The sequence below is a fragment of the Canis lupus genome, chromosome 32 (assembly GCF_003254725.2).
Source record: "Canis lupus dingo isolate Sandy chromosome 32, ASM325472v2, whole genome shotgun sequence".
Classification (NCBI taxonomy): Eukaryota; Metazoa; Chordata; class Mammalia; order Carnivora; family Canidae; genus Canis; species Canis lupus.
The window spans coordinates 36,468,222-36,540,310 of record NC_064274.1 but is presented as its reverse complement, the minus strand read 5'-3'; the positions used below and the strand labels follow the sequence as shown (position 1 = coordinate 36,540,310).

General features: G+C 36.4%; 1 protein-coding gene and 2 long non-coding RNA genes across 3 annotated transcripts; 2 read left to right on the top strand and 1 right to left on the bottom strand.

Annotated features, from left to right (window-relative positions):
* The first annotated feature begins 1,244 nt into the window (after positions 1-1,244).
* Positions 1,245-3,199, top strand: TRAM1L1 (translocation associated membrane protein 1 like 1). The gene has a single exon (XM_025465995.3). It carries the CDS (start codon positions 1,308-1,310, stop codon positions 2,418-2,420), a length of 1,113 nt encoding a protein of 370 aa, XP_025321780.1. The 5' UTR covers positions 1,245-1,307; the 3' UTR covers positions 2,421-3,199.
* Positions 3,200-16,285: 13,086 nt separating this feature from the next.
* LOC125754170 (uncharacterized) lies at positions 16,286-46,424 on the bottom strand. Its single transcript, XR_007407708.1, has 3 exons — positions 46,258-46,424; positions 22,065-22,144; positions 16,286-17,366 (listed from the first exon to the last, which is right to left on the bottom strand). It is a non-coding gene; the product is annotated as an uncharacterized LOC125754170 (long non-coding RNA).
* A 1,706-nt stretch (positions 46,425-48,130) lies between these two features.
* LOC112671706 (uncharacterized) lies at positions 48,131-52,173 on the top strand. Its single transcript, XR_003143807.2, has 2 exons — positions 48,131-48,319; positions 50,933-52,173. It is a non-coding gene; the product is annotated as an uncharacterized LOC112671706 (long non-coding RNA).
* Positions 52,174-72,089: the final 19,916 nt, after the last annotated feature.

Sequence of the window (72,089 nt, the reverse complement as noted above, 5' to 3'; positions counted from 1 at the left end):
CTGGGGCATTTTACTTAACGTCTCTGTCCCTCCGCTTCTCACCTGTAAAAATCAATAAATAAATGAATAAATAGATAAATAGATAAATAGAAAAATGAATGATTGAATGAATACACGAATAAATAGATAAACGAATAAATAAATGAATAAATAGATAAATGAATAAATAAATGAATAAATAGATAAATGAATAAATAAATGAATAAATAGATAAATAGATGAATGAATGATTGCATGAATAAATGAATAAACAAATAGATAAATGAATGAATGAATGAATGAATGAATAAATAGATGAATGAATGAATGGATAAACAGATAAATAAACGAACGAACGAATGAATGAATGAATAAATGAATGAATGGATACATAGATAAATGATAAATAGATAGATAAATGAATGAATGATTGAATGAAAAATGAATGAATAAATAGGTGAATGAATAGATGAGTAAATAGATAAATAGATAAACGAACGAACGAATGAATAGATAAATGATAGATAAATGAATGAATGATTGAATGAAAAATGAATGAATAAATAGGTGAATGAATGAATAGATGAATAAATAGATAAATAGATAAACGAACGAACGAACGAACGAATGAATGAATAAAAAAATAAAAAATAAAATAAACACCTAAATTCGAAAAGTGCCTAGTGCCCGTGTTTCCGTCCGTCCTCGCGTGTTCCAGGAGGGCTGCTGTCGTGAGCACAGGCGAGCGCCCAGAGGGCACCTGGCGGACGCCGAGCACCTGGCCAGGCCGCGGCTCTCCCCGCTGTCACGTCACGGGTCACGCGGTGACGCTGACGCGCAGCCGGAGTGGCCGTCCCGCCTCGCCCCGACCTCCCCCGGAGCCGCCGCGGCGCGGGGACTCGGGAAGCCGCTGGACGGCGCGGGCGGGGGCGGGGGCCGGGGGGCGGGCGGCGGGCGGCGGCGCCGACGATCCACGCTCGCATCCACGCTCGCAAGCCCGGGCCTGGCGCGGGGCAGGGGCGCGGCGCTCGATTTCCTTCCCTGCCTCCGCCGGGCCGTGGCGCGCATGCTCAGTGCGGCCCGGCCCTCGCCTTGGCTCGCGGTGCTCCGGGCGGCCGCGGCGACCCGGGGCCGGCTCGGGGATGGGGCGGGGAGTCCCCGGAGCTGCGGCGGCGGCGGCGGCGGCGGCGGCGGCGCGGTGAGGAGGGCGGCGGCGGCGGCGGGGGCGGGGGCGGCGGCGGCGGCCGCGGGGGGCGGGGGCGGGGGCGGGGGGGCGGCGGGCGCGGAGGCCGCCGCGGCTCGTCGGAGAGCGTGTGGGAAGCGCTGCCATGGCGTTTCGCAAGAAGAGCGCCAAGAACCCCCCGGTGCTGAGCCACGAGTTCATCCTGCAGAACCACGCGGACCTCGTCGCCTGCGTGGGGATGTTCTTCGTGCTGGGGCTGATGTTCGAGGGCACGGCCGAGGCCTCCATCGTCTTCATCACCCTGCAGCACAGCGTCCCCTTCCCCGCGGCCGAGGAACGAGCGCCGGAACCCAAGTTCCTGTACTACTACGGCATCAGAGACCTGGCCACGGTGTTCTTCTACATGCTGGTGGCGATCATCATTCACGCCACCATCCAGGAGTACGTGTTGGACAAGATCAACAGGCGGATGCAGTTCCCCAAGCCCAAGCAAAGCCGCTTTAACGAGTCGGGCCAGTTCAGCGCCTTCTGCCTCGTGTCCTGTGTCTGGGGCACGTCCATCCTGGTTTCGGAAAACTGCCTGTCGGACCCCACCCTTCTGTGGAGGGCCCCGCCTCACAACATGATGACCTTCCAGATGAAGTTCTTCTACATATCGCAGCTGGCTTACTGGTTCCACGCCTTCCCGGAGCTCTACTTCCAGAGGATCAAAAAGCAGGACGTCCCGCGCCAGCTGGTCTACATCGGGCTGCACCTCTTCCACATTGCCGGAGCTTACCTGCTGTACCTGAACCACCTGGGCCTCGTCCTTCTGACGATGCACTACTTCGTGGAATTCCTTTCCCACATCTGTGACCTCTTCTACTTCAGGGACGACAAGTACCACAAGGAGTTTTCCCTGTGGGCGGTTGTGTTCGTCTCGGGCCGGTTTGTGACTCTGATCGTCTCGGTGGTGACTGTCGGCTTTCACCTGGCAGGAGGGCAGGCTCGGAATTCCGACGCCACCGCTGGAAACGTCAACGTGCTGGCCGCCAAAATCGCGGTGCTCTCGTCCAGTTGCACCATCCAAGCCTACATAACCTGGAATTTATTTAATGTCCAGCTGCAGAGGTGGATGGAGGAAGACACTACCCTGCAGGCCCCAAGTGTGAAGAAGAAACGGACTAAAGGGCGGTCTTCTAGAAAAGGAACAGAAAACGGTGTGGCGACTGCAAACAGAGTAGACTCTCCCCATAAAAGGAAAGAGAAATCTTCCTAACGAACTCCAAGCTGGTTGACGATGGGCCCCAAAGAAGTCTGCTCTTTACTATTACATATCTGTGCGCTAGAGATTTTTCTGTTCTTGAAAATAACTTGTGCTGTCTTCGATCTGTTATTGTTCTGTGTAATGTATTCTTTCTTTTTTTTTAAGGCATTTGAGGGGAGGATGATTATTATGAGTGGGGAAAAAATTTTGATAGAGACTAAGCTACTCATCATCAAGATGGTTCAGGGATCGCCACCATATTTTGTTTTGTTGCGTTGGAACATTTTCTTAATGATTTGCAGAGAGGACTAAAAAATCCCGCCTATCAGTGACACAAGTTCTTGCCCCTGCCAATCTTTTAGAGCAGTCGCAAGGTGGTCTGGTAGAGCGATGTCACATTTTTGAATATCCCCCTTTAGGGTAAAACGGAATTATTATAAAGGTGGAACTCAACTTCATTACGTCTTCAGTGTTCTCTAATTCTTAGAATTTTTAAATTTTGATTTTTTTTTTTTTTTTTTTTTTAGAACTTACAACTGGAGAAGACATTTGTTAAAACCACCAAAATAATGATGCGTTTTATAGATAGTGGTTGTTAATGTTACCTCCCCATTAAAAACAAAACAAAACAAAACACTAATGGGTAATATGTGGAAATTTATTACCATATATTGAATTGAAATATCTTGAATTAATATAAGACTGTTACTGGAGAGGTAAATCATTCTTGTCCATTTGAAACCCTTGTAAACTAGAAATTTAAAAAATTAAATATTTACTGTAAAAGGAAATCGGACTTAGTGTTTTTTGCTATGTTTTTAAAAAATTATTCTTACTGAGGTTTGTTATAAGTTTGGCATCCACAGCATCTTGGAAAAATATTGTTGAACCTGTAAATCATTTTGAAAAACAACGCTTACTTGACTTATATCTATAAAAAGGATGTCAGCAAATTACACGCAGAAAACACACTAACCTAAAGTAGTTTGAAAATTGGGTAGGTAGTCTTATGAAAGGCTTGTCAAAGATACTGTTGTAACTATAGCGCTGCTAACATCATTAATTGGGAAACATTCATCTGTATGAGCCCTATTTTGGATATGTGGTATACTAAAGTGTATGTGGGGATAGAGTTGTATGGATAGTATCATTACTGAACCCAGTAGAAAGAATGGCCTGTAGTGGGTATTTTATTTATCTCCTTTTCTCAACCTTCATTTTGATTTCTTTTCCATAATGTGAGTATTTATGTTTTTTTTCAGGAGACAATGCCTGAAAAATATGCTAGCATAAGGCCATAGATCTCCCATTCTTCTCTTTTGTCCCACGACATCTCTCATCTTTGATTTTGATAGCCTTCTATTTGGTTTATTGTGGGTAATTTGGCTTTTCCAGTCATGGAGGTCTTTGGAAATTAAACTTAGTATACTCATATTGCAGATTAAAGACAGAAGAGCCACTCTTGGCCGAGCTTTCTTTTCTCTTTGCTTTGAGAAATATATAACAAAGCAAGATTGTTTCTTTTTAGACTGTAGAATCCATCATTCTACTCCCCTACCCCTTCAGTTGCTGTCTTGTTGGTAGCACATGCCCTGAGGCCCCCAAATTAAATAACTCCACTTTAACCAACCATTGTGCAATCTTAAAGATTTTCAACTTCTCATGTAACAGAGTGGTCTTTCTCACTTGCCTCACTTTTAAGGAGTTCTAGTCTGTTACCTTGTAGCCCCACTCAAGGTAACAACTAACTTTTTCTTTTCTCTTTTCTTTTTTTCTTTTCTTTTCTTTTTTGATTTTATTTATTTATTCATGAGAGACACACAGAGAGAGAGAGAGACTCGGAGACATAGGCAGAGGGAGAAGCAGGCTCCCTGCAGGGAGCCTGATGTGGGACTTGATCCTAGGACCCTGGGATCATGCCCTGGGCCAAGGCAGATGCTCAACGACTAAGCCACCCATGTGTTCCACAAAATTCTTATCCATTATATGCTTCATCTGAAAGTAATTACAAGCCTGACTCAAACTGGCAAATGATTACAAGAAAATTAGCTCATGTAACTGACAATTCCAAGAGTTAAATTGGACTTAACACTAAATATGATTAGGGCCTAGATGGATTTCCCTGGGATTTTCTTGGCTTTGTCCCTCTCGGATTAACTTTCTGCTTGTGAGCAAATGATTATAGCAGTTCTAGACTTCATACCTGCATACTGCATAGTAGAGAAGAAGAGATAAAAACCAGATTTCTAGAATTCAGAACACTGAGAGTTACCTTTAGTGAACTCATTTGGTAAAGGGGTATACTGGTTTGATTGGTCAAGTTAGGTTACATGCTTCACCTGTGAAAAAAAGCAAAGCATATTTCTTGTAAAATACGGGTTCATGAAAGGTAGCGAGGTTATGGAAAGAGAAAGGGGGAAGGATGCTGTATACATCTCAACTCCCCACAAAAATGAGTTGTCAGAGTATAAATTTGTGGCAAATTATGTAGCAATGCTACAAATGACATTCAGCAATACAAATTAAGTCACTCTTTAATACTACACTCCAAAAAAAAAATATCCTGCAATAGATCTTAGTGTGATAATTTGATTTCTGTTAAAATGGACCATGTGGAAACAAAATTTCCGTTATGATTACTCAAGGTATTATTAAAGCAGGCATGCATTAGCTCAAAGAAAACACAAATAGCTAGTCACCAAAAGTTGCAAAAGTCATAAAGTTATGTCTGATATTTGAATTTGAAGATTTTGTACTGATTCATTGGCATCAATGACTGCCAGACTTTATTCCTTAAATAAGTCTACAGGTATAGATTTTCTAGGATGTATTCAAAGTAAATTTTGTTTAAAAGAAAATTATTCTAGCAACTAAAAGTGTCTCCCATTTTTCCTAAGTAGTGTAAATGTGTTTTTCAACCTACATATTTCATAAAAGACAAGCAAATTTTAAGCCCTGTTATTTTCCTGGTGATCAGTATAATTCTCCATTTCATTTCAATTAAAATAAACCCCGATAACCTTGTAAATATTTTCATTTATCTCTCTTTGGTATTTGTTTACCTGTAGAGGAAATATATGTATAGCCAATAGTGTATTAACCTGGAATGGGTTTAAGAAGATGACTTGCAACATTAATAATTTAAAATTTCTTGAAGACAGAGTATAGTCTGATATTATTTTTAAAATTATTTATTTATCTATCTATTTTATTCATAAGAGACACAGAGAGAGAGGCAGAGACATAGGCAGAGGGAGAAGCAGGCTCCCTGCAGGGAGCCTGATGCTGGACTCCATCCCAGAATCCAGGATCACACCCTGAGCAGAGGGCAGATGCTCAACCCCTGAGCTACCCAGGCATCCCAGTCTTTTTAATTTGGAAAAACAAGGGTAAAATGTTAAGTTCTCACATAATTAGACTAAATGAGAATAGTTTAGTAAAATAATAAAAGACTTACTACTGATGCTTTATACTAGAAATGACATATTGGAACAGTTCCTGAGAGGAAGTTCTTGCAGGTGAAAACATCTTGAGACGTGGAAATATACTTGAGAATGTGGCTTGTGGAGTATGTTGGAACCTGGGTATTTGTATTATGGCAGAGAATGCCTCTTGGGAGCCCAGACCAATATAATCTGGAGACAGAAGGGGGGCTGGCATGGCAGGAGAGGATAGACAGTATGAGTGAGGACATGGAAGTAATTGAGGCTTAATGACAGATCAGATTACCAGAGAATTCACACCCTCCCATCTCCTGATCTTCTCTGGAAATAGAAGGGTTTTGTGGGGGTTTTTCACCACCATCTTTAAATCAAACATATCTTAGGAGGAACTATGCACACTGAATAAAACACAGTAGTACCCGTAAATTCCTGTCAGTTATGGAGAAAAATTATAAGTCCATCATCTAAAAAAATCACACGCTTCCAAATATTAAACTGTAAGTTTTAGGTATTCAATGAGTATGAAAGAAGTCAAATGGTAGACCATCTCCCAAGGCAATTCACCTGCCTCTTCCCCAATCCCGGAAGGTGCCATCATGTGTTTTGGGCTACTGCATTGGGTCAGCTAATGATTGTTTTTTTAACAATTTGAAAAATACATTGATGTGCAAACTGACTGCTTGGGGGGATGTTTACATAATTTAGGAAATGAGAAAACAATGTATTAAAACCAATGTATTCAAATTTCCAAATTATATGTCAATATTCATATTCGCAACTTTGTATTTATTGATTTGAGGGACAACTTATTTAAATTAGACAATAAGACCAGTAAGATGTGGAAATATGAATTCTATCTTGGGATGTAAAAACTTTAAGTGTGTGATGGCTGAAGTGAAATTTCAGTTGAGTACTAGGAAATGTTTTCTCATATTTTCTCAAGTCATGAGATCCTGGGCACTGACATGACTTGAGATGTTGGTGGTGTTGAAATTGATCATTTTTTTTTTTACTTTAAATTTGAAAATTCACTTTCCCTTTATTTAAAATAGATCTTTTGCCTGAATTATTGTGTAGCCATATTTCTTAACAGCAACGCTAGTACATCATTACTGTGATGTTAATTTAACTCTGTTCATTTTTAAATTCAAGCAAACCTTTAACACACATCACATTCCACTTTTAGTTCCTAAATTTCATCATATTGATATAAATTCAGCAAAGAATGGTAATAATGTGATAAGTATTGGATTGTATGTCTCTAAAATGACAATGACAGTTATCTCAATAACTGCTATGAAGATGGAAAATATATGTATCATACATACAGTGTCATAAGTTACATGTGCATAGACTGGTTCATATGGTGCCTATATCTATCATCGATCTGTCATTACACACTCCTATACATAGTTTCATTCACTATATGTGCATTTATGGATGCATATATATTCATGTATGCACATACATAAGTAGGTATTTTCCCCTATGTATTTAAGTTGTTTATTTTTTAATAGACTAGTTTTTGGAGAAGTCTTAGGTTTATAGGAATATTGAGCAGAAAATCGAGTCCTCATATTACTCCTAATTCCCTCCCCTGCCCAACCTTCCCCATTATTAACATATCCACTAATTTATATTGTACATAATAGTTTCATTACCTAAAAGTCCTCAGTGCTCCACCTGTTCATTCTTCTCTCCCCTATTCATTTTTAAACACTGTGCAGATGTACAACATTGAGTTTTCCTTTATGTCTTAGCAGGAGGCAATGGAAAAGTGAGATAGTTCAAGCATAGCAATAGCTCCACCTCTGTATCTAGCTGATGTTTTATAGGGATTTCTGTCCCAAATGTATGAATTATTTTGTCTAAATAATCCACATCACAGATACATATATGGTTATATTTAAAATGTATAGAAATTCTCTTCTCAATAAATGCAGACTTATTTTAAAGAGTCACCAAATTTGTAGTACTATGGACTAATTTTCTTACATAAATGACAGAAAATAGAAATGATATCATGTAAAAACTTGATATGTTAATTCTGAATATAGATCTTTATAATGAAAGCATTTGAAAACATTGGTCTAGGTAAATTTCATTACCAATAAAAATTCAGTTTGTACCATATTCAAAATTACATTTCAGATTGAGTACATGAGCTAAGCATTTATTTAGGAAAATCTAAGAGCATCAACAACCATTTTAGTAGTTATGAATACTAGAAAATAAGCTCCTTTGGTATAAAGTAATATATATTCTTCATCATTCCATCCTCATTAACTAACATAGTGTCTCTTAGTAATTTCTCAGAATTTGATGAACTCAGTTGAAATAACCTTTTATTTCACTATTAAAAGAAAGAAAATTTAGTACAACATTCTTTTGCTATCTTTTCTAATATTGACTTCCTTTCCCTTTTATGCCCTTTTCCAGTTTGAAGTATTTATTATTGATTTATTGTCAGTCTCCCATACCAGTTTGAGGTCTGGCATCATGAGTCCTTTCTTTAAGATTTTATTTATTTATTTTTATTTATGTTAGGTAGGCTGCATCCCCAATGTGGGACTTGACCTTATGACCCTGAGATTAAGAGTCTCTGCACTACCAACTGAGCCATCCAGGTGTCTCGAATTCTTTAAAAGCCAAACTTAGCATCTAGCACAATTCTTAGGAGAGTGGATATACACAGTTAAAATGTGTTGACTGACAATGAACTTGATTTGTGGCAGGGTATACATTATTCATTGGGCATACACATATCTTACAAAAACTAACATACATAAACTTTAATATTTTGTTCTTAAGCCCAAGAGTCATGTATCATCATCCTAATGGTCTTTGTGATTTGCTAAACTCTGAAACGTGAGTGCTTTTTCTAAGAATTAAGCTGGTATGGCTTCTAAATGTGAAGCTACTATCAAAATCTTCAATATATGAATCAGAATGCCATTTTTAACGTGCACATGAATGAAAGATATGATAGTTGATCCACATCCTGAAAGGCAGTTTTGTAATGCTAAAGAACAAGGAGAGCAGTGATATTTGAAAGATGAAAATGACTAAGGCAAGGACCCGTCACAGAATCCAAACCTGAGTAATGGCTGGTGAGACAGGCAAAATATAAGGGTAAACAACATTATGGAACCGAAAAGAGAAGTATAATAAGAGAATGAAGATAACAGTTTTAGCCAAAACTATTGAGAGTTCAAGCTCCTTAAGATTAGAAATAAAAAAAATCTGCACTTGGCAACATTTAAGTCACTGGAGACATTGGCAAGATCACTTTCTGGGGAATGACAGATAAATGGAAAAGAGTAATGGTGCTCTTATGAGGGACGCCTGGGTGGCTCAGCAGTTGAGCGTCTGCCTTCAGCCCAGGGTGGGATCCTGGAGTCCCGGGATCAAGTCCCACATTGGGCTTCCTGCATGGAGCCTGCTTCTCGCTCTGCCTGTGTCTCTGCCTCTCTCTCTCTCTCTCTCTCTCTCTCTGTCCTTCATGAATAAATAAATAAAATATTTTTAAAAATGAGCCTCTTATGCAATAAGCAAAGAGGGATGTAGAGTCAAGAGAGTTGGTTTTGTTATTATAGTAGTTTGTTTTTTTTTTTTAGGATAGAAGATATTAAGAATATCTGTATATTTGAATACTGAAAAAGACAAATCAGAATAGGGGATGACAGCTGCAAGAGCAAAGCCCAATTACATGAGTCCACCAAAGAAAGGCATATACAACATGAATTCCTGATTTGAAAAGAACACTTTTAAATTAAATCTCTAGTTTGCAAATCTTCAGGCAACCTTTGAAACATCTGCATGCAGCAGACACATATAAGGAGATGTTTATATTTCCTTGCCTTTATTCTATATTATTGCCTTATAGTAGGTATTAGATTTACCATTATGACCATTAAAATCCAAGTAGAGGTAGTAGTATAAAATATTTGAAAGGATGGCGTTAGTTGGGACACCTGGATGGCTCAGCAGTTGAGCGTCTGCCTTCAGCGCAGGGCGTGATACCAGAATCTGGGATCGAGTCCCACATCGGGCTCCCTGCGAGGAGCCTGCTTCTCTCTCTGCCTGTCTCTCTCTCTCTCTCTCTCTCTGTGTCTCTTATGAATAAATAAATAATTTTTTTTTTAAAAAAAGGATGGTGTTTGTTGATCCTTGTCCTTTTTTTCAATATGTGTTGTTCTAACTTATGCAATTTTTTCCCAGAAATGAAAATTAAAATCTATTTGAATGGAGAAGACATTAAGTTAAGCATTTGCAGTTGGCCTCTCTTTTTGGCTAACATACTGACAAACAACTCATATAATTTTGTTAGGGTTGGGTGGATGTCTATTTCTGTCAATTAAAGAACTTGTCAACCTAACAGAGGGTAATTATCCCAAAAGAACAATAAATTGCCACCAGAAAGATTGTGAAATGTGTGCAAATACAATTTATTCAAGTAAGCAAAACTTACCATTTCTATTTTTTTTTTACTTACCATTTCTATGAGCATATATTCCATACTTCTCAAATACTAGGAGTATTTTAGATGCCTAAGAGTACTCTTAAATTCTTTCTAATGATGCAACACATACCCATTACCCATACGAGTAAGTTTACATCACATTATAAGATTTTAAAGTTTTATTTTTTTAAAACAATTCTAGGTTTCCATAGGTTCAACCATCTTACCTTGTTAGGCCATTTATTCAGAGAAATTCAAGCAACTAACCACCAGATATCTTTAAACTTTTATCAGAAAATAGCTTAACTCAAACAACTACTAACTCAGAGCCTATACAATGTTTTTAACCACAGAATAATTGCTAGAATTTTTATATATGTCACCACATTCCAAGGTAGAATTGAAATTAATATAGGCCTGCTGGGGATCCCTGGGTGGCGCAGCGGTTTGGCGCCTGCCTTTGGCCCAGGGCGCGATCCTGGAGACCCGGGATCGAATCCCACATCGGGCTCCTGGTGCATGGAGCCTGCTTCTCTCTCTGCCTGTGTCTCTGCCTCTCTCTCTCTGTCTGTGACTTAAGTAAATAAATAATAAATAAAATATTAAAAAAAAATTAAAAAAAAATATAGGCCTGCTGTAGCTGGGTTAAATCTAATATCTACAAATTTTATGATCATCATACTAGTGATTAAAGCCTATATTAAAGAGCAAAAGTACACTTACAAGATTTTTTTGTTTAGCTCTTTATATCTTTAAAATATCTATAGCAAATTTTAAAATGCTATATCTAATCTATACATAGCAGAGTCAAAACTCTAGACTAATCTCTAATTTTTTTTGGAAAAAAAAATGTCAAATAGTTAAGAAAATGGCCACAACCTAAAATTCAGCAAATACTGCATACGTTTATGTTTGTCATCAGCAGATAATGAAAAGATATTTGAAAGTAACATATCTCTAGCCATAATGTACAGATATCTTTTTTTTTTTTTTGCTTTATTTTTGCCTTTTGGTCCTAGTTATTTTTTCTCTCCTTTCCTTACTTTCCAACAAATTCAAATAATATAATGAATTTCAAAGGCACCAGGTGTTCATTTGCTTCTGAGCTGTACTTTCTTTTTAATTGACGTTTCTATCTTTCCATTCAATTATCATGACTAGGACTAAACAGGGCTAATGACAAGTTAAAAAAATAAAAGAAAAAAAAAATAAAAAATAAAAGAAAGTGTGCTTTTTTGAAAATCTATACCAAGAAGAAAAAGGCCTGCTGATGTTTTTAATCAGCTTCATTATTCCTATCAATAATGCTAATTCATAAAAAAATAACCCGAAGACTCTGAGAATTCAATAGCACTCCTTAAATACCTAATTTCACTATATCTTGTAGGCTGACTTCTTAATATCATTACGTGTTAATGAAAAGGACATATTTTGAATGCAACTCCTCCCATTTGAAAATAGCCTATTAGTCACACTCTATCCCATACATACATATTAGTATGAAATAAAACAACAGAAGCATAAGATGAATAGCATTACCTAACAAATCTACATAGCATGTCTGATAAAATCATGTGATTGGGTAGAGAGAGAAAGATGTCCAAAAGATAATGAGAAAAAAGCCAGCAAGGGAAGGTTTCCACGAATCTCTGAAGTTTCCTTAGGCAATTTGTTACAATGCATACGTGCCACATGGAACAGTCATTCCAGGTAAAATGGCATGGCTGTTGCTGGAGCTTGCTCCAACTTTGGCAGTCACGAACTTCTCTAGAATGAAAAAACTGCTCTAACTAAGCTGCACTTCTTAGGCCTAACTTTTACTCTGTGATCCTTAGAAGAGAAATGAGTCTCAGTAACCATGCCTCAGATAGCACTGCTCATTTTCCAGACTTGGTGATGGATAGGACATAATGATGAATCACATACCCAGCGCCAGGCTGTAGTTACGAGGTATGTACAGTATGAGACTCGGCCACAGTGCCACATGCGGAAGCCGTCTAGACAGGCGGGGGGCAAGTTTCCGTGGAAAGACAGATGCAGCGGTGGAGTGTGCCTCGCCCCCTACAAGGGCTCCACCAGTGATGCAGAGGTGAGTGCCTGGGGAGATCACAGATCAGGAGATGCAGAGGTGAGTGCCTGGGGAGATCACAGATCAGGAGATGCAGAGGTGAGTGCCTGGGGAGATCACGGATCAGGAGATGCAGAGGTGAGTGCCTGGGGAGATCACGGATCAGGACTACGACTACGGCACAGTCTCCCCCAGTCATCCCGAAGAAGAAAGTCAGGAGCCCGGCGTTGCTGCAGAGGGCACGAAATCTTGCGCAACGGGAACATTCTGTGCTGATCTGTGGTGACGTGGGGCTGCTAGAGGGAGGAACAGCTGAGAGCAACTCGGGAGAGTGTGTGTGACCAAGTATTACAGAGAGGAAGGCGGATTTAATAAAGCGGTCTGGACAGCTCCCGGAGGTCACCCTTGTTGGAATCAAGTCACTGACCGAATTCCTGTGAGAATGATCTGATTGGTGAGGTCTGGAGAAAACAACCAGCCCACTGAAATCGATCATACTGAGGACACCTCGGTGTGACACATCACGTGGAAACTATTTTGAAAAACTCCACAGGTTTAACTTGCAAAAACATGGGCACATCTACAGTCTAACACGATTGCGTGAGAATAGTTGACAACATGAGAATATTTGTAAATCAGAAATGGAATCACGTATACCCACTTCCAATGTCCTCCGAAGTTCTGCGACAGCTGTTTGAATTAATTCTTGGCGCCCTGATGGCAGCATCTCTGCACTACATTCCTTATTATCTCCCCGCATGATAGCCCTTATGTGAATACCCAAGCCCTTGAACAGTCCCCTTATCGGAGTCATTCTTTGGAATGTGACATTATTAAAGAGATATACTTGATCTCGGTTTTAAACCTTGGAGAGAAGAAACCATGAGTGGGTTTCTTCAAATGAAAGTGTCAAACAGGAATAGGCTCTGGCAGGGAAATCTGTCCTGAAGTGCCAACTCGTTCTCCACTGAGGCGGTGTTATCAGGTTGACCTCCAGCTCGCCGGGGAGTGCTCTAAATGTGCAGTGCTGCTGGCCCGCAGCACGTATTCTGAGAAATTCTCAAAGATCGATTTTACTTCCTGGGGAAATGCTATTTATTCGCATCTGTTTTCAAGGTTCTTAAGGGGGGGAAAAACAAACAGAAAAAATGCTTGTCTTCCCACTGCCTACAGGCAGGCTCAGAGAATGACATTACCATGCCTTTTAAAAAGTATTGAATTAGCTGGCTAATAATGTTTTCTTCTAAATTATTCTTAAAAGAAAAATAGTTGGCATGTATTAGGCCATGTTTTACATAAAAAAGCAATTTTGGTATTGACTGAAATAATTTAAATCAATTGTTCTAGTTTTAAACAATAAAGCGTAAAGGGGGAGAAAAGCCCTTTTCTTTATAGCTATTCTCATGGATTTTTCTTAAGAGATATTTTACACGTTAGAAAACTTGTAAGAAACGTTTCACTATATTTATATATATATATTTACATATATATATGTAAATGTTTTAGTTTCTGTACTATAGGATTAATCCTCTGGGTGATTATGACAATAGCCTGAAATTCTTGAAGTTACTAAGAGTTCCTCATTATTTAATTTTTTTTTTCCTCCAGTATATTATTTTAAAGTGTTGGAAGAAAAAACGTCCTACTATGTAAGAATCTGGTGAGGTTACTCTATATATGACAATTTACAAGACAAAATTATTCATAAATAATTAAGGCTTAAATTCTCCATTTTTATTACCATTCTTGAAATCTGTTTTATTAACTGAGACATAATAGAGATGTTAAAAGATTCATATGATTGTAGGTATCAGAAAAAATACCTAACTAAATTTAAATGGCATTTTAGAAAAATCATATCTAGATTTGTTTTATGTTATTCATGAGATTCCATGCATTATTATAACATCAAATACATCAAAGCTTCATAGCTATTCAAGCTAGTTCTGACCATTCCATACTATTACATTCTGATTAGGGACATCATGGCATTTACTGTGCTGCTTTAAGTTCTATATTTTGATCACTAGCTCCCTCACTAGAATGTAAGTTTGTGAAGGAAATTGAAAATATTTGTGCAATTGAATGAATCTATTTGCAAAATGTTATTTATTTTTCAAATTGGATAAGGCTGTTCTTATTTACCATGGAAATGGTATTATTTACAGGCAAGAAATTGAGCTTCATTAAGGTTTAGCAGAACAGAGGTATAATAAAATTTCAAGGAATTATTAGGATAAATGTTCCAATGATCTCCTATGTGAATTGTTCCTTGTATTACATATTTGACAACAGTAAACAGCTTCTTGTTCATTATCTGCTTACAGTCATAATAGGTTTAGGTAATTTATGCTCAATTAAATTATAACTACTTGAGTATAGAGGTCTTATGCTTCATTATATGCCTTAAATTCCACAGCATACAGTATAATGACCTGTTAAAGATGACACTTAAATTATATTTTTTATTGATTATAGTTGGTTTAAAAGTATAATTCAACTCTCAACTCAGCAAATGTTAACCAAGTGCCTTCTATGGTCAACACCATGCTCAGGCCTACAGCTAACAGTGAGGAAATACAGTCCCTCACTGAAAAAGGTTATCAAGCAGGTGTAATAAGGTGCTTATTCTTATTATTAGAATAAGCAATGTCATTAGGTGGAGTACTCATGCTATAGGAGAAACTAGTCTCATCTTAAAGTTTAAGGAAGAAGGTAAAGAGCTGATGATGACAATAAGAACTGTAGGAAAGTGTAGAGGTTGGGCAGTTCCAACAGTGAGGTGCACATTTTCCAGGCAAATAGCACACGGAAAGACTCAGAACTGCCAGGGCACGTGAAAATCTTGAGCGCCAGCAATATTGTTAGAATATAGAGCTCAAGTGAGGGATATTATACTAAGAGCTTTATACTGAGCTGAGATTAATTTCTTATCAATATCTTTCTTCTTTTCGCTCTCTGGCTTGGATAAACTAGCCACTGGGTTACTGTTTTTTGAGACAGAAAATGCAGGGGGAGAAATAAGTTTGTGGACTAACATCAATTTTGTTTTTAGATACTTTGAATTGAGATGCTCTTGAAGCAGCAAAAATATCAAAATAGTATCAATATTTCCATAAATATGAGGAAATGAGGAGAAAGAGCTCCGGTGGAGATCAATATACTTTGGAAAGTCATCATTGTGTAGATGATAATTGAGGCCAGATTGGAGGTTGAAATCTCAAAGTTGGTCAAATATTCATGAAATCTCTATGAATGGATAGTTAAAAAAATGTGAAAGGACCTATGAAAGAACCCTTAAAAACACCAAATAGCATTTTTAAGGCTGGACAGATAATGTCTTTACCGAGGCAAATGCTTAAGTAAATCACTAAAACTGACAAGATCTATTCCTAGGAACTGTCTTCTGTGTGGTTCAACAAAAGTACAGTTTGAAATAAGAATTGGAGACATTAAATTGGCTAAATTATTTAACAAAAGGAACCTCTTTCATTTTTTCAGGAAATTGTTTAAATCATTGCCAAAAGTTATTTTACAAAGTAATAAGCATCTCACAATAAATCAAATAATAATTAAGCATACAAGAAAGCACAGCATCATGAACATATGGTAGATGATGGAAAAGACTTTTAATATACTAATGTTAACAGATTTCTTGTATTAAGTACCAGAGATTTTAACTATGACTAGTATGTTAAAAAAAATAACATGAGCTTCAACATATTTTCATGAAACGGAAAACTATAAAAGGTTATGTAGCTGACTTGTATAGAAAATAGAACTTCAAGAAAAAATATATATAAAACTCAATGAAGTAGTTAGACAACAAGTTAGAAACATATAAAATTGGAGGAGATGTCAAAAAAATATGCCAAAATAACACAAGGAAACAGAACATAAAGGCTATGATAAGAAGGTTTAATGTGTGTTTAACTGGCGTTCCAGAAAGAGAGGCAAGAGAACAGAGAACATATTTTAAAAGGTAACAACTGGAAATTTTCCAGAACTGTCAAACAACATAAACCTTCACATCCAACAACCTGATAAATTTCAAACACAAAACACACATACACATACACACAGATATGCCTAGTCATATCCTTGTGTCACTTCAGAAAACTAAATTCAGAGAGATGGTCTTAAAAATTGCTATAACAGGGACGCCTGGGTGGCTCAGTGGTTTAACGCGGCCTTCGGCCCAGGGCGTGATCCTGGAGTCCCAGGATCGAGTCCTGCGTTGGGCTCCCTGCATGGAGCCTGCTTCTCCTCTTGTGTCTCTGCCTCTCTCTGCATGTCTCTCATGAATAAATAAATAAATAAATAAATAAATAAATAAATAATCTTTAAAAAATTGCTAGAACAGAAGAAGTTAAAATCAGAAAAAGGAAAATCTGAGAATTGATTCTTTACAGTGATGGTAATGTACTGAGAGAATCTCTGTACTTAGAGAAATTGTCACTAGGAATCTATAGCTGTGAAAATATTTTTCATGGAGATAGTACCACTCTTAGGCCACTTAATGGCAACTGTGACTTCTGCCCTAACCCTTTGGCTCTAGGGTTTCTTTTCCAGGCCTTCTTAACATGTGGCTAACTGACAGGGCTCTGAATCTCTGGGGACTTGGGGATATGACCATCAGAGCCTAGGACCTATTTCCTTCTACTTATGCTGTGTAGAGATATAGAACCCCAGAACTGTGCCCTTCAATAACTTCAAGTTACTCTTTAGGCCTATGCAGGATAGGCTTTCTGCCCTAGGCTTTTCTGCCACTGGCTGGATGATAACCCTACTGTAACTCTTGTTGCACTCTCAGGCTTGAGGAGGAGCCGAAAGGTGGCTCTTTGAAGAGATGGGTGGGATTTTGAGCAGAGCACAGTCATGTGTCCACGGTGTCCACACTCAGGTTCTTAGGAGCCTCTGAGGTCAGAAAATGTAGGAGGGAGGAGAAGAACCAGGTGTCTCCAAGTATATTCTTGGACTGGGCTCTAAAAATATTAACAGGATTTTCAGAGGGTTTGTTAACAGTAGAATTTTGTTAAATCATTATTAAGGCAGTGTTTCACTCAAAAGCAAAAATGAAAAAGCAATTAAAAAACATTCAAATATTCAAAAAAAGGAAGGGTAGAAAAATAAAAATTAAACAAGACCAACAGAAAGCATAAAACAGGAAAATAAATAAAATAATTAAAATTATCAGTTGTCAGCTTAAATCTAAATGATACAAATCTTCTAGCAAAAGAATGGAGTACCGGGGATGCCTGGCTGGCTCAGTTAGTTAAGCATCTGCCTTCGGCTCAGGTCATGATGCCAGGGTCCTGGAATCGAGCCCTGCATTGGGCTTCCTGCTCAGTGAAGAGTCTGCTTCTCCCTCTCTCCTCCCCCTCATTTTCTCTCTCTTTCTCTCTCTCTCTCTAACTCTCTCAAATAAATAAAATCTAAAAAATATATAGAGTACCAGACAAGATTTAAAAAATACTAATCTTTATACTGTTTAAAAGAAGCATATGTAAAATATAAAGAATGAAAAATCTTGAAATCCAAGAACACACAGACACACACACTTATACAATATGCACACAGTTGTGTACATAAATTTATATTTATTTACGCATAAATTCTGCACAAAAGTGGTTGTATCTATATTCATATCAGACAAAAGAGACCTTAAGGAAAAGAGTAATAGTGGCTATCTATATGAAAACTGCATGGTGATTAAAGCTTCAAGTTAGCAGGAAGATAAAATAATTTTAAGTTAGCCTGTGTCTCTGAATATAGCTTTAGAAATCATCTTCGAGTCAAGGTTCTCCAATTTAAGCAATAGAAAGAATAACCAGCTTAAGTAGAAAAAACTTTTGATACAAATGAAGTGATTAGCTCATGAAATCTGGAGGGCAGGAAGACAATGAGGAAACAGAAAATAATTCTAGGCTTTCATACCCGCACCCAAGGACACAGTGCCGGGAGCAGTCAGGGTCAGTGGCACAGTGCTGCCTGAGATTGCTGCTGCCACTGCCAGGCGCCAGTGACCCTTCAACTGGATCTGCCTTTATGAGTCAACTGCATACTCCCGGTTTCATCTCTGGGCTACTTGTTTAAAATCAGAAGTCCAGGGTAAGAGCACTCTTTTGTGTTGCAGCTTTCAGAAATCAGGGCAGAAGTATCTATCTCTTTGGGTTCCCCTATTGGCAATAATGCAATATTATGTCCTCCTTTTTTTAAGTTTTGTTTTGATTAGGGGTGAGGTAAAGGGCTTCAAACATTTAGGTAATTGCCTTCATTTTCTGAAACACTAGCAATTATATAATTTCCTGAGAAATCAATGACACTTAAAATGAGGTGTGTGTGTGTGTGTGTAACAATGTAAAATAGGGCTACAACATCCCGACAACCAATTCCTTTCCATGTTCTTGGCTACACACGGTCACATGCACACCTATACACATACGATATTTAGTAAAAATGAAATGAAATGACAGGCTAAGAAATACTAAGAGTATTGCCATGGCAAATAACGGAATAGAAACTTCCCTTAAAACCATAGCCTAAGGTTCAAAGAAGCAATTTTTCATGGAAATTACTACTGAGAAGGAATTCAACTTGCCTTTTCATGCCTAACTCTGAATGGTATTTCTGAATCATTGATTCACCTACAAAGAATGTTCCTACCATAACCTGAATTAAGAGAATTATATTCAATTTCCAAATAATAAATAACTTGTCTCATATCCACCTGGACCACACACACACACACACACACACACACACACACACATTATATAGGATTGAGACCTTCATGTGTGGAGCACTGCTTGCTATTATCACTTACTAAAGTAGTCTTAAGGAGAGGCTGGTAATTTGACAGGGAGAGGCAGGTTGACAGCTTCTCATCAAATATCAAGCATTGGCGTGTTTCCTCTGTCAATCTGGATTTGACATTTAATTTTAAAAGTATCTTAACATAGGTCTACACACAATAAAACAGCAGCTACAAAACCATTTTTTTTCTTATTTAATGGTGAAAAATGCCTGTTGCCCAGAAGGCAGAATTATTTTAAGAAAAGCATCACTGCTTTAACTCTGGAAATATTGGCAGTACTAACAAAAAAAACATTTTCAGTAGTTCAAGACATTGGATTTGGCTCAGAAAGAAAAAAATCATGGTGTTTAATAAGAAAATTGTGTTTCTGTGAATAGAGAATTTCTACTGTTAGGTTTAGTAACCAACCTGGATAAAAGTGCTACCTATGTGTGTGTGTCTAAGAGAGGGAGAGTGTGAGCTTAGTCACCCATATATGTGTATGTATATAAACCATAAGTATAACATAGAAGCATTGGCACCATGTGTCTCATAGGCTCTTTTTTTTTAAAAAAAATAAGGGCTCTATGTGCTCATGAAAAATAGAGAATAGAAATGACCGTATATTTCGATTTTACAGAAAAATAAGTACATTCTTTTTTTAAGTACATTCTTAATATAAAAATTAGTGATAGAATCAATAGTTTTCATTGTATTATCAACCTAATAAAATTGTTTTGACATCATTTAATTGTTACAAGCTGAGGAAAAACAACTTTTCATAAATAATAGCAGATTTCAGTGTACTCTTTTTCTTTTAATTTTTATTTACTTATGAGAGTCACACAGAGAGAGAGAGAGAGAGAGGCAGAGACATAGGCAGAGGGAGAAGCAGGCTCCATGCACCGGGAGCCCGACGTGGGATTCGATCCCTGGTCTCCAGGATCGCGCCCTGGGCCAAAGGCAGGTGCTAAACCGCCGCGCCACCCAGGGATCCCAAGATTTCAGTGTACTCTTCAGAGTACAGGAAATGTATTAGGAAATGAAGGCTTAATATTCATTATCTCTAAAAAAATAATAATCAAATTATTTATTTACTAGTATAAAAAAGGCTGAGTAGCAATGCTTTAGGATAGCAAATACCAAGTCTTGTTTAAAATACTAGATCTTTCTTGTGCTTTAGTAAAGGTGGTATTACTCTCCTTTCACGTACTACATTTCTTAGGGCTTTCTTTCCTCGATGTTTCCAAATTAGTATTTGTCAGTTAGTGGCCCTCAGCTTTGGTATGAAAAACAGAAATAGGGAGAAGTTATTATATTCTTAAGAGATACTGATGACCAAATATGGCTGCTACTCAGAATCCTCAGCAATTTCCAACTTGCCTGTTGCAAGATGATATAGTATGTAGGATAGTACTCAATTGATTCAGAACTGTGGTGTTTTCCCTGCAAACTTCTTTTGATTATACAGCCTCATGTCTTCTGTAACTGTTTCCATGACCTTCCAGCAATAGCCTCATGATCTGTCTGCACAGCCTCTGCTCTTTCTACATGTATGAAAACCCGAAGTACTTTATTAATTCCTTTTGTCTCATAATACTTAGTGTGCCTCTGTTTACTTCACAAAGTATAGAATGATGACTTCACTAAAAAGATGTATTGCTTAGATCTTAGTGTCCTACATTGGAGACCTATAACTATGATGGGAATGAAGTAGCTTTGAAGCATCTGCATACCTGTTATCTCTATGTGCCATCTTAAGGCAGGGCTAGCCCATTATCCAAATAAACAATGCAAAAAAGCAACTACAAAAAAAAGCAAAAAGCCTTCCTTTCATGTGGAAGTTAATAACCTAAATTTTATTCTTTAATAGCAATTCTTAGTAAGCTTTTGCTCTTACATAGGAATGTTCGAAGTGGTTTTGCTCAAAACCATCATATGTATCTGTTGTGAATAACAAATCTAGGGCTGTAATCTGTACCAAACTATGCTTTCCGTTCCCCCCACCTAAACCATGCTGTTCTGTTGTTCTTTATTAATTTAACTTCTATCAGGTCTTTACCACTGCCTTCAAGCAGAGAATGATTATCATCTTTTGGCTGAGACAAAACTTAAAAAGTAGTCTTTAAAACAAAGCATCCATGTTGACTTTTTGGAAAAAATAAATGAAGAAGATCTGACTCAGATAATATTTTGTCCTTTTCCTTCTAGTGTAAACTGATTGTGAGTAAAGACCAAACTTTGTTCATCAACATACATGCCTTTTACCTCCTCAACCACAACATACAGTACTGTGCCTTGAACATAGGTAGATACTCTCTAAATGCCTTTAATTAAAATAATAAAGTTTAACTTCAAGCAAGTTGAGATACAGGGAGGTTAGACAGAGAACTATACTGAGTAAAATTTAAAAATCTATGGTCAGATTATGCTTACTGTATAAATGTGGTAGGACCAGTCCATGGAAGAGTAAGAATAAGAACAGAATGGCAAAGATAGTCCATATTTAATAGGAGGTTATTAACCTTCTTGTGCAATTATGTACGTACACATCGGCATAGAAAAAAATCATTTTATTTTACTTTTTTGAACTTGACAAAATGATTCTATATCTTTCCTACATTTTGGTGCTTGCAATAATCTTATTTAGGAGAAATAGCCACTACTTATATAAACAAATTCAAACTTCTCATATAACATTTCCTATAAGAAGCTTTTATTTTCCATCTCAAATTATTCACTCTTCTTTGTGACTCCATTTTATATTACACTAAATCTTATCATAGTAATTTTGGCATTTTATTGTACTTATTTCTCTGTCAAACTGTCCCACTCCTACAATGAGCCTACCTTGCAGACCGAAAGTAAGCAATAGAGAAATACATACTTCCTGGGGTGTCTGGGTGGCTCAGTTGGTTAAGCATCCAGCTTGGCTCAGGATATAAGCCTGGGGTCCTGGGACTGAGTCTGAGTAAAAAAAAAAAAAAAAGAATAAATACAATCTTATACACACACACACACACACACACACTTCCCCATGAACTAGTATAATTCCAAGAACATTGCTTGTTGAATGAATGAATGAACAAATTTTTATTGAATAAATGTTTGGAGAAACTTTTTTCCCCGTATAGGCTTCTACATCAAACATTATTCTTATCTAAAGTTTTTGGCAGTGGGATCCCTGGGTGGCGCAGCAGTTTGGCACCTGCCTTTGGCTCAGGGCGCAATCCTGGAGACCTGGGATTGAATCCCACATAGGGCTCCCGATGCATGGCGCCTGCTTCTCCCTCTGCCTATGTCTCTGCCTCTCTCTCTCTCTCTCTCTTTCTATGACTATCATAAATAAATAAATAAAAATAAAGTTTTGGGTAGAATGTTCATTGTTCCTAAATCAGCCAAGGAAAATGTAAAAAGAGAGGACACAGAGAAAGGTAATAATGAATAGTTAGCTCATTACTTCCAAAGTGGATTAGACGTTAATTTACCTCTGCATACTTGTATCTGTTGTATACAATTGTCTGTTTTCTTATATAGTAGTGGAAAAGATATTTTTGTTGGGGAAGAACCTAGCAGGGAAAAGAATGAGTATACGGTTGATGATGACATGGTGTTTAGGTGACAGGATACAATTATACATTGAGATGAAGCTCTTTTCTTCTGCCATGAGGGTGAACTATGCATCATTCTGACTCTGTAAGGAAGAGAAATGCTCAGAGCATCGGATGATAGCATCTCTGGGAGGGATGCTGGCATTTCAGAGTGGCGACTGGACGTGGCAAGGCTTCCATGAGCAATGGTGTGTAGAGCAGGTGTGGGCTAATGGAAGGTAAAGGAGTGGCTGGAGAGCAGGGTAATAAAGCATGGGGACTATAGTTCATTCACGCTGGGGTGTGTGCAAAAGCCTCCTCCCAGCACCCCGAAGCAAGTACAAGATGCTGTGGAAAGAAGAGCTGTGTTCACACCATTACATAGGTCAGTGCTATCATGCTCCAAGGCATTTAAGTAAAAGGATTTGAGTAAAAGGTTTTGAGAACACAACTAAAATTGAAAACTATAAATCTGCCCCCCTCCCAGCAGAATTATGTGATTTTCTCCAAGAAAGCTCAGCAGCTCAGAAGATGGAAAATGTGATTAGAAAGATCCAGGTTGAGAATGCACTCAGATGGAAGTAGAAGAAAGGCAGGATCACAGGAAGACGGAAGATAAGAGTGATAGGAAGTGGCCCAACATGATGATGAGGCTCATTAGGAATGTTAAGCCAAGAAGCATGATATGAAAAACTATATATAAGTATATAGAAAGAGAGATTTAAGACCGAAGTGAATGAACGGATATATTTAGTGAGGATAAGCATCTGTTATTAAAGATGGGATTTGGAATATAATTCAGTTTATGGGATTATAAATCCTTCCTTTGGTCTCAGGAGGAGTTTACTGAAGAAAAATGATGTGATATCATTGTCATAAAAATATTAAGAAATTTAGAATGCAATAAAGTTACTCAGGATAATGAAAATAGTGGAAATTGAGAAAAACAAAATGAGTGGCTCATCATATTCTCCTTGGAATGAAAGGCTACAGCCTGGTATTTAGAAGATATATTGATTAAGAAAAGTAACAACAGCTATTCTTAATATCTTCAAGTCTCATTCCTTAAAATCAGGAAGCTCCCTTTTCGATACAGCATAGTGCAAATGACTATGTGTTAGGGTGATTAAGGTGCCCAGGATTATTCCAGGCAGGACTTGCTGGAAGATAAGAGATGGGAGAGTGAAGAGATTGCAGTGAGGTGTTTCAGAGGCCAGCCCTGAGGTGGTACACAGAGGTTCACTTCTTTTTCCTTGAGTGGAACTCAGAAGGCACCATGTAATTGCATGAGAGCTGGGAATTATAGTTTGTGTGCACAGAAAGAAGAGGAGAAATATGACTAGTGGTAAACACCAGCATTCTCTGCCACAGCAGGTGATGCCTAAAATTTTGCTGTGTAGTATGATTTTACAGTGAAGGACAATGACAACAAAAAGGTTGTAGTCTGGAAGGCTCATGTAGATCTGGAAAAATTCTTAGCTTGTCCCCAGATAAGACTTTTGTGAGAAAATAAATAGCCTTCCGAGACTGTTGTCAGGATAAAATATTATTTGAATGGTGGGCCCTAAATATAATCTGTGACAACAATGGGAATAGATTATCATTTTTTAGGTCATGGTATCAAAGTGAGGATTATTGTCAAGTGATTGAGGAGAATCAGGAGAGGGAAGACTGGTTGAGGACCTGAGCTCTAAAGGATGAAGAAAACATTCTCTCCATTGGTACCATGGAATGATATAGGAAGGAGAGAGGACAATCTGGCAGGGAAAGAAATGAGAGAACACACAGGCCAAAGATTTCAAGTATAAATTCAGAGAAATAAATTACTTAATTGTCTGTGAATATTACTGTCAACAGGTGCCCCATGTATCAACAGTTATGAAGGCTCAGAAGTAAATCACTTCTAACAAGCATCAGCAACATTTCTGGTGGTTATATTTCTGTGACAAGAGAATAAAACAATATCTTATTTACTTATATTGAGGAAATATTTAGCAATGGCATATCATGATAAATTTTTAGTTATTTTTTATTCTCTACAGTTTTATTCATTTTTCAAATAATACATGTTTATGATCTCTTGTGACATATTTTGTTTGACCCTACTAGAGAAAAAAATGTGGGACACTGCCCTCAGACTACTTAAAATACAGTAAAAATAATCACGGGTATGCAGGTAAGTGCCACAAATGAAAGAGGTATGCATAAGTATGTACACAAATATGACTGGAATAAGAGAAATATGACTTAAGTGGATAACACAGACACATGCAATCATGCCCGTCTCTCACACATGCATTAGGAAGCTTGTCTGGCTATCCGAGAAATATGTGTGTATATCATGGAATAGTAAATAAAGACAGGAAAGAACAGTGCAGAATGACATGCTTCCTCATTAGTAGTCCTTTCCAGGGAAATAGATTAGTTTTGTGTAGATGAGGAAGAGGGAACACCTGTGGAATTGGCAGGAGACAAAACTGTAGAAGTTGGCACCTACCAGAACATGAAATATCTTCAGCTCCATGTTAAGGCATTTGAACTTATAGGGGTCCACTGAAGAACTGTAAGCAGAGGAATTATTTTACCAATGAATGTCTGCAAAGATCGCCCTGGATATGGTGCGAAGAGAAGTGTGAGAATGGGTATTAAATTTATTAGCAAGTTACTCCAGTGTTCAGGTAAAACTGGTAAATCCTAAATGAGGGTAATGACAGGTGAAATTGAGAGAATTGATATAAAAGATAATAAGAATGTAGACTCTGTAACTTTGGGGCTTATTAAAAATATAGGATGAGGGATGCCTGGGTGGCACAATGGTTGAATGTCTGCCTTCGGCTCAGGGCGTGATCCTCGGGGCCTGGGATTGAGTCCTGCATTGGGCTCCCCCAAGGAACCTACTTATCCCTCTGCCTATGTCCCTGCCTCTCTCTTTGTGTCTTTCATGGATAACTGAATAAAATCTTTAAAGAAATATACAGGATGAGTGAGATCAGAGACTTGGAGTGATCTTGGCTGAGTGATTTCATTCACTGAGACTAAGAGAACAAGAGGACAAGAACATATTATAAATATCTTGCTTTGAGATGCCTATGTACAAATGCTTAGACTTTTGATATGACATTCAACAGAGATGATTTATCATACTCTGAGATTTGTCAGCATTTACATGGCACTAAAAGCCATATTGTATATGAGGTCATCTAGGAAGACACATATAACAAGAACAAATGCCAAGGGCAAAGACTTGGGAATAGAAAATATAAAAGATGACTGGAGGAAGAAATTAAGGAGAAAGAATGAAATAGATTCAGGAGGAAAATCAGATTATAAACTCAGAAGTAAGGAGAAAAGTTTTGAAAAAGAGAATGGTCAACAACTGCAAATAATGTAGAAAGCTTGAAAAGACAGGAAAGTATTGATTTAACTTTATGAGCAGGATGACAAAACCATTATCTTAATAATATAAATATCAGAGGCATTACAGAAGTCAGGGTGTTTTGTTTTGTTTTGTTTTGTTTTGTTTTCAAAAGAAATGCTTCCCTTTGCAGTGCTTTTCTTTAGCAATATCTAAACCAGAAATTTACAAAACTGGACCTCTATTTTTTTTTTTTGTAAAAGTAATTTGAACATGCTTCCATGCATATGTATTTAATATAGAAAGAGTAAAGATACTGCTCAGGATCTTTGTTTAAAAAACAAAAACATATAATGTTTGTCCTTCTCCAATTGACTTACTTCACTCAGCATAATACCCTCCAATTCCATCCACGTCGAAACAAATGGTGGGTATTTGTTGTTTCTAATGGATGATTAATATTCCATTGTATGGTCTCATTCATTTGAGGAATATAAAAAATAGTGAAGGAATAAAGGGAAAAGGAGAAAAAAATGAGTGGGAAATGTCAGAGTGGGAGACAGAACATGAGAGACTCCTAACTCTGGGAAACGAACTAGGGGTGGTGGAAGGGGAGGTGGGCGGGGGGTGGGGGTGACTGGGTGACGGGCACTGAGGGGGGCACTTGATGGGATGAGCACTGGGTGTTATTCTATATGTTGGCAAATTGAACAACAATAAAAAATAAATTTATATAAAAAAAGAAAATTGCAAGTCAGTTTAACAAGCTACCATATGATTTAAGTGTGAATTTCAGAAGTCATCCTTTTAAAACGTTCCCTTTGTATTAATAAAGTGAGAAAGTGAAAAAAAAAACAGAAAAAAAGTAACAACAATAAAAAAAAAAGTGTGATTGGAGCAGAAGAGTATTATCAAGGAGATATTCAATTAAAATTACATATCATACCCAATAGTGAAATGCAGTATAGAGTATGGAAGTTACATGATTCCTATAGTGAATTTTTAAAAAAAGATTTTATTTATTTATTTGAGAGAGAGATAGAGATAGCGAGAGTGGGCCCAAGTGGGGAGGAGAGGGAACACAGGCTTTCCATTAAGCAGGGAGCCTGATATAGGGCTTGATCCAGGGCCCTGTGATCATGACCTGAGCCGAAGGCAGCTGCTTAAGCAACCCAGGTGCCTCCCCCTCCATTGTGGATTTAATATTTAGAGAAGTTTCAGTGAAGAGTTGAAAGTAAATGATTTTATTGTGGATATAGACTTTAATCAACTGAGACTTCCAGAGGATATGACTAATTCTTTTCATAAAATAGACTACAAAACTGACTACTAAGCAAGCCACTGTGGTTATAAGGATACTCTAACCATACATCTATCATTTGACAGGTTTTATCTTGCTAAAACTATATAATCAAGCTAATTTCTTATGGTTAAAAGTTTTCTTTTTCTGAGCATGGCAAATATGACTACAACAGTGTTCTAAACATTGAATATTAGCACAAAGGTCTCCTAAGTAGTTATGGAGGTCATTGATTTATTTTAAGTGTTAGTTTTCTTAATAGCAATTATATATTCTCTGAGGATTAGGATAAAGACATTTTATTATTTTCCTTTGTAAAATAAGATATCAAGACTCATCAATTATAATGGGGAAACTAGAATGCATCCTCTTGTGAAAAGCTTTCTCAAGCAATCTCAAGGAATAAACAAGAATGAAGTAGAGGGTGAAGAGGAAATGACTTGGCAGAGAGTAACCATAATCATGCCATCTTCACATTTATGATAGACATGCAAATGAAGACACATAATAATTACTCATGGACCCTAGAGTTTAGGAAAACAGGTTTTTAAAAATTCAGATACAAGTTATTTATTTCATATCCCTGAAACAGACACTATTTCAGAACTCTAGAAAGCACTAAAAAAAGTATATCTCTTTGTGAAATTATATACTTATTGTAGAAAAAATGGAGGTATATTCTAAAAGTTAGTACAACTGCACTTGAGTTATGAGAAAAACAGAAGTGAGAAAGTATTTACCTAAGTTGGAAATGAGGAACATAAGGCATATGAGGTATTTACCATAGAATTTTAAGAATAATATTGATAAGTTCCAAGCTTCAATAAAGTTGATTTTATTATATGAGCATGAATAGTTGCTAAGAATTGCAAAGATTACTTTATTAAATATATCTAGAACTAAATAATGTTGTAAGAATAGTTGAATCATTGCTTGAGGCCGACAGCTTAATGTTTATGGATGATATTGCAGTTGCAAAATCCACCAGCTCCTATTCACTTCAGTTTTCTCTAGAAAATAAGATTTTTTGAATTGAAAAAGATATAGGAAGTATTTGTAAGAATGAATTGAAATGTAAGATGAAATAGTTATTATATGATCCCTAGCTTCTCTTTATAAATTCAAGTCTCTTGGCTAAGAATAATTATATCTCATTATGCTGCAAGTAGCTGCAAATTAATTGCTTGGCCATGGCGAATAATCATTGACTAATGGTGAAAACAGTAGAAATTACCAGATCACTGAGAACAGACAAATGTGATTATTTTAATTATTTAAATGTTGGTTTAGAAATAGATAATTAATCAATATTTTAATAAAGGTGAATATCCCTGATGAACATGGATGCAAAAATTCTCAACAAGATACTGGCCAATAGGATCCAACAGTACATTAAAAAAATTATTCACCATGACCAAGTAGGATTTATCCCTGGGACACAAGGCTGGTTCAACATCCGTAAAACAATCAATGTGATTCATCATATCAGCAAGAGAAAAACCAAGAACCATATGATCCTCTCATTGGATGCAGAGAAAGCATTTGACAAAATAACAGCATCCATTCCTGATCAAAACTCTTCAGAGTGTAGGGATAGAGGGAGCATTCCTCGACATCTTAAAAGCCATCTATGAAAAGCTCACAGCAAATATCATTCTCAATGGGGAAGCACTGGGAGCCTTTCCCCTAAGATCAGGAACAAGACAGGGATGTCCACTCTCACCACTGCTGTTCAACATAGTACTGGAAGTCCTAGCCTCAGCAATCAGACAACAAAAAGACATTAAAGGCATTCAAATTGGCAAAGAAGAAGTCAAACTCTCCCTCTTCGTCGATGACATGATACTCTACATAGAAAACCCAAAAGTCTCCACCCCAAGATTGCTAGAACTCATACAGCAATTCGGTAACGTGGCAGGATACAAAATCAATGCCCAGAAATCAGTGGCATTTCTATACACTAACAATGAGACTGAAGAAAGAGAAATTAAGGAGTCAATCCCATTTACAATTGCACCCAAAAGCATAAGATACCTAGGAATAAACCTAACCAAAGATGTAAAGGATCTATACCCTCAAAACTATAGAACACTTCTGAAAGAAATTGAGGAAGACACAAAGAGATGGAAAAATATTCCATGCTCATGGATTGGCAGAATTAATATTGTGAAAATGTCAATGTTACCCAGGACAATATACACGTTTAATGCAATCCCTATCAAAATACCATGGAGTTTCTTCAGAGAGTTAGAACAAATTATTTTAAGATTTGTGTGGAATCAGAAAAGACCCCGAATAGCCAGGGGAATTTTAAAAAAGAAAACCATATCTGGGGGCATCACAATGCCAGATTTCAGGTTGTACTACAAAGCTGTGGTCATCAAGACAGTGTGGTACTGGCACAAAAACAGACACATAGATCAGTGGAACAGAATAGAGAATCCAGAGGTGGACCCTGAACTTTATGGGCAACTAATATTCGATAAAGGAGGAAAGACTATCCATTGGAAGAAAGTCTCTTCAATAAATGGTGCTGGGAAAATTGGACATCCACATGCAGAAGAATGAAACTAGACCACTCTCTTTCACCATACACAAAGATAAACTCAAGATGGATGAAAGATCTAAATGTGAGACAAGATTCCATCAAAATCCTAGAGAAGAACACAGGCAACACCCTTTTTGAACTCGGCCATAGTAACTTCTTGCAAGATACATCCACGAAGGCAAAAGAAACAAAAGCAAAAATGAACTATTGGGACTTCATCAAGATAAGAAGCTTTTGCACAGCAAAGGATACAGTCAACAAAACTCAAAGACAACCTACAGAATGGGAGAAGATATTTGCAAAGGACCTATCAGATAAAGGACTAGTTTCCAAGATCTAGAAAGAACTTATTAAACTCAAGAGCAAGGAAACAAACAATCCAATCATGAAGTGGGCAAAAGACATGAACAGAAATCTCACAGAGGAAGACATAGACATGGCCAACATGCACATGAGAAAATGCTCCGCATCACTTGCCATCAGGGAAATACAAATCAAAACCACAATGAGATACCACCTCACACCAGTGAGAATGGGGAAAATTAACAAGGCAGGAAACTACAAATGTTGGAGAGATTGTGGAGAAAAGGGAACCCTCATACACTGTTGGTGGGAATGTGAACTGGTGCAGCCACTCTGGAAAACTGTGTGGAGGTTCCTCAAACAGTTAAAAATAGACCTGCCCTACGACCCAGCAATTGCACTGCTGGGGATTTACCCCAAAGATACAGATGTAGTGAAACGCCGGGACACCTGCACCCCGATGTTTATAGCAGCAATGGCCACGATAGCCAAACTGTGGAAGGAGCCTCGGTGTCCAACGAAAGATGAATGGATAAAGAAGATGTGGTTTATGTATACAATGGAATATTACTCAGCTATTAGAAATGACAAATACCCACCATTTGCTTCAACGTGGATGGAACTGGAGGGTATTATGCTGAGTGAAGTAAGTCAGTCGGAGAAGGACAAACATTATATGTTCTCATTCATTTGGGGAATATAACTAATAGTGAAAGGGAATATAAGGGAAGGGGGAAGAAATGTGTGGGAAATATCAGAAAGGGAGATAGAACGTAAAGACTGCTAACTCTGGGAAACGAACTAGGGGTGTTGGAAGAGGAGGAGGGCGGGGGGTGGGAGTGAATGGGTGACGGGCACTGGGGGTTATTCTGTATGTTAGTAAATTGAACACCAATAAAAAATAAAAAAAATAAAAAAAAAATAAAAAAATAAAGGTGATGTAACCCTATCAGCTTAGATAGATTCATATTTATAAAATATACAATATTTGATTCTTAATCTTACTCTACTAAACAACTGTGTCAGTAAATGATCAGAGAAATAGAAATCAAAATCAAAAATAACAGCTGAAGTTAAGAATATCTCAACACAAAGCAAAAATACAGAAGATAATTTAAATACTAAGCTTTAATTCTGTAGCATTTAATATATTCATCCAACCCTCAAATCAACCCTGTAAGTTAGATATTGTTGTATGTATTGTGATTGTTAATTTTCTGTAAACTTAATTGGGCCAGAGTACTCAGTATTCAGTCAAATATTACTGAGTGTGTCTGTTAGAGTATTTTTTGATAATTTTTTAAAAGATTTTAATTATTTACTTATTAGAGGCACAGAGAGAGAGGCAGAGACATAGGCAGAGGAAGAACCAGGCTCCATGCAGGAAGCCCAATGTGGTACTCAATCCTGGGACTCTGGGATCATGCCCTGAGCCAAAGGCAGACACTCAACCACTGAGCCACCCAGGCATCCCATTTTTGGATAATTTTAACTTTTAAATCAATAGACTTAGTAAAGTAGATTGCTTTTGCTGATGTGAGTGGGTGTCATCCACCAATCAAAGGCCTGAATAGAACCAAAGGCTGAACCTCTCCCAATAAGAGAAAATTCTTTCTTCCTTAATAACTTCAAGCTTGGACATTGTTTTGTTTTGTTTTGTTTTGTTTTCCTACCTTCAGACTCAGTTGAAACATTGGCTCATTCTGGGTTTTGAGCTTTCCAGCTTTCAGACTGGACATACACCATCAGCTCTCCTGGGTCTCCAGCTTGTTGACTACAGGCCTTGGAATTTTGAGCCAATTCCTTGTAATAATCTCTCTTTTTCTGTCTCTGTCTCTCCATTTCTCTCTGTCTCTCTGTCTCTCTCTCTATATATATATGCTCTTTGTTACTCTGGACCCAACTGATATATATTAGGAGATCTATTGGTTTTGTTCTTGGTAGAAAGAACTCTGACTAATACACATATTTATTGTTGAGGTAACATAATCCTAGAGGAAATTATTAAAGTAATTGTAACTCACACAGCCAGGATCTGTATACTAAGATTCAAATCCACATCTCAATGATTCTAAAAAGTCAACTACTTGACTCACCTTAACTCCAGCACAGACTAGAAGATGAGGTAAAACTCTCAGAAGATATAGTTGGATGGGTTAAATAAAAATGCATATGCTCTCTAAGACACGTATTGAAATGATCCAACTGAATATAGAGACTAGAGCAACACATAAAAAATGACACGTGAGGTTCATTCTTTTTTTTCATTCATTTCATTTCTTTCATTCATTTCTTTTTTTCACCCATTTATTTCTTAAATAAACATCCATTAAGCACTTTTTTCCGTGCCAGGCACTTTTTTAAGAATTGGGGTTACAAACATTAAAGGAAAACCTCTGGGACGCCTGGGTGACTCAGCAGTTGGGCATCCGCTTTCAACTCAGGGTGTGATCTGAGTTCCAGGATCAGTCCCACATGGGGCTCCCTGCATGGAGCCTGCTTTGTCCTCTGCCTATGTCTCTGCCTCTCACTCTCTGTGTCTCTCATGAATAAATAAATAAAATATTTTTAAAAATAAAGAAAAATTTCTGATCTCGTATAGTGTACTTTCTAGTAAAGGAGGATTGTCAATTAACAGTATAATTAAGGAAAAACATAGTACGTTAGATGAGGGTAAGTGCTTAGGAGAAAAATAAAACAGGGAAGGAGGATGAGCACTATTAATAGGAAGGTTACAATTTCTGATTGATTAATTAGGAAAACCTTCATGAGAGTAATGACTTGAAAGAGGTAAGGAAAATAGCAGTGTAAAATCAGAAGAGGCTTTAGGAAGTCATTATTTTTTTTTAATTTCTAGTAACTTTTATTGAGGTAAAATTCAATTAACATAAAATGAACCATTTTATAGTGCTCAATTCAGTGGCATTTAGTATATTCATAGTTTGTGAAACTATCCTCTCTATTTAGTTCCAAAACATTTTCATCACGGCAGGAGGACATTCTGTACAGGTTATGCAGTCACTCCCCATCATTCCCCCATCCTTTGATAACCATTAATCTGCTTCCTGTCTTTGTGGACTAACCTATTTTTGATACTTCATGTAAATGGAATCATAAAAAATGCAGCCTTTTGCATCTGGATTTCAGTTTAATGTTTTCAAGGTTCATCCACATTGTAGGGGAGAACAACCAGTGAAAATACCTACAGCAAAAGGAGGCATCGGATGTTGAGAAAGTAACAGAAGATGAGCTCTAACAAGTAATGAGGCTGATTATGCAGGAGATTAGCTATTATGTGTGAATAGTGTACAGGGCAATTTAATACCAATGGCAGTATTATGTGAGGGAGAGTTGAAAGATTAGGCGGGACTTCCATGTAATAAGATGAGGCAGAGGTTTCTCACATCAATGAAAAATTAAAAAGCCAGGAGAAAAACATGAGGAACACTGTTGTCTGCAAAACTAGGAAAGGCTATTGCACATTTTACAATGTGACAAAGCCCAGAGCGATGTCCTGAAGCACCAGTATAAAGCCCATAATCCAGGAATAATCAGAAAACCATGCAAATGGAATACCAAGAATAATTGTATTAAGCTAAAGGAGGAATTTCAAATATAATTACCAAGACAACTCGGTCATGTCTGTGGCTTGCTTTTATGAGCCAAAGTATGGTTTACAGGTTGTTTGGGGGCAAGTAAAGATTGAGAGACAATTTACAATATCCCTTTCCCCTTAACATCTTTCTTCTTACAGGTATGTTGGAATGGGGGTTCTGGCTTTACCACCAGAGAGTGCTCTGAGAAGTTCTAGGTTGTTTTTGAAATTAAGATGGTCTCCCATGTCGATTTCCACTAGAGGAGTTTCTTCGACCTTGGATAGCCTCAAAGGGATAGTATCTGGTTTGTGGTTTGGTCAGAAAAACTGCATGTTTATGAGAGGAGGGATGTCAAATAGCAACCCATAGACAATCTCCCACAGTGCCCAGTCTATGACTAGCAAAGACTCTAAACTGCTATGTCCTATTTCAGAAAGTAGCATTAATTAGCTATAGCTTCTCTACGATACAGCACATCATCCATATATAAATGGAATTGGAGGATAATGTGCATTATGGGGTCATTGCTTTACTTCCACCTAAGCATTCAGTCATTTTTCAGCTTGACCTTGGAACACCACATAACAAATGAAGGATAACTTTGTTAACTAATTTTTATCATTAAACAAGTAAAGAGTTGACCTGTGAAAGAAGGAAAAAAAAAATAGAAAATCTTTCTGTGAACGTATTTTGAAGTAATAAATTTTATCCTCATAATCAGGACTTTGCAATGACTAAATGTATGTCTTAGGGGAATTAAGAATTATTTCACTAAATTCCTTAAGCATAGCCAAAAGTCTTTTGTAGCAAATATAAATAAAGGATTAAAATAATATGACTTTGGTTAGCTTCATTTCTGTACAACAGCTTCAAATTGAAAGACTCAAGCTTCCACCTTACCCGCCAGCCAGCGTGAGCACGCGGGTACACACACTGATTATCTCTCCCTCTCTAAAAGTAAATGTTTATCACTGGCAGATTATGTCCTCAATGTGGTGATTCAGGCACAGGGTGCATCCAGGATGTGACTCTGCAATTCCCAGAGCCCTACTAATCATCATCCCTACCTGGAATTGAAAGAGTAAGGGGGACATTTCTCTTCTTAAAAGATTTGGCTCCCACATAGCAGATACCACTTCTGCTTACATTTCACAGTTAGAACTCAGTTATATGGCAACGTTTAGCTGCAAGGGAGGTTGTAAAATGAGGTTAGTTACAGCTAAAAAGAAGGGGAAATATATTTTTTGGTAAATAACAGCATTTGCCACACAAGCTATTGGTTGTTCATTGCCTGAGTGACTACAGAGATTCTGTTTTATAAGTCTGTGTACCATAGTTAACCCAATGGTTATGAACCCATGGGCAATATTTTGGCTATTAAAGATATTATAGATTTACTATGAATAAGAATTCATCCTGTGACATTAATCTAGTTATTTTTATAAAGGATTTTTATTATAAACTTGAATAACATGATGTGAACATTGTATGTCTATTTTGTCAGATATTTGACAAAGTTTCTTAAGTTATTTTGCCTGGGAAGTAGACATATGAAGTGAATTTTGGCTGAGTTACATAAATTAACACCTGTTATAATAACCATATTCAAAGTGTGCCAATAAATATACTCAATATTAGTCTCTTGGGATGTCTTCAGTGATGTAGCTCAGGGCTCAGATTTGACTCTGTAGACATTAAATATTTTAAAGACCAAAATATTTATTTTATCATCCTTTGCCACAAAGTAAAGCAAAAGAGTATGGTTATGGAAGCATAATTTTTGAAAGATCTGCTCAATCTGTTACCTGGTCCATAATAAAATAATGAAACTGGATATGGACAACTAGACACTGCTATTCTAGTCCATTTGCAGAACAACTATAGGTAACTATCAGTGAGGAAGCTGGACTGATTATGGATCATGTGAAAAAAAAAGTTCAACAAGCCATCACTATTTCATGGCCAGAAAAAAAGGAAAGAAATAGTTCTTTCTGAATTCCATACTCTTGTCAGGGCATATCTGGGGTGACCTTTTATTCTAGGCCCTATATTTTAAGACACAGTGGAAGATGTACTATGTCCCAAAGGTAAGCAACAAGGAAACCAAATCTTATAAAGAATAACTGAATAAATAGAGATTTTATTATTTGGAAATATTAAAAGGCAATGAAATATCAGAAAACTTTTCAAGTGACAGAGGGATTGGGCATAGGATAGCTGACGAGGAACTAGTGAGCAAATTATTTTAGAATAAGTGAATGACAAAGAACAATCACTAATAATGGATTATTCTGACACTGTGCCTTAGAATTTCGGTGAGGTGTCGTATTTGAAAGGGGATAAAAAAAGTACTCAGCAGTCACTAATTCCTCTCAATTCTGAAACCTCACTAGGCAAATGTTGCCAGATCCCCCTATCTGCAGGTCCTATGTGTTCCTTAGGATTTGGTTCTGCTCTCTGGTAGAGTTCCCCAGCATGTTTTTCTCCATGGTTCTGCTGGTTTCAGTTCAGCTTGCTCCTGATAAGTTTGGTTGGTTCAGGAGAGCCTGCCTGGCATGACGTGACTTAGCTTCCCACGGTCTCCCATTCCTCCCATTCCCAGGCTCATTCGAGTGACAGTGGCAATGCTTTTTGAGGCCTGGACTATAAACTGTCCATAAATATATAAACTGTATACTGTCACTTTCACTGTTTTCTGTGGGCCGAAAGCTCCCACAAGGTCAGCCCAGGTTCAAGTGAAGTGACAATATAAATGACATAATAACAAGGAAGGGTGGAGAATGGTGTAATTTTTATAATCTATGTGCATCAAGAAGCATAAGATAATTATTATATATGACAAACATGTACTCTGATTAATGTAAATAATTATTCTGGGCTCTAATGCTCAAATGTTGCCTTCAGTAATTATCACTAAATTGGGAATATAACAGTAACTTGAAAAAAAAAAGGTTTAATCTCTAAAATTAGCATTTCTCATGGGAAACATTTTCTCAGAAATCTGTGGTTTCTAGGGACATAAACTCCCCTTTATTAGAGAAAAAAGAGTTTAGAAATATGTAATAAAGGACTGACAGAAGGTTTTATTGGAAAAATATATTACTGATAATGATTTGTACAAAATCTACGATATATTTAATATGGGTTAAACTTCTAAGACTTTCTCTCTTTGATCTATTTAAAATCCAATTTAAAGATAAATCTTATATACTTAAAAAGAAAATCAGTTGTACCAGGCAGTGAATTGTAAATGTCAAATTAGTTGTATATAAAATGAGTTCTGTAAAAATTCAAAGGAGGGTAATTTAACTAGTCTGTCTGAGTGATCAAGAGACTTCTCTTGTCTGGTGAACAGCATAAGCTAAGGCTCAGAGAATAATGCACACATCATGGTTAAAAGCCACTGAGAAATGTAGTGGAGTGTGGGAAAACCATGGAAAAGCAATGAAGATTAGCTGAAATTTAATCACATTTGAGAGACTTATGTAAAAGTTAGAATCGTTAGGCGTTTAAATTACCAAAATGCGAAACATTAAAAAAATATGCAGGAGAGTTAAGTAATAAAAACATATTTGAGAACACTAGGTGGGGCTAACTTTGTATTTAAATTAGAAACTAGGGGTTCTGGGGATCCCTGGGTGGCTCAGCAGTTTGGCACCTGCCTTCAGCCCAGGGCGTGATCCTGTAGTCCTGGGATCGAGTCCCACATCGGGCTTCCTGCATGGAGCCTGCTTCTCCCTCTGCCTGTGTCTCTGCCTCTCTCTCTCTGTGTCTCTCATGAATAAATAAAGTATTAAAAAAAAAAGAAACTAGGGGTTCCTGGGTGTCTCAGGAAAAACAATATCAGGAAAAACAAACATAACTAGGGTGGAGGTACTAACGGGAAGACAGGAGCCTTACTGTCTTCACAGAGAGCTCGAAATATTGTCATTTTTTCCAATTTGAAACCACAGAGTTAAAGCCACTTTCCCTGATAAATCTGTTGGTCAGCTAAAGAGCAAACTGCCTTTTTTGACAGTTCCCTGCCAAAAATTCACCCAGAAAAAAAAAATGTGAGACTCCTTTTCCCACAGACTCAATTTTGCCCTTATGGCTATTACATTTTCCTATGTTTACAAACTCTATATGATCAATGTCTTTGATACGTGAGAATATTCAGCTGTGCTCTAACTGAACATCTCTGAGTTATTTTTTGATGCTTTCGACAAAAATATGGCCAATGATGTTTTCCACAAGAAATACTACCTCGTACTGCTTTGATTTCCAAATCCCGGTGAATTTTTTATACGAGTGTAATTCACAGCTCCATAGAGAAATTCAGATCCTGAGTAGCTGGGCAGTGGGAGAGGTTTTTCAAAACAGAATTCACTATATGAGGGACGCCTGCGTGGCTCAGCTGTTGAGCGTCTGCCTTTGGCCCAGGGCATGATCCCAGAGTCCCAGGATCGAGTCCCACATCGGGCTCCCTGGACGGAGCCTGCTTCTCCCTCGGCCTGTGTCTCTGCCTCTCTCTCCCTGTGTCTTTCATGGATAAATAAATAAAAAGTCTTAGAAGAAAAAGAAGAATTCACTATATGAGGACAGGTGCCGATTATAATCAAAATATTATTAAAATTTATCCCCAATAATGAGCATCCCAGGATTGCAAAATACTTATGTATCATTTTTCTTACATTTCAATATTTATCTATCATTTTTCCTACATTAAAAATATTTCTTGGGGATCCCTGGGTGGCTCAGCAGTTTGGTGCCTGCCTTTGGCCCAGGGTGCAATCCTGGAGTCCCAGGATGGAGTCCCACATCGGGCTCCCGGCATGGAGCCTGCTTCTCCCTCCTCCTGTGTCTCTGCCCCTCTCTCTCTCTCTCTCTCTCTCTCTTTCTATGTCTATCATAAGTAAATAAATAAATAAATCTTAAAAAAATTCTTAAATTTATCAATGTTCCTCAAGTGATACAGAACAACATATTAAACTGTTTCACCCTCACATTTTCCCCTCCTTTGTTATAACTAGAATAATAAAATGTTGATTTTGAGGGTGTTTATTTAAAAAGTTATACTTTTATAGCACATTTATTTATTCATAATTTTATTAAATATTTAGAGAAAGTAAGTTGTGAACACAAAGATGACAAAGCTCCTACTGTTGGCTTCCCACATGCCTGGTGGGTAAACCTATACCAGAGGCCCGTTTTCTAGAGTGGAAATTAGGAGAGGGAACACTTACTGTGCTTAGAGAACTGAAGAGAAGCTTCCCAGGAAAGGTGATATTTGAGGTGAGTTTTAAAGAATAAGTAATTTCTCTAGGAAACAATAGGAAGAGAATTCTAGATGGAGGGACTGTAGTACTAAACATTCCCTGTAGCAAGCAACATTTTTCTTGAAGATAATACCTACTCACTTTTTATTTTTTTATTTTTTTTTTTTTTTACTTTTTATTTTTTTAAGTTTTATTTATTTATTTGAGAAAGAGACAGAGAGAGAGAGAGAGAGACAGAGACCAGGGTTGGTGGGGGAGGGGCAGAGAGAGAGAGAGGAGCAGACTCCCCACTAGGTAGGGAGCCTATCCCCAGGACCCTGGGATCATAATCTGAGTCGAAGGGAGATGCTTAACCTACTGAGCCACCCAGGGACCTCAAATGTGTACTTTATATGAGAAATGAGAATGAATCTGGTTTTCACTATTACAGCTATCCTATGTTACCTAAAATTGCTAGCTAAATCTAGTACTTGGACATATTGAGTGGACTGGTAGGAGAATATGTGCTTTGGGAGAAGGAACATAGGTTATAGGTATATGTAAGGAGAAAAGGGAAGAAACAGATTACTATAGTAAGTTTATAGAAGCAAATAGGATGCAGATCGTCTCCAGAGATTGAGCCCTCAGAACACAGGGCCCATAAGAGAATATAGAAACTTTCTTGTATGACCTACTGTATATTTTTCTTGGCTTAATGTAAGTATAGATAAATAAAGTTTAAATGAATTGATTGCTCAATTGTGAAATATCCATTTATAATCATATATCTTTTTATTTTAGCTCTTATATAAAATACCATGCATTTGAAGGCTTCTTATTGAATTCCCTTTTCTTTTTGAAAATTAAGAAAATGTAGAAAACAGAGTCTTGGGGCATGTGCTAAACCCCTACACTAGTCTCTCTTTTTTGTTTTAAATTTAGGAATTCCTGACTCAGCAAATGGCAGCTTTGAAGAACATCTACTATGAACCTAAACTTAATTGTAAACCAGCAATTTAAAAGTTTCCATTTATTTTTAGAAAATTCATAAAAATGCTTTGCTTTATAAAATTAAAGCATGAACTGTATTATTTGATTTGTGATTAGAAAGCATATGTCTAATTGCTGGAGTATTCTAGATTACAACATATTCGATCTTTAAATGCTAAGAATATCTGCTAAAGTGCTACAAATACAATATTCCACCACCAACTTTCCAATATGTTAAGAAAAAATAAAACACATATAGTTAAGTAGTCTTACTCTTTTATAAAATTTACCAAGATTTCCCTATTGTCTTTACTAAGTATATTAATCATATATTAAGATTGTTGTGTATACTTTATTTATTTTTTATTGGTGTTCAATTTTTTTTAAAGATTTACTTATTTATTCATGATAGACAGAGAGAGAGAGAGAGAGAGAGAGGGATGGAGGCAGAGACACAGGAGGAGGGAGAAGAAGGCTCCATGCAGGGAGCCCATCGCAGGACTCGATCCCAGGACTCTATCCCGAGACTCCAGGATCGTGCCCTGGGCCAAAGGCAGGCGCTAAACCGCTGAGCCACCTGGGATTTCCCCCCATTGTGTGTACTTTAAAACTAAGATGAATTAAAATGAATCTTTGGATCAAAAAAAAAAAAATCCTTGGATCCAGCCCGCAATGGGCTCTCTGCTCTGCGGGGAGTCTGCTTCTTCCTCTGCCTCTCATCCAGATCTTGCTCTCTCTCTCAGGTAAGTTTTAAGAAAACTTAAAAAAAAAAATACTAAAAAACCCCATACTGAAATTTTATTTAACAGAAAAGTTTTTATTCCAAAATTTTATTATTCCCAATCTAACAACTAATTTTCAGTTCTTCATAAATTTGCACTGATAATTAATTATAAGTGCCTCAAATGTCTAAGGTAATTTATGCCAAAGTAATAGGTACAATCAAATTATGCCACCTAAATAAAATGTATTCTGTGTATCATTACACTACTAATAATATTCCTCTTTATTTTTAGTGGCCTTCTTAAAATGAAAATGTTTCCTAATTATACCCCAATGTTTTTCCACCTTAATATTTCCATGTCATTGAGGCATCGCTAAAATGACAGGGGAGTCATTGCAAATCTCATTAGCTTTTATATCACTGAAATTCAATTTCACAAGAGAACTCCTGTGTTTTAGGATGCATCCTTCATTTTATTTCCTTAGCTGATTTTAAATATATAATCACTTATTTGGAGGAATAAATGTTTGCTGCTTGAGTTTAGCATCTCTTTACCTTTTGATGTGTTTTCATAGTCTGCAGAGATTAGAGTAGGGTGATGGTTAATTTCAGTTTCTAGAGGATTAATTAGAATAGCTAATAAATAATTTTACTTCAATGTCAGGGAAAAGCAAAGTGGTGCGGTTGCATGAATTTTAAGATTTATTTTCTTTGGTGAATTGTTATTTCACTGCATACCAGGAACTGTTGCTTGAGTCCAATAAAAAATTAATCATATTAGTCAAGTGTTAATTTTATTTTCCTGGTCTCAGGTATGGAGTGGGAGGGAACATATTTTGCAAAACATAGCTCTCACAAACTTGGAAACATTTGTGGGTCATCTGTTATGTGCCAGGAAATGTAAAATTGCTGGGGTGCCCTACAGAGATGAATTAACCAGGAGAAACTCAGCAAATTACCAAATTTTGACGATTTTTTTCCATAAGCATTTTCTCTACACAGTGAAAGTATCTGGTTATACCTAAAAAGGGCAACAGTTAATTCCAATGGAGGAGAAAACATCATTATTATAGAAGCCAATTTGTGTAGCACAAATCTCTGCTTGTATTTCAATCTACTCACCTTTATTTTGTTAACAGAGACTGTGACAATTGAGTGTTCACTTAGACAGCAAGGATGAAAATAATAAAGTTAATAAGCAAAGATATATAGGAATTTTTGCAGTAGAACTGGTCAGCAGTTCATCTAGTTGGATACATTTATTCTGAGTATTTATTTTCCAGGATAACCAGGACCGCATATTTTAGAGAAAAACATCGTGCTGACATAATATAGCCTAACTTCCAATACTCTTCCACAGAGAAAATCTTTTCTTTATTTCTTTAATGATTATATAAAGAGGAGTAATGTACCTTAAGCCATGGTAAAAACTAGTATTCTATCTGAATAATGAGTCAAAATACATCTTTATTTAAAATATGTTCCTTTCAATTGACTCTTGAAGAATAAATTCTAGACTTTTAATTACTTTTCATCATTACACATATGAATATATCTGATAGGATATAAAAGTTTGAGAAATGGGGCAATTATTTAATAGCAGAACTTTATATTTTATTAAAGCAATTAAACCAAAACGTCTGACCCTATGCTGTATGCCTTACTTATGTGACGGAACTACTCTGAATATTACTTTGTTCCTTTGGAAGTCACTTATGTATGCTGACCTTTTTCTTAGCTAAAGTAGGTAGGTGCACTTTCAAATTATAAAGTGAAATTTTAAAATGATCAATATACTGTATAAAATAGAGTATTAATCTTTTTTTTAAATTTCTTCCATAATAAATTAAAATGTCAAGATGCTAAGAGAAGTTGGGATTCTGGGGAAAAAAAGCTTTAAATTTTAATATGCTTTTGGATAGTGGAAATAAAATTCATTTTCTAAAGCAATAAGCATTTGTTATAAATACAGTGCATCCTGTTTGTCTGAACCTCAGTCTTTCAATGTGTCACCTCATGTAACACACATTTAATAGGCCATGTCACTTTTATCAGGCCAGCTCTTAATGGGGAATATGTGATTACACTAGGTTAAGTTCCATGAGCTTAAGACTATTGTCTGAAAGTTGATGCAAATTACTTTCTTAATCAGAAGCATTTCTTAATCAGAATCACTGTTAGTTAGCATGATAATCAAAACAAGTTATGTGCAGCATACATACTTGGGAAGTGTTGTCTTCAATTTTCTGAGGGAATTCTGATGATTAAGATTTTTAATATAGTCACTGAAAGTCAAAGTCATAATTCTATTTTTTTCTTCATTTCTTTGCAACAAATTTGTCAGAACTTGTAGAATATGACTGGAAAATTTGTGTTTGTGTCCATTCATTAAAATAATGAGATGTTAAATTTATGAAAACTTAGAAACTGTGGAATAAAACACTGGAGTCACTAAACTATAAATCTATAAATAGCTACAAGGTAAACAATAAGTAAAGATATACTACTTTTATGGCTTAGGAAAAATATTCTTGCTTAAAGCTAGAATAAAAATACATTCAAATACAAAAGACCAGATTCATGAACTGCCTAAGGTCAAATACAATGGTATTGCTCTGAAGACACATACATTGGAAAGAAACTGATCAAAACATTTATTTTATAACATTTCTTTTGATGGAAGTAAGATACTGTATGGCAATATTTTGTCCAGGAGGATTCTAATCTTGAAACATTTTATTTCTAAGAGGGAAAAAAAAAACAAAAGCAACTATCAGAATCATATATTGTTCTTTCATAGAAAATAGTTGTCAAGTTCTGAATCACACAGCCCTAATCTTTTTTTTTTTTAATTTTTATTTATTTATGATAGTCACAGAGAGAGACAGAGAGAGAGGCAGAGACATAGGCAGAGGGAGAAGCAGGCTCCATGCACCGGGAGCCTGATGTGGGATTCGATCCCGGGTCTCCAGGATCGCGCCCTGGGCCAAAGGCAGGCGCCAAACCGCTGCGCCACCCAGGGATCCCCCACACAGCCCTAATCTTAAACTATTTTTGCAATCATGGAAATTAGGAAAGAAGAAAATGAGGAAAAAGAGGAAATGGTGAAAAAGGAAGATTTTAAAAGAAAGAGAAAGAGGGTGAGGGGAAAAGGGAACAGGGATTGGGAATGACAGAGATGAAAGAAGAGAAAAAGCAAGAAATGAATGAACCCTTTCCTCCTGATTTGTCTCAATGGACATTTGGAAGAGGACACACTTGCAGTAAAATGTGTTTTTTTTTTTTCTGACTATTTTAAATACAATCTTTTATTTATGGTCAAGGATTATCTTTCTTTCCCTCTCACATGGTTAATAACTATAAATTACTATTCCATCAGGGTTATATTTTATTAGAGTTCCCACCATCCTGAATTGTCCAGACAAGATTTTGAGTCTCCGTTGGCCAGCATCAGAGGTTTCGCTTATTCTGGACTGACATTGGGTTAAATGCTTAGATTCATGTTCTGCCATGATTTTGGCAGTAGTATATTTAGTGACTTCAAAAAAAATATGTCCGAGTCCTGACCTCTGCTACCTGTGAATGTGCCCTTATTTGGAAATAGGGTCTTTGCAGGTGTAATTAAATATCTCAAAATGAGATCATCTTGAATTTGGGGTGGGCCCTAAATCCAATGACCCATATCCTGTGAGAGAGATTCAGATGCAGAGAAAGTGCTGTAAGGATGGAGACAGGATGGAGTGTTGTGTATATTAGCCAAGAATTATCAAGCATCCACCAGAAGCTGGGAGAAAGGTGTGGAATAGATTCCTCCTCAGAACTTTCAGGAGGAACCAGCCCTTCCAACATCTTGATTTGGGACTTCTGGCTTTCAGAACTGTGTGAGAATAAATTTCTGTTGTGGTAAGCGACCAAGTTTGTGGTATTGTATTACCACAGCTCTAGGAGACAAATGTAGAAGTATTATTTAAGACCCCACAAAACCTGTGGGGCAAGTTTAAAGTTCAGATGACTCCTTGGTGATTCTTCCTCTATCCACACCCCTGTCAGACTGCTATCACGCTGCAGTTTCACAATGATGACATTTAGTAATTATCTAATTTGGGGTGGTCATTAAAATTGGCCTCTAAGGCCTGTATTTGGTTTTTAGTACTAGGATAAAGACAGACACATAAACCAACAGAACAGAAGAGGGAGCCTAGAAATAAACCTTTGCACATACAAACAATGGAGTGAAAGGCAACCTACATAATGGCAGGAAATACTTGCAAGTCTTGTACTGTGTGGAGCTAATATCTGACTCCATAAATAACTCCTACAACTCAACAACAACAAGAGCAAATAACCCAATCTAAAAATAGCAAGACTTGAATAGACGTTTCTCCAAAGCAGACATACAAATGGCCATCAAGCATATAAAAAGATGTTTAATGCAGTAATCTTTAGAGAAATACAAATAAAAATGTGATATCATCTCACAACCATTAGGAAGACATTATAAAAAAGAAAACCAAAACCAATCAAATAAACACAAAAGCAGAAAATAGCAAGTATTGGTGAGGATGTGGAGAACATTGTGCACTTCTGGTGGGAAGATAAAATGGGGCAGTTGCTAAGGAGAACAATAGAGAGTTTGCTCAAAAAATTAAAAATAGAATTGCTATATGGTCTTGCAGTCTTACTTCTGAGTGTATATCTGAAATGGTTGAAAACAGTATCTGGAACAGATATTTGCACACCCATGCTCATTGCAACTTTACTCACAGTAGCCAAAAGGCAGATGTAACCCAAAAGGTCCATGAATGAGTGAATAAAGAAAATGTGGTACATACATACAGTGGAAAATGGGACATCCTTATAAAAAAGGAAAGCCTGAGACATGCTACAATATAGATGAAATTTGAGGACATTATGCTAAATTAAATAAGTCAGTCACAAAAAGAAAAATACTGTCTGGTTTCAGTATATGTCCAGCTCATAGAAGCAGAGAGTAGAAGGTGGTTGCCAGGGGCTGGGACCAGGGGTTGGTGGGAAGAAAAGAGGAGTTGTTCAACAGGTACTGAGTTTCAGCTTTGCAAGATGACAATTTCTAGTGACCTATTGCATAACAATATTTGTAGAGTTAACACTCTAAACTGTATACTTAAAAATGACTAAGATTGTGATTTTCAAATTAAAAATAAATAAGTAGATAAATCTAAGACCTTATCAATCCTCTAATACAAACAGAAAAAAAAAGAAGAAGAAGAATTCTGGATAGTTGGATGATATATTAATTAATTAATTCAAACTAAGTTATTTGTAATGGCACAGGTCATTAGATATTAAAGAAAATAGAGTACACATTGAAGCAATGTGAACAGGTTCATCGAAAAATCTTATATTTCTTCTACTAGTACCTGATACTTTACTAGATATAGAAGCAGAAACCACTTACTCTGCAGCCAGCCCATAAACTCAGCATCTGATGCAATGTTTTATATTAAACACGGCTATCCATTGCTGCATCCGGCCTTCCTCCTGCGATGTGTGTCAACATCACTACCCCGAGCCAGCTCTCTAGAGCTGTGCTCCTCTGACATGTCTCTAAGTCATAGCAGAGCCAAGCCGATCGTTTATGCACAGTGCAGAGTGTACTGGGCAGCTTGCCTAACATATGCCGTGCTATTGCCTTTTTGAAAAAATGTAGCACAGAAACATCTCATGTCCTTTTCTTTATAAACACCATTGGTGACATTTTATTTATCTCTTCTCTCCCAGCATTATAAAACTTACCTGCTATTATATCAGGGAGCCTCTGATTATGATTATGATTGTGCCATCTTCTGACAACAGGCTGTGGGAGTGCTGAGACACTGATTGGAACGCGACCCCTTTTACAGATTTGGGACAGAATGGCGCAAGAAGGCAATTCCCTTGTCAGAATCTTCAGGCTCAGGGTCTGAACCTATGAACAAGGATTGTTGTCACCTTCTTCAGAATGAACAGGCATCTGGGATGTGCATTACTTCTATTTTGATGACTCTGCTAGCACCTTGTTCTGTTAACATGCGATGTACACCATTTACATTGGGAAACTGGTTCTCAAGTTTCTGTAATAGCTGGTGTTCAGGCACTTTTTAAAGGATTTTTATACCAGTCACATTTGCCTCAGAAACATTTTAAAAGTGAAAGATTCTATTATTAAATATATGTAAAAGGTAATACTGCAGCGTATCATTTAGGACATCTCAAATATTGTTTTGATGGAAATCAGTGTAAATAGCAACATTGTTTCTATCAAGGACATCTATTCTTGACATATATTTATGTTGCTACTGAGAATTATATAGACCAGATTTCCATAATTTTATTGTCGATGAGAAATTATTTTATATTTGCTTGGGTGTCACCCATCTCCCAGACCACAGGACACTGTTCCCCCTTGGCTCTATTTTGCCTGCTTCAAGATTGAACATGTCAGAATGTGTGAATCCAGGGAAGAAGGACACTGACAACAAACTCTGCAATGGGTCTCAGGGGAGCTATTTTAAACAGCCTTGGTTTCCAAAGTGAAGGACACGTTTAGTTATTAAACAATAGCTTTTCAGAATGGGTTCTCCTTTTTGCTGCTGTCAACGTTGGCTTTGTCAGAATCCTAATCTCAACAGCAAAATGTGGTATCAGTAGGAGCAAAACATTGTAAGAGCCAGCAGATTTTCAACAAAGAGTCCTGCCAGCCCCACCTACCTAATTTCTGGGGCTCAGTAAGAAATGAGAACATGGGGCAGCTTGTTCAAAATGCAGAAAAAAGATGTCATGAAAGGAACACATGGAGGTTTTTCCATTTTTTTTTCTGCAGTGTCTCTCAGACTTCTCATGTTTTTATGTGCTATTTAATGTCAGTCTGAGTAAAGAAAAAATAATATTTGATTAACATGAATCTTACTGTTCATTATTATCTTGTACGATGGCAGTTTGAAATGCAATGTAAGATCATTTTACTCATATACAAAATTCCCAAAATCATACAGCTTGTGTCTCATAGCTTGTATATGCATGTGTATTCCATTCTTAGCAGGACAGGGAAACACTACACAAGCCAACTGAAATGTTTTTGTCTTAGTTGTTTATACACGCACAGTCAACCAACACCTTCTACTTTTGGCTTGCGATGCAGAAGAATAGAAAGGAAAGGAATTATGGGTTGCCCTCCATTTTCTCTTCCTTCTGTGTCATCATTTAAGTGGTTGGTTAAAACAGCAAAGTAATTTATGAGTAAGAAAGAATACCACAGGATTCCTTGGTTGTCGGTATTCTTAGAACCCCATTGTCTTCTTTAAGCAAAACCGAGATCTGTTTCAGGGGAAGAGCCTGGCCTTCCAGTGCTGTTGGGACCCACGCTTAGTCATAGACCTCACCTACTTACCTTGTCCTTGACCTGAGTATAGCTGAACTCCTTTCCTATGAATCACTGGCTCACTGGAGTCCTGAGCTCGAGCAGCCTCTTGAGCACATACGTGAGTAAGAAAATCTCCTCTGCTCACTCACTTACCTCTTCTATTCTCTTACTATGTTTAAAAAACAGAATTTCTGAGACAAAAGGTTTAATCATTTTAAGGCAGAAACAGCAGAGCTTAAAACCAGGCAAGGGGCCCTCCTTAGTTCAGGACCCTACCACTTACAAGTCTATTGGTCCCATACCCTTGAATTCAGCTCTCAATGCTGTATTTATCCAAAAATGATTCAGCAATAATTTCATTTTGGAATCACTGCAGCATATGATTTTGACAATAAAAATGAATGGTATTCATTGTTAACAGCTCACTGTGTACAAAGTCAGGGAAATTTGAGCAAAACACTAACAGGTAGTTATAAAGTAATGTAAGTTCTGTCCCTAGCCATAAGCCTGGCAGGCAGTAGGCACTCATAATTATTTATTTCAAAATTTTATTATTTAATTGAATCAGGTATCTTGTCATGGCTCATTTTCATTCCTTTTTATTTTTAGATTATTGCGTGTTTTTAAAAATAACTCCCTGTTAAATAACAAAATAACTAAAGACTCATACCCAGAATATCAATAATTATTTAACTTTTCTTAAAATATGAAGGGTTCATTATATTTCTAATTTAGTAACAGACTTCATTTTAATTAGTTGTTTTTCTGTTGGTTCCAGAATTCTACCAATGTTACAATTTTTAAAATATCAATTTACGCTGAATTTTTTTTTTCCTATGTGCATGTTTTTTTCTTTCTTCCTAGATATCCCCAAGCTTTAGGAGAAGCTTACAAATTGTAATTGACAGATACCTCTAGCCCTAAACTTTTCTACAAATCCTTGTTGACATCCACCAGGAATATAATGAGTCCAATGCAGCCTTTGGGTGTGTATGCATATCCATTCCTGGTGTATGTAATCATCTAAAATGCCCTGTTTTGAGATCTCCATGTTTGGGGCACTTGTCCAAAATTCAGGAATTTCAGGTCAACAATGCATATTTTCTAAGCCTTTTTCTTCCACTGAGGCATAAAAGAACATTTTAATTTTCTGCTGACCATAACTATGTCATGAAAACCAGAAAGCATTTCCCTGGGCCTTCTCTCCATCTGTCCAAACCATTCTACCTCTCCTGCAGCCACTACATGTTGGCACTGAGTATTTTTCAAGGTTCTCTTCTTCCAGAGTTCCTGATGGAAAGGAAATTCTTTCTCATTGGAATTCTCCTGATGGAAACTACATTTTTTTTCAATTTTTGCAGAAAAGAGTAAGGGATGGTCACTGAGAACTCGTTCAAAGCGTAAATTCTTCTCTCTAGTTTTATCCCAACTAAATTACGGCTTGAAATTCCACTCCCCCAAGAAAGAAGGACTTTCAACTTCTAATATGAGATAAAATGTTCTTGTGGCATTTTTATAAGCTTTTATTTATTTATTTATTTACTCATAAGACACAGAGAGAGAGAGAGGCAGAGACGCAGGCAGAGGGAGAAGCAGGCTCCATGCAGGGAGCCCAACGTGGGAGTCGATCCCAGTTTCCCAGGATCACGTCCTGAGCCGAAAGCAGATGCTCAACTACTGAGCCACCCAGGCATCCCTTTTATGGCATTTTGATCACTTATCCTATTTTATGGCATTTAGGAAAAACTCGAAGTTCGGAAAATAAACTTTCCCCTTTCAAGTTTTTGCAATGGAACAACACCGTGTTATTTTGCCTAAAGTCGTTTTATAAGGTTCTATTTTGAAAGACAAATGTAAACACTATTTTTGTTTCCTTTGCTGGTCTCTAACATCCCTACAAAGGATTTAATGCTTCTAGCTTTGGCCTGAAGTGAGTAAAAATAGTGAACTCCATTTATAAGTGTGAATCCATTACATGTTTTTAATTTTCTTAAGATTTATTTATTTGAGATGGGTGGTGCAGAGGGGGAGGGGAGAGAGAATCCCAAGGAGACTACCCACTGAGTATGGAGCCTGATGTGGGGCTCCATCCCACGATGGAGATCGTGACCTGAGTCCAAATAAAGTCAGATGCTTAATTGAATGCACCACCCAGGTACCCCAATCTGTTAAGCTTTTTTGAGCATTGACCAAGACAATTTTAATATTTACATCAGCTTAACTAAACTTTGGATGGGTTTGTTCCTGACCATAGGTCACTGACCTTCCCAGAGCTTTTACTTGGAGAAAACTTGCGATTGGTAATTCTTTCTCTGTCCTTTTTAAGTGTATATAAATATCCCTTCCAGTTTTATAACCCAGGACTGAATTTCTCAAGGACGTGAAAATCATCTCTTTGAAATGTAAATAGAAAGGGCATAGCATCCCTATCTCCCCAGGCTCGGTCACTCCCCAGGATAAGAGTCTAACTTTGCTGGGTGCCAATTAGCAGACACAGAGGGCTTAATTACAGAGAAAAACATTTGCCAACTCAGAAATAATCCAATATGCTCACATTTCATTGGTCAACCTCCTCCTTTAATGTTCTCCAATACTTCATACTAGCTCACACCAGGGGCTTAAAAACTCCTCTACCTTCTGTTTTAGCATAGTTGAATTTACTACTGCAATAGATTTAAATAAAGTCTTCCTTGCCTGTTTAACTTTATCTGGCATAATTTTGCTTTGACAGCAACATTTGAAGACCCATAAATCTTAGGAGGGAAGAGCAAGAGTCCCAAATTCATCTGTTCAAAAACCACAACCATGGCCAGACTTCGAAGATGAGTTTGGAAAAAACTCTGTTGGATGAAAAATGTTCATTGTGGACATAAAGGACTTGACTTCCCCTAGTTGTTTTTCCCTACCTTCTTTGATGAAACTAAATTGTCCATCACTGGCTGCTATACTGGAAGAGCAATTTCTCCCTCTTCTGAGAACTATTCATGACCAATTACTCCTGAAACTAGCCAATACATCCTTGTGATAAACCCTTTAAGAACCACACCTTCCTTCCCCTAAGGTAATATAATCCTGTGGAATTGCCTCAGTATTTAGAGTGAAGGCTCATGTTTAATGATGCCCGGGTAATTTTCTTGTAGCTCTACTATGAATAATCTGGTGACATTTCTATCAATGAAAAGGTTTGGTAGAGCTACCATTACTATTATTGCATATTTCTTAAAGGATATAGGAATGCAGATAAATTTGACAAAATATATTTTAGAGGCCATACTTTTTCATGCTTATTTTAAAATATTTTGGTCCTTAAACTGTCATTCTAATTTCATCTCATATTGTATTACAAGTTTAGATGAACCTAAAAGATTTATTCTTAACCAGGGATGATTTTTGTCCCTATCTCCCAGGAGACATTTGGCATTGTCTGAAGACATTTTTAATTGTAGTGACTGGGAGCGGTGGGGTTACTGATATTTAATAGATAAAGTCCAGGTACACTATACAACATTTTACAGTGCACAGGACATCCACTTGCAGCAAAGAATTATCTGGGGCAAAATGTAGATAGTGACAAGGTTGAGAAACTCTGGCCTAGAAGTAGAAATGTCTTGATTTTTGTCAATACTTACGCATTTTAATGAAGCTTGAGTAAGTTAGTTAATTTACCAGGCACATTGTCTCTTTGAAACCATTTTAAGATTAGCAGCTTTCTATAAAAATTAACACATTAATGGAGAATCTCATTCTAAGGAGAACTAGATCAGAATTTGTATGGTGAACTAGTTCAAAATTAGTTTCAGAAAGCTGTCTAGTGGGCTTGATACATGATAAATGGAAAGGCAAACATAAACTCTGCACCAATTTTACCTGAATATTTATATATTGCTTTCTGTAAGCAAAAATATTTCACCAGCAGTGGGGCTAAGGATCACAAAATAAAGAATAAAAATAAAAAAATAAAGAAAACAAAAATTTAAGTCTAAAATGATTTTCTTCCTTTTTTGTTGAGAGAATTATTTTTCACACGGATAGAAGTCTAACGTGTTAATCTCCCAGGAAAACATTTTCAACATTGAACCTTAGATTTACTGTGTAATACAGTCATATTTTACAACTTTAATAATTTCAGTTTTTTTTGTTTCACAAGAGAAACTTTTCTCTGTTGAAATCTCCTCTTTGATCCCATGAGAAAGTCTCAGTGCTAAGTTGTCTTTTAAAAGATATTTCTTTCCAATAGATTGAGGACTTGTAAATGCCCAAGAGTTGAGTATGATAATAGATGGATAGGGGAATGTGCTGGAATCTCGGAGGGAAACAGACATACTTTCTTAATACCATGGGAACACTAGCCTAAGATTCACCGGCCCAGTGCATTCAATTTCCTTCAGCTTTCCATAGTCTCTAGGTTATAGATTATTTTATAATGTCAGTTGCCTTGCTGGAATAAAGGGGCCGTTAGGAGGGAGGTTTGCCTTTCTACATTCTCTACCTTGAGTGGAAAATTTTGAATGAGTTGCATGATTTTATCAAAAGAATAGTTGAAGTTTATTTTTTCTATCTAAGGTATTCTAAGTAATATATTTTTGAAGAGATGACATGTTACTTATTATTTTATTATTTATTATTATTATTTATGAACTAGCACTTACATTTAATTAGAAAGATTTAAAAATAAGATTAATATTTGATGTAAGACTATTTTCCCTAAAGCTCTCTAATATTTTAAGAAAACATCTCATTTCTCCTAAAATTCAATGGTTTATAGCTTTTGGGAGGGAACATTATGGGAATTGTAGCATGTCTCTTAATGACAATTCTGATCGTAGTAATTCCATTGTTTGCCTTGTCTATGTTCTATAATGTATTGTCAACAATCAGAAGCCAGAAAGAATAAAAGGCACTAAGAGATAATGGGAGTTCCTATAGCAGCATGATCTCAGACCATAGAGATAAAGAATTCATGTACAATAAACCTGCTTATTGGGATTTTTAGGCAAGATAAATTTTCAGAGTCTTAAATGTAATCTATTGATGAGTAAAATGTCATTATAAAAGGTATTATATAAGTCAGATACCATTAAAAAAGATTTGTTTTCAATTTTGTTTTGTGGTCACATAAGAAACAATGGAATATGTATCCTATGGACTTTTGAACTCAGTCATTTTTATGGATACAGTGAGGACTTGAATACTGCCAGAAAATAACAGAGACAACTAAACCTATTAATGTGCCCTTACTCCAGGCTCTAAAGCAATTTGATGGAAATTACAAATGTATTTTCAGTCACTAATTGTTTTCACATGTGTGACTGTCTGCATCTTAGGGATGGGTTTATAACATTTCAAAGGGGTGTAGGGGGGACTTCTTTTTCAGATATTTTCCTATTTAATTTTTAGTCAATTTATCTACCTGTCTTCAGACTTTGATTGTCTAAATATAAGTATTTTCATGAAAATAGATGATTAAGAAATTTAAATGCCCTTTGAATGAATTTTTACATTTTTTCTAGTATTTTTACTTTAAAATATAGGTTTATTTGATCAATGATGATCAATGATATTGCCACTTTCATTATGTTTTCAATATTTTATTTGCATTTTTAATTCTATAGAAACAGGATTTCCAGTGGCATTTTAAATATAATTTCTACCACTTAAATTTCTGCTTTCAATGCTAAATAAAGCTTTAGAAGAAATCATGTGCAATCTCAGGCATATTCAATGATGTGTTTATACATAGAAAATTGAATTAAGATGCTAAGAATCATGTGTAAGTTTTCAAAACCATCTCAGAGATTGGAAAAACTCCTCTCAGATTTAGATAAAAGAATGAAAATGCTTCAAGTTGCAATAAAGTGACAAAAACACTCCCATACGCACAAGATTGCAAATTATTAAAAATAAAGGGTTAGAAATAAGCATTATTGATCATTTTGTCTTTTTGATCAATTAGTTATTATGATCAAATTTTGAATCAACCGGTACTCTTTCAACTATTTCGCCTTGAATTGAGTAAAATAAATTTATTTTGCCACTGTCAGCCCTGGAATTTCAAAGCCACCAGGAAAGAAAATTCTGTTTGAGGCAACCACTCATAAAAATTCTCCCGAGGGGGATCCCTGGGTGGCGCAGCGGTTTGGCGCCTGCCTTTGGCCCAGGGCGTGATCCTGGAGACCCGGGATCGAATCCCACGTCGGGCTCCCGGTGCATGGAGCCTGCTTCTCCCTCTGCCTGTGTCTCTGCCTCTCTCTCTCTCTCTGTGACTATCATAAAAAAAAAAAAAAAAAAAAATTCTCCCGAGGGAATTATCTTTTTCTCTTTATTCATTGAGGAGTAGTTTGGGATTACCTCAGAATTCTCAGTTTAACAGTACTTCAGAAATGAAAGATATCTACCATATATTTTTGAGTTACAATAGCACTTTCTCAGAAAATTGTGTTTTGTAGAGAAAACCAGCACCACAACAATAACACATCTCCATGAAGTTGATCCTCATTATTCACAATAGTGAATGGAAGTGATACAAGGGTTTTACCAGCTATCTGGGCATCCTTTAGTCCAGACAAATTGACAAATGCAAATATCCATCAATGGCATCATATAACAGGCTACTAGATGCAGTCTTGAGTAAAAATGATTTTCCTAATGATTAAACCTTAATTAAGAATAACACAGGTAGGGCAGCCCCAGGTGGCTCAGCAGTTTAGCATCACCTTTGGTCCAGGGCGTGATCCTGGAGACTGGAGATGGAGTCCCACATTGGGCACCCTGCACGGAGCCTGCTTCTCCCTCTGCTTGTGTCTTTGCCTCTCTCTCTTTCTGTGTCTCTCATGAATAAATAAATAAAATATTAAAAAAAAAGTATAACACAGGTAGTATAATAGTTAAAAAGTCTCAAAATCACAACTAAACAAGTGGGATGGCAGATAGTGTTCTTGGAGAGGTAAGCTTGATGTCATAGAAAATAGTTATTTTTAATAATTTTATGCATATTTCCTTTAGACTTTAAATAATTTAGATTTTTGGGAATTCTATGAAATGGTCTTGAAATTAATAGGGGTAGTAAATATATTAGTATATCCAAAAATATTATTAATGAAAGACCACTAAGACAAACTTGACTTACCAAATTTCACAGTAAGTGATGAAGAATTTATAATGTAATCAAGAAGGTATTGATTTAGGAGAAAAACAAGTAAATGTGTAAAGCAGAACAAGGCATCCATAAAGATATTTTAGTATGTATGAAAAGTTAATATTCAATATAGCTGTTAGTTTAATTAGTAAGCAAAGAATGGGTTAGTTAATACATGTCGCTGGAAAAACTGATAATCCATGGTTTTTTTTGTTTGTTTGTTTTTAAAGATTTTATTTATTCATGGGAGACCCAGAGAGAGAGAGGCAGAGACACAGGCAGAGGGAGAAGCAGGCTCCCTGATGTAGGGGAGCCTGATGTAGGACTCAATTCCAGGACCCTGGGGATCATGACCTGAGTTCAAGACAGTGAGCCAAAGGCAGATGCTCAAACACTGAGCCACCCAGGTGCCCCCATGTGTAATTATTTAAAAGTCAACCTAATGCCAAGCCTTATCACAAAATATAAATTTGCTGTGGATTAAATCATTAAGTATGAAATCTCCTGAAGTGATTTTGTGTCAGGAATTCTGACAGCAGGGATCCCTGGGTGGCGCAGCGGTTTGGCGCCTGCCTTTGGCCCAGGGCGCGATCCTGGAGACCCGGGATCGAATCCCACGTCGGGCTCCCGGTGCATGGAGCCTGCTTCTCCCTCTGCCTATGTCTCTGCCTCTCTCTCTCTCTCTCTCTGTGACTATCATAAATAAATAAAAAAAAAATAAAAAAAAAAAAAAGGAATTCTGACAGCCTGTTTTTATTGGATGAGACCATTTTTTATTTACCAGTGCTGGTATTGTGGTGTCTGAATATAGATCCACAAAGTAGAAAGAACATTGCTTATGGTAACACCACCTTCTTGTCTAGGAAGGAAGAGGAGAATCCTTCCAGATGGCAAGGCTGGAGGCTAGAGTGGAAATAAAACTGACCTAGAGGAAAGAAGAATCAAAAAAAAAAAAAAGAGGAATAAAGTAGGAACCAGCACATCCTACCTAGGGATGGTTGGGGCATTGAGAGAGGGAGAGGGAGATTTCAAAGGGCTAGAGGAATACCTGCCCAATTTTCCTATGTCCATATTGACACAATGTGGTGCAGGAGAAAAGAGCAGAAAGAGCAAAGAGAAGTGTCTGCTCAGGCTAGGTCTCCTCATTTCTTTTCCTTACTAGTGGCAAAAGACTACAAAAAGGTCCTGTATGCTATGAGGAGCCTCATATCAGACAGCAGACTTGACTGGTGAGATACCAGAGAAAGTTCATCATCAAAGAGCTAACGGCCTTTTAACTGATTCCTCCAGGAAAGATCTGGAAGCCAGGGGTCTTAGGACTTGCAGCCAGACATCAGCAGCTCTGCACGCAGACCAGTAAGAAGCAAGAGATGCCAAGGCAGGAAGTAGCTATTGGATTCCAGGGAGCTATCGCCCTGCCCTGAGAGAATAGACTGAACAGTTTCTTTTACTGCAAACGCTCCAGCTCAGGTTCAGTGAGGAGAAAGTTTGATTCCCACACCAGCTTAAAGAGGCCAAACACAACTGGTGATCAGGGCATCTTTCAGAGAGTGGCTGGACCCTCTTCTTGAAAAAATAGGTAGTATTTCTCTGTCCTTATATGCATCAGGAAGTGAGGAGGGTGTGGGAGTACGCCAGGGGCAGATTAAGCAGATAGAACATTGAATTGACTGCAAGAAATAACTCATTTAAACCACAAAGGGGGGTTTAATAATGACATATATAATTCTCTACATTTTTGTCTTTCCCTTCAGTCAGTAGAAATGAGAGTTTGTGAGGAAGATATTTATTATTTTTATTATTGATAAATTCCCTTAGAGATATTTTGCATACATGGATTCTACTAAAATATTCTATCTAAATATTAAAGTCATTAAATTTTAGATTGAATTATCTAAATTCTAAATTCTACCTAAAATTTTGATCTAAATTCTATCTAAAAATTAGATAAACTAATATTCTATCTAATATTAATGTCATTAAATTTTACCACTGAGGGGCGCCTGCCTGGCTCAGTGGGTTCAGCATCTGCCTTTGGCTCAGGTCATGATCCCAGATCCCTGGGATGGAGTCCCAAGTCAGGTCCCCTGCTCAGTGGGAAGTCTGTTTCTGCCCCTCCCCTGGTCCCTCATGCTCTTTCTCTCTCTTGTAAATAAATAAATAAATAAATAAATAAATAAATAAATAAAATCCTTTAAAAATTTTGAAAAATAAAATTTACCACTGAGTTTTTACTGCTTTTATTTCAAATGTTACTTCAAATGAAAAATGTGAACAAAAGCTATCAGGTATCAAAGAGATACAGAGACATCTTATATACCCAATAAATGAGTATTTAGTCCTAATCTCACTAAATGTATAAGTTTAACATTACACTTTTTTCTTTCCTTTGTCTTTTTTTTTTTTTTTTTTAAGATTTTATTTGGTCAAGAAGAGAGTCTGTCACTACTCCCTAAGAGTTTGTATAGTTCATGTATACTATACATATGTATACTACATGTATATATGTATACTATAATATATATTATATACACATATGTATATAATATATACAATTATAGAGAATTGCTTATAATTATATATATATATAATATATATATAAATATAATTGGAGACAATCCAATTACCAGCATGCTATTTTAAAAATGCCCCTTAAACTCTAGAAAAAACTTTGATACTAAAGGTGATGTAAGTTCTTCATTTGGGTTAATATTGAACCCCAAAGGAACCACGTGTTGTATGGACATAATACATCTTGTTGTATTTTACTTAAAATGCTTTCTGGCTATAAAGAAAGAACAAACAATAAAACTGAAACAATATGGAAATAACACAAAATCTAGCAGTACTGTGATATTAAAGTTTGTGTGTGTGTGTGTCTCATTGGGCCGACTGAGGCTTTGTACCTATTTTATATCTAAGGAGAAACTATTGCAATTAAAGTAGCTTAATTTGGGTTTCTCAATGGGTTGACAGTCCACAAGACCAGTCTCAGGTTTGATCATTCAATAGAAGGACTCATAGAACTCAGAAACTGTTATAGTCACAATTACAATGTATTATACATAAAGATTACAAATCAAAATCAGCAAAGAGGGTTCATGGGGCACAGTCCAGGCAAAACCAGACTCAAGCTCCCAGCTACCCCTTTCTATTGGAATCCTGTGAGGATGCACTTAATTCTCCCAGCAACAGTGTATAACAACTTGTGCAAAATGTTTCCAAACTGGGGAGCTCACCCAAGCTTTGGTGTCACAGGTGCGGTGCCTGGGTGACTCACCTCAGCTACTCAGATTCCAGCCCCCACTCACCATTACAGGCACTTATGGTCTATCACATTGTTAGGTAGGATATACTTATCCATTCATAGAGCATGGCCCAAGCCTACAGGCAAACCTCCTATGAGGCGGAATATTCCAAGGACTCAGGTTTTTTTCCCAGGAGCTGACTGAAGGCCTTTCTTTGGAGCATGCAGGGTAAAAGTTAATGCTTCCCTCACCAGTGAGCCAAACACCGACAAAGGAGATGCCATGACTAGGCTAAAGTGTCATGATTAGGAGTGTCATGACCAGGCTAAACTAATCAGAGCTCACTCCTGGATCTAAGGAGTTTTCCCAAAATTATATTTGTTGAACCAAGGAGAGAGGCATGGAATGGGCATTAAGTCTCAGTTATAACAGGAAAATTTCCCCCAATTGTTAGCATGGAATAGCCAAACATAAAAATGAAAGGGATAAAGAAACTGGTTAGGGAAAAAAATGGCAGGAATAAATATGCTAATGAACAGAAACAATATTTTCAAATGTCTTAAAGATAAAACTACTTCCCTATTTGGGGAAACTAATGATTCATCATCAGAGTATTTGTTTGTTTGCTTTTTTTTTTTTTTTTTTTACTTTGTGCCTTACTCAGGCACTAAGTAAAGTATGAAGATAGTACATACATTATGCAAAATCCTAGTCATTAAATCTCTTTTACATCAAATATTAGATATATGACCTTGGGTAGCTTCTTTAATCTCTCTAGTCCTCAATTTTATCATCTCTGAAATCAGATGATGATCCTTACACTGTAGAATTTGTATAAACAATAAACAAATAAATAGGGATTTGTCAAATAATGTACTTTCTCAAAGTTGTGTTCAGGATGAATGGAATTAGTCTTGTTTTAGCACACAGATACTAAGAATCAGATTCTTGAGTAAATCAATGTCAAGGTTAGGTAATGGCTCAGACACCTCGGCCATTAAACTTTTACAGGTGCTATTTACCTACTTTTGTTTTATTGTGGAAATAATGTTTTTTTCTTTACTTAATTATATGAAATGTATGGATTCTTTATTTTGGCACAAGAAAAGATCTAGATTTCAACTAAAATCCAAAATATCAAATTATTCATAATATTGTCTCTGGGTGTTTGCTAAATCTGAGTCTGCCATCCTCATGCTACGTAAAGCATTTGGGTTTATTCCCTCAGGTTAGAGAAAAATGTGAATGTTCTCTCCTCCAGACATTTCCTCTTACCTGGGATTTGAGGCCCATGTGCTTCCATCTCTCTCCCCCCCTTTTTTTTTCCATCTCTCCCTTAATGATGTTTTCTTTTCTTCCAATTTTGCCCCTTCTTGCATGATTCTTCAATTATTTCCACACTAGTAACTGCCCTCCTGAACAATGTTGATGGAACTAGAGGATATTATGCTAAGTGAAATAAGTCGAACAGAGGAAGACAATTATCATTTGATCTACTCATATGTGGGATATAAGACACAAATAGCGGATCATAGGGAAAGAGAGGAAAAAATAAAACAAGACAAAATCAGAGAGGAAAGCAAACTACAAGAGACTCTTAATTAGAGGAAACAAACTGAGGGTCACTGGAGGGGAGATGGGTGGAGAGATGGGATAACTGGGTGATGGGCATTAAGGAGGGTACATGATGTAATAAGCACTAGGTATTATATAAGACTGATGAATCCCTGACCTCTACCTCTGAAACCAATAATACACTTTATGTTAATTAATTACATTTAAATTTAAAAAATTCTCAAGATTCCATCTTAAAAAATCAAGTGCCCTTCTCCAAGCTTTATCATTTTCTAACAATATTACATATCTGCACTTCTCAATTGATAGAGGCCTCAGGATCATTGAAAGAATCAATGAGAAATAGAAAAATTTTAAAAGTAACAGAGAAAAAAAAAAGGAAAAGAGAGAGAGGGAGGGTGGGAGAAGGAGGGAAAGGGAAACAGAGACAGAGACAAAGACAGAAACAAAAAACAGAGACTAACTCTAACTAACTCTAGAGAACAAACAAACCTATGGTTACCGGGGAAGAGGTGGGCAGGGCAGGGATGGGTGAAAAGGTGATGAGGATTAAAGAGAGAAATTGTGATGAGCATTGGGTGATGCATGGAGGTGTTGAATCACTATACTGTACACCTGGAACTAATATAACATTGTGTGTTACCTATACTGAAGTTAAAATACTAACAGAGAAGTATCAGAGAAAGAATGACATGAGCAATCTCTTTCCTGCCCCACTTCCTGCCAGACACACGGAGACAAAACACTGTAGAGAGTGGTCAGCAGTATTTAAGACCAAGGAAATGGGATCCCTGGGTCGCTCAGCGGTTTAGCATCTGCCTTCAACCCAGGGCGTGATCCTGGATACCCGGGATCGAGTCCCACGTCGGGCTCCCTGCATGGAGCCTGCTTCTCCCACTGCCTGTGTCTCTGCCTCTCTCTCTCTCTCTCTCTCTCTCTGTCTGTCTGTCTCTCAAACATAAATAAATAAAATCTTTAAAAAAACACAAAAGATAATTATTGATAATTAATAAAATTAGCCCTCTATTTTGCATTCCCATTACCAACAACAGTAACAACAATGTATTACTTCTGCAAATAATCCTTTGTGGTTTTAATAAAGAAGCAAAAAGAATTCAACAGGGTAAATTTATTTATTTATTTATTTTTTTAAAGATTTTATTTACTCATTAATGAGAGGCACAGAGAGAGAGGCAGAGACACAGGCAGAGGGAGAAGCAAGCAGGCTCCATGCCGGGAGCCGGATGCGCGACTCGATCCCGGGACTCCAGGATCGCGCCCTGAGCGCCATAGGCAGGCGCCAAACCGCTGAGCCACCCAGGGATCCCCTCAACAGGGTAAATTTAGAAGAATGTTGGAGGGAATATTTTACATGAATACAATGTATATCATATTTTGTGCAAAATATACATTTTATCATTAGCAAAAGTATAATTTTCTTTGGGAGAAATAGAATGATCCAAGTGTTCATTCCCTTGTACAAGCAAAGGAAATAATTCAACATGCATATACTGAAATATTCTTTTATTTAAAAATACTTTCTCCTATGATCTTTAATATTGCATTTTTAAAGGCAACCCTAAAAGACATGTATTAACTTGCTGGTAATTATTTGTATATTACATCATGTAAAGCATAATGTATTGTGACACTTGTAAAGTGTTATATTGAATACTGAATTAAACTGGATAGATTCCAAAAGAATATTTTATTAAATTTTCTTGCTAACGTATTACCTTGACACGAAGAGTTTAAAGTTAATGAAGCTTGGCCTTTAGATAATCCAGCTAAATAAAAAATGTTCCTCTCTATTGTACATTTTCTTCTTTTTCCCTTCTCTTTCTCCTCTCCCTTTTCCTTCTTCTCTTTCTCTTCTTTTTGTACTTGGATTCAAATACACTGTGTCCTAAAGCCAAAAGCAAAAATTTTTTATAAGATCTGTATCTTAATTTCTAAGAGTTCCCAAAGCCTCATTTAATATTAACTTTAGAAGGACTTTACACCCAGTCAACAGTTTCCTTATATCATTTTGAAGTTGGAGAAGATACTGTTTCATTGCTTGGTAGAATAGACCCTATTAAAATATCAATCCTGTTTTTTAAAAAGACCGCATTTGTACATGAGTGGAAGAAACATTTATAAAGCAAGCTAAAATGTGAATATAATGTAAGGGGAACTTTATTCTATTTGGATTCAATTAGTAAGTTGTTCTTTTGATTATCAGCATATTTAAGTCTATAAAATGAAGATGTTGAATGAAGAATATATGTTAAGTTTCCTAGAGATATGTGATTGCATTTTTCTGACATTATCTAAATATAATATACTGAAAAAGTATACAAAATCTTAAGGAGTGGTGACAGACTGTCTTCTTGACCAAACATAGTGATGTTCCTCAGAACACTCTTTTTGACTAGCAACTTAAAAGGTCATAAAATATCCCAAAGCAAATTTTGAATATATTTTATTCCATGTTTTCATTAACATATATATTCAAAATTTACTATATAATTTTTGATGTTCAAATTTTTGTAATTAAGTCATCCCTGTAAAGTCTACAGGCTAAATTATTGTCTTTATTTCAGTTAAATGTATAATTCTACCTTTCTATCTGTACCACAAATTGATAACTGCTGTACCAACAATCTTGGGCTTTTTGATAATCAGTGATACCAATGTCATAAACCCAATCCTGAATGCAACAGATAATATTTTGCATCATTACACCATATAGAAAATATTACAGTCCAGTGAATAATCAACTATTTCGGTTAAAGATCTCTACCTATATAAGAAAATATAAAATAATTCAAAATCTTGTCCACCATTGGCTTTATAATTTCTTGATAATTATTAACATGACTTCTTCTATTCCCACTCAACTTAAGGTTCATTAGGTCATTTTTTTTCATTTTTTATCTTAAAATTCCATCAGGTGTTTTCCACAAACTGTCCTTTAACCCTTACACCACATGTCACCAGGAACAAAATTGATATCACAAACGGATTTCATATCAGCTGTTAAATAATTCTTTATAGGATAGCAACTGCTAGTCACTGTGAAGCCTGGCATACTTGGATAGCATGACAACTGAAAAACAATCATCATATTCCATTATTTGTCCTTAATGGTAACTGTGGCTCCATTTTAAATCAAGGTCCAAACAAGAATTTCATTTTCAGGGTGCTGAGGTGGCTCAGTGGGTTAAGCATCTGTCTTCAGCTCAGGTCATGATCTCAGGATCCTGGGATGGAGCCTCACATCAGGCTCCATGCACAAGGGGAGTCTGCATCTCTTCCCTCTGCCTTTCCTCCATCCCCTCCCCTCACTCATGCTCTCTCTGTCTCTCTCTTTCTCTCTCTCAAATAAGTAAAATCCTATAATATATTATTTAATTTTTTAAAAATAAACCTGGTTTTCCTTTTTTTTTTTAAAGATTTTATTTATTTATTCATGAGAGACACAGAGAGAGAGGCAGAGACATAGGCAGAGGAAGAAACAGGTTCCTTGCAGGGAGCCTGATGCGGGACTCCATCCTGGGATCCTGGGATCACAACCTGAGGCAAAGGCAGACACTCAACCACTGAGCTGCCCAGGTGCCCAGAATTTCATTTTCTATGAAGCATGTTTTTGATACTGATAGGATACCCACTCATATAAAATTAAAATATGTGAAACATTTTCTGAAACCATGACATAATTGTACAGTTATCTGTTAAGTAAATGTCACTGCTTCACAGTTGGTTTGCCTTGGATCTAATCAGTTGGAATCATTGAATATTTGAAGTGGTGTGAGAATGTTTATCTTTGCTTTTTATTTTCATTCCAAATTACTTTTTTGGGTTCAAATGCTTTTTTAAAAAAAGTCCTTTAAATAAGAGCTAGCTTTGTATGGAAAGAAAGTGAGAGACTATAATAATTTATCCAGTTACTTTTTTAATCTCAAAGTCCACCCCCCTCCCCCACCAATCCCCATCTAAAAGGAAGACATGCATTGCAGGAATTTTTATATTATAATGTTTTTAACATAAGCTTTTATTTTTCTTTGCCTCGAAATAAGAGAGTTTTCTCCTTTATGCAAATATATTTAAACTGACGAACACTATGCTTCAGTCTAGTGTATTATACTAATGTCCATAATATTATTAAAGCAGTATAAATTTTAATAGTTTAAAATTGTCCTGGCATTAAACTATAGATTTCATAGTTTTTATTTTTAGCATAGAAAAAAAGCTACCAACAAATTTAGAAGCATTTGAAACAATCCTCAAATCTTCAAAATTGTAGACAATTGTTTAAAGCATATAATACTGACTGGTTGGCAAAGCAGAGGTCTTACAACAATATTCAAGCTGCATTGTAATATTCCAACATAAATATTTATTGATCATTTAAAAAGAGTTACATTGTACTTAGTGCTAGGTTTTAGACTGTTTTACAGATGTCCTTTACTTACTCTCATTTGGAAGTCTCAACAGATATAATTCATAAAACTGCCCCATAATAGATTTGCAAGAACTGCAATAAACAAAAAAATGAAGACCAAATATTGATCAGAAAAAAATTTTGAAGTAAAAACTTTCTTTCTACACTGTGTTGGAAATAAAGCTTCTAAAATAGACCTTGATTATTCTTTAATCACATCAGCAATGTAGAGACTCTATGTTTAAAGCCAGAGAATGCCTTGTACTTCTCCAGGCAAAGAACAAATTGAACCTCACATCAAGTCTCTAGCAGATGGATGAGGGCTATCGTAGATTATACCAGAATCAATGCCATTTGGCTCTGTCACTTCCCAGGCAATAAATATAGATTTCTTTTGCAAGTGACATTTTATCTAGGATATTTATTCTTTCAGTTTTAAGTGGATACCAATCTATTAAATACTCATTTTACAACTTACAAAATAGGTTGTTTCAAAGAATCAAAAAAAAAAAAAAAAGAAAAGGGAAAACACCTGGCCTCCAGCCACAATACATTCACATTATATTATATTTCACTCAGAAATAAAACAGTCTTGCTTAAGTTTCTTCAGGGATTTGACCTAGATTGCTACAGCAAAGACTCCTAAGAAAGTATCTATATAATGACATCTGGAAATGCTCCAGATGAAATCTTTTCTAATACACAATCCATCTGGTACTTGCCTGGAAGGAAATCTTCAAAGAGAACCAGAATATAGCTCAAATGTTCTCTCAAGTGACACCCAACAGGATCTGCAAACTCATTTGCTCTATCTCTGCTTCAGTGAATCTTGTATTCAGATCAGTATCTATTGACATGAAGTTCCTTTTTTTTCTTCTTGTACCAGGGATGTTCTATTTATGGTATTTTAGCCTATAACCTCATCTATTAAGTTTTAGCTTCTATTCTTTATTGGATGATAATATATTATTTCTTTGTAGTGAACACACAGGGAGAAATGTTTGCTCTAAGAAAAGGAGAGTTCCTTCAGAATTTTTTAAAATTTTAATTTCATTCTGTGCTTATTTTGAGATGACAAAACTGATACTTGGGAGCTCTTCCCACTTGCTCTTCCTCTTTCTTTGCCACCTACCTCAATTATTGCAAGGATGGGATATGCTGGTACTGGGAAACTTTCTGTTTCCTTTTCCTATTTCCTGAATCCATGAAATATCACATGATTTTCAACCCACTTACTTAACTTCTTATAATTGTCAATCATCTAAAACTTGTACAATTTGGAAGCTTAAACCTAAAAGTCTTATGTCACCTAAAAGTGAACACTGTTCAAAAACAGAGAGTCACAACATTTGGGCTTCTGACAATCACAAATTGTACATCACAAATTTATACAAATTATTGTCACCATATTTAGGGTCATGAATATAGATAATACATTTCCATTAATAATAAGTTACTTATTGAGCACTCATATGGCAAGTATTTTCTCACCGCCTTATGTGGATTATCAAATCAATTGACTATCAAAGCAATTTGAAGCTAGTATTGTTATTCTCAGTCTATATATAATGAAATGGAAGCACTAGTGTTTTATAATCTAAGTCCACATCTGTATAACTAATAAACTGTGGAATTGAAATCCAGTCTGAAAAGTGAGTTAAATAGTCATGGAAAGCATCCTGTAAGATTAAAAAAATTGGTCTCTAGAGTATTCATATTAATGTGAATTAATGAATCAAATTATTAATATCTGAGACAGATTTTATAGAGCATATACTTTGCTCAGATGTTGGAATATTCTCAATAATTGCTTATATTTTGTTTTTATTTCTATAAAGTTCATATTCATATAATACTTCTATTTAATCTATATCTATTTGTCTTTTTAATATTTATATGTGAATGCCATTTTAATTTAAAGCTACTCAATCTTCACTTTTCTCACTGCGATCTGTTCCAGAGACAAAACATGTTTCTCTACTTTGCAATACCTGCCTTTGCAATAATTAATTTCTGTGATGACAAAGAGCATTTATATGCCCAAGAAGAAAATGTCAAGATTCTCTTTCATTGTTTAAAGCATCTGAATTGTTGAACTTCAATCTAGAATCTTGAGATAAAATAAGTGTTTTCTAATATGTCCTCATTATATTCCTACTCTTACTATAACACTATATAGGCTTGCTGCCCTGTCCTTCTGCTCTATTAACTATCTGAGTAAGCAGCTTCCAATGAGGCTGCATATGACATCCTCACGGACAAGAGTGGGGAGGAAGTTGTGCCATTTTCCTGCATAAGAGAGAAAATAGCTCAGGATCAAAAAAATAACTGTGTAGGAACTAAGATTGCCTCTATGGATTATACTTGATGGACTATACTAAAAAAGATAAAATAAATAATATTACAATTGGAAGTTTTTCTTAGTCAATAAGCTTAGTCCAAACTTGAATTAAAGTGATAAATTCTTTAATCATGATTTTGTACACACACACACACACACACACACACACATGGAGTTATTCCTTGTTATAAAGAGTGAAATTACTTCATATTACAAGGGTTGTTGCCTGAAAGTAATGGAACATTGTGTGTCAACTATACTTCAATAAAAAAAAGTACAGTTACTTCATATTATAAGGGATAAAATGTAACAGATTTCTGAATACAGCAGGCAGGTATTACTGGAAGAGATACAACAAGTGACCAAGTTTAAGACTGAGAAATCTCTCTGTTCAAAAGAAAAAATATATAGATTAAATATGTCTAGGTGCTTAAGTTTGCCCCATAACTATCTCTTTAAAGAGAATTTCTATTTGGATTTTGTCATTTTGTAATTTAGGGCAACTTGTTATCAGGTACCAGAGTGAACTTTGTTGATTCTCTAATGGTATAGAGATTCTGACCTCAGCTGTTTATTCTGAGGAGAAACACATATATCTTTATATCAGTACCTCTTTAATTAGCTTGAACTTTTAATGTCATCTAGCTTACAAATAAGACCATATAGTGTTAGCTTTTATAGGATAGGTTTTTTTCTTTGGATGCTCTGCCTAATTCATTCATTGTTTCCCATTCTTTCAAATCACAATTTATGATATTTTATTACTGTCATGTTCTTTTTTTTAAATTGTTTTTTAAAAAATATTTTATTTATTTATGCGTGAGAGACACACACACACAGAGAGAGGCAGAGACACAGGCAGAGGGAGAAGCAGGCTCCATGCAGGGAGCCCGACGTGGGACTCCATCCCGGATCTCCAGGATCACGCCCTCGGCTGAAGGCAGTGCTAAACCGCTGAGCCACCCAGGCGGCCCTACTGTCCATGTTCTTAAAAAGTCTTTAAGGCATTGGAAAACTCTGATTATAAGCATTATTACTCTTAGAAGTGTGTGTGTGTGGGGGGAGGCAGGGGAGCCTAAGTTAGAAGCATTGATCTTACTTAGTATGATGCAAAGAACATTTCAGTTATTCATAATTCTACAAGTTATATTGGTGAATCCAAATTTAAGATGGTAATATGTAGACACAGAGACAAGTGCTGGAATAAATATGGAAATTTTGACATTTCTCTCTTTGTCTTTAAATCCACAGTTCAATCATTTGATAGGTATGACATTTCTTTAAAATTTACCTATATGTGGGATCAAACACCATTCTAGATTTATAGCAAATATCTAAAGATTTCAATGGATACATTCAAAATCCAGCATTAATGAAATATGGAAGCCAACAAAAAAGTAAAAAGAAAAAAGAAGGAAGGAAGAAGGAAGGAAGGAAGGAAGGAAGGAAGGAAGGAAGGAAGGAAGGAAGGAAGGAAGAAGAAAAGAGAAAGAAAGAAAGAAAGAAAGAAAGAAAGAAAGAAAGAAAGAAAGAAAGAGAAAGAAAGAAAGAGAGACAGGCTTTAGTAGTAAATGTTCTACCTATAATTACTGAGAAAATAGGTAGGTACTCCAGAAAACCCTGGAAAATATCTGCACTGGTCATACCAGGTTTATTTCTAAGCATCCCTTTAATGTAACATTGCTTTCATACTGGAGCTTATCTAGAGGATTATGTAAGATTTGGAAAAAATAATGTTAAATAATCTAGAACAGTATTCAAATCTGAATTTATGAAAAGGAAGATGGAAGATTTGGAAAGTGTTTGAAGAATCTAAACCTTTAATACCAATAGGAAACAATTTAGTGGGCAGATGACTTTAAGGAGGCAGATTTGAGTATTCAGAAGACTCTAATAATTAAAATTATTCAAATGGGTTACATTATAGGAAAAAAGTGTCTTAAATTGAAATTCTTTACAGTTTCAATGTCTTCACATTAATCACTTTATTGCACTCTTAAAACTTTGTTAAAGCAATACAAGGCATTTTTTTTTTTACTATTTCATGAATGATAAAACTGCTGACAAGAAAGTTCAGAGAAGCCATTACAGATTTGCAAATGATATATTTGATAAAGGGCTAATACTGAGGGGGGCATTTGATGGGATGAGCACTGGGTGTTATGCTATATGTTGGCAAATTGAACCCCAATAAAAAAAAAACTACTACTCAAAAAAAATAAAATAAAAAAGGGCTAATATCTAAAATATGCAAAGAACTCATATCAACTCAACTCAATATCAAACAAACAATTCAAATAAAAAATGGGCAGAAAACCTGACTAAACATTTTTCCAAGGAAGACACAATTGATCAACAAACATGTGAAAAGATGCTCCACATCACTAATCATCAAGGAAATGCAAATCAAAACTATAATGACATATCACCTCACACTTGTCAGAATGGCTATCACCAAAGGGCAAGAAATAACAAGTGCTGGTGATGATGCAGAGAAAAGGAGACCTTAGCACACTGGTGGTAAGAATGTAAATCAATGCAGCCACTATGGAGAACAGTATGAAGGTTCTTGGAAAAAAAAAAAAAACATTTTTTAACATACAGTGCAATATTGGTCTGGAATAGATAGAATTCAATGTTTCATCACTTACATACAACACCCAGTGCTCATCACAAGTGCCTTCTTTAACACACATCATCTATCTAGAACATCCCCCACCCACCTCCCTTCATCAACTCTGTTTGTTCTCTATTGTTAAGTGTCCATTATGGCTTGTTTCCCTTTCTCCTTTTTTTTCTCCTTCCCATATGTTCATGTTTTCTTTCTTAAATTCCACATTTGAGTGAGATCATTTGGTATTTGTCTTTTTCTGACTGACTTATTTCACTTAGTATATACATTCTAGCTCCATCCATGTTGTTGCAAATGGCGAGATCCCATCCTTTTTGGTGGTTGAAAAATATTCCATTCTCTTTCTCCAAATATATATATATATGTGTGTGTGTGTGCGAGACATATATATTGCATCTTTTTATCCATTCATCAGTCGAAGGACATTTGAGCTCTGTCCATACTTTGGCTGTTATTAATAATGCTGCTGCTATGTAAACATCCAGGTGCATGTACTACTTCGAATCTGTATTTTTGTATCCTTTTCAATTCCTGAATCATAGAGTAGTTCTTTAATTTTTTAGAAGTTTCCTGAAAACAATTGAAAATAGAACTATTATATGATCCAGCAATTTCACTTCTGAGTATTTATCCAAAGAAAATGAAAATACTTATTCCAAAAGAGATATGCATTCTTATGTTCATTGCAGCATTATTTACAATAGCCAGTGTATGAAAGCAATATAAATGTTCATCAATAGCTGAATGGCTAAGGAAAATGTGGCATGTATACAAAATGGAAAAGTACTTGGCCATAAAAAAATAAAATAAAATCTTGCCATTTTTTGACAAAATGGATGGACCTAGAGAGTATTATGCTAAGTAAAATTGAGATTGAGAAGACAAATACTGTGTGATTTTGTTTATATGTGGAAATTTAAAAACAAAATAAATGAACAAACAAAACAGAAGACTCATAAATGCAGAGAACAAACGGAATTGCCAGAGGAGAGGGATGTGGGGGAGTGGGTGACATAGATGAGGGGGATTAAGGGGCACACACTTATAGTTATAAAATAATTAAGTTACAGAGATGTAAAATACCACATAATGTACTTGGTAATAATGTAATAACATTGTATGGTGACAAATAGTAACTAGACTTATCAGAGTGATAATTTTGTAGAAAAAATAAGTAAATTTTGGTATGTTCCTACAATATAATACTACATAGTTGAGAGAAGTAAATGGACAAATACTACATACAACAGTATGACTGAATCTCACAAAAGTTGAACAAAATAAGCCAGACACAAAAGAGTGCACACAGTGTAATTCTCTATATATAAAAAAACAAAAACAGACAATAGTCCTGTGCTACTAGGACTGAGAAGCAGTTACTCTTGAGAGGATTAGTTTTTTTTTTCTGTATATATTTTATTGGAGTTTGATTTGCTGACATATAGCATTATCACCCAGTGCTCTATGCAGGGAGCCCGATGTGGGACTCCATCCCGGGACTCCAGGATCATGCCCTGGGGTGAAGGCAGCGCTAAACCACTGAGCCACCTGGGCTGCTCCAATCCCAAAGGTTTCTAAACTAGGTCTGAAGTGGAAGCAATTGTAGGTAGGGGGAGGGTGTGAGGGGAGCTGATATGTATGCTTTGGAATGCTAGCACAGGACTTAGTAGAGAAGGATATTTAAAAATTTTATTTAGTAATTATCTACATAGAATGTGCTTACAGAAAGAACTTTCCCAAAATGTTCAGTTTTGTTTTTAATTATTTCCAGACTTGTAGTCTGCTAACATGATTAAAATAAATAATTCATAATTGCCTTATTGTTCACAGAGTTGGAACTCTCAGGTAAATAATCAAATTTACATATTTGAATTGTATACATATACATATATATATATATATATTTATTTATTTATACAGAGGGAGAGATAGGGGAGGGTGGAGGGACAAAGGGACAGAGAGAGAATCTTAAGCGTGCTCTACATCCAGCACAGAGCCCAAGGCAGGGCTTGATTCCACAACCCTGAGACCATGACCTGAATCAAAATCAAGAGTTGGATACCCAACCAAACTGAGCCATTCAGGTGCCTCTTAACGGTATACTTTAAGCCAAGGGGATGTGAATGCTTCTTTTCCTACAGGTGATAGAGCAAAAGGAAGGCATAAATTAATTCCAATATAAACTGAAAGGAATGTCAATTTGTAAGGATGCTATGAACTGTGAAATGATAGATGCTCTACATGTGTAATATTATCTTTGTTTTCAAGAACTTTGTGACAGATTCTTAGTTTTATCTGGGCTACAAAGTTATTTATTTCAATATTATTAGGAAATGATTCAATTGATTAGGATACTTTCTTCCAATATAAGCTAGCACCCACAGCCCATTTCCATATTTGCACTTCAAAATATATGTGTAGGCTTTGAAATAGGTTTAGCTATTCTGTTGAACAGGAAAGCAAAGCTTTAATCAACATAGCAAAAAATTTCTTGTGAAATAAAGACAATAGCTGGATATATTGTACCTGAT

What these genes read in the sequence shown, in the direction of transcription:
- TRAM1L1 (XM_025465995.3), top strand. Translation starts at nt 1,308, where the DNA reads ATGGCGTTTCGCAAGAAGAGCGCCAAGAACCCCCCGGTGCTGAGCCAC.